Source organism: Schistocerca cancellata, chromosome 8 (genome assembly GCF_023864275.1).
Source record: "Schistocerca cancellata isolate TAMUIC-IGC-003103 chromosome 8, iqSchCanc2.1, whole genome shotgun sequence".
NCBI classification, from domain to species: domain Eukaryota; kingdom Metazoa; phylum Arthropoda; class Insecta; order Orthoptera; family Acrididae; genus Schistocerca; species Schistocerca cancellata.
In genome coordinates this window covers 63,804,972-63,877,060 of record NC_064633.1, presented here as the reverse complement: position 1 = coordinate 63,877,060, position 72,089 = coordinate 63,804,972, and the positions used below count along the sequence as shown (strand labels likewise).

General features: G+C 45.7%; 1 pseudogene; it reads left to right on the top strand.

The window, feature by feature from the left end:
* Positions 1-62,174: 62,174 nt before the first annotated feature.
* Positions 62,175-62,292, top strand: LOC126096096 (5S ribosomal RNA; annotated as a pseudogene).
* The last annotated feature ends 9,797 nt before the right edge of the window (positions 62,293-72,089 follow it).

Genomic DNA, 72,089 nt, shown 5'->3' with positions numbered 1-72,089 from the left:
CTTACCGCCATTTTTCCTTCTGGAGGCTTAGGTTAGTGGATGTAGCACAATTGGACTATTTTCAAACAAAAATTCAAACTTCCCACCATTTTTTCTTGAGGTTAGGTTAGTTGATGTAGCACAATTGGACTATTCTCCCACCAAAATCCGCCATCTTGGATGACGTCGTGCGATGTTGCCAAGTCTACATGCCGCCATCTTGGATGACGTCATCGCCGCCATCTTGAATAAATTTGGCAACAATGCAGCGTGACCCGGCACATAGGTTGTCCCCCTAGTTTCGTCAAACACACAAAATTGTCGTACATCAAAATCATTAGCCGCTTCGGTGTCATGAAACACATAAAACTGTAGTATGTAAAGAGCACCGTTGAAGCGTACGTAACGCATACGAAGTGACAGTTACGCTGCCGTGCAGCGACAAGAAGCGTGCCCCCATCCAAGCCCGCTAGATACGAGATGCTTTTAATAATTTCCACAACGAAACTCTGTCTCGGAATCTGGCAGAAAACCCAAAGAGATTCTGGTCATACATAAAGCACACCAGTGGCAAGACGCAATCAATACCTTCACTGCGCGATAACAACGGTGAAGCCACTGATGACAGTGCCACTAAAGCAGACTTATTAAAGACGGTTTTCCGAAGCTCCATCACCAAAGAAGATGAAGTAAATATTTCTGAATTCCAATCAAGAACAACTGCAAAGATGAGAAACATAGAAGCAGATATCTTCGGTGTAGCAAAGCAGCTTAAGTCACTTAATAAAGGCAAGGCCTCCGGTCGAGATTGTATACCAGTCAGGTTCCTTTCAGAGTAGGCTGATACAATAGCTCCATATTTAGCTATTATGTACAACCGCTCACTCACAGAAAGATCCGCACCTAAAGAATCGAAAATTGCTCAACTCACACCAATACCCAAAAAGGGAAATGGGAGTAATCCGCTGAATTACGGGCCTATATAACTAACGTCGATTTGCGGTAGGATTTTGGAACATATGCTGTGTTCGAACATTATGAATTACTCCGAGAAAACGATTTATTCACACATCGTCAGCACGGATTCAGAAATATCGTTCCTGTGAAACACTCTAGCTCTTTATACTTAAGTAATGAGTGCTATCGACGGGGGATGTCAAGTTCATTCCATATTTTTAGATTTCCTGAAGACTTTCGACACCGTTCCTCACAAGCCTCTTCTAACCAAACTGCGTGCGTACGGAGTATCGCCTCAGTTGTGTGACTGGATTCGTGATTTTCTGTCAGAAAGATCACAGTTCGTAGTAATAGACGGATAGACATCGAGTAAAACAGAAGTAATATTCGGCGTTCCCCAAGGAAGTTTTACAGGCCCTCCATTGTTCCTGATCTACATTAACGACATAGGTGACAATCTGAGTAGCCCTCTTAGATTGTTTGGAGATGATTCTGTCATTTAGCGTCTTGTAAAGTCATCAGATGGCCAAAACGGATGGTGCGAAAAGTGGCAGTTGACCCTGAATAAAGAAAAATATGTTATTCACATGAGTACTAAAGGAAATCCACTAAATTTCGATTACACGATAAGTCACACAAATCTGAAGGCTGTAGATACAACTTAATACTTAGGGATTACAAATAACTTATATTGGAACGATCACATAGATAATGTTGTCGGTAGAGCAAACCAAAGAGAGCGATTCATTGGCAGAACGCTTAGAAGGTGCAACAGGTCTACCAAAGAGACTGCTGACACTACGCTTGTCCGCCCTATCATGTGCGGCGTGGGGTCCGCGTCAGGTGGGACTGACGGATGACTTCGAAAAAGTTCAAAGAAGGGCTGCTCGTTTTGGATTATTGCGTAATATGGGAGAAAGTACCACAGACATGACACGTGAATTCGAGCAGCAATCATTAAAACAAAGGCGTTTTCTCCTCCGATTGCGAAAACATTCTGTTGGCACCCACCAACATACAGAGAAACGATCATCACGATAAAATAAGAGAAATCAGGTTTTTTTTTCTTTTGTTGAGTTTCGATTCCCCCTAAAGGTGGCGGGCTGGCAGCAGCTTATTACGCCGCTCTTCAGCCTACAGAATTTGTTTGAAAAAGATGAAGGTAATAAAAAAGTAATAACAGTTGGCGATAAAATCGGTGACTTAAAGGTAAAATGGCAGAAAATTCTGGAGCTTAAAACATAAAACACAGGGTCGATGATGCTAATAAAATACACAGGAAGCAGAAAAATAATAGACAGACAATTAAAAAACACGGCGACGGTCTGGGTTCTGTTCGCAAGAGATATAAAAAGCACAACCAGCGACAGCATGATTTCTGTTCGCAATACTGTGGAAGTACGCACAACACTGAACACTCACTTAAACACTGCACTAAAAGTTGGCACAAATATGACATACCACATCCGAGAGCAGGTGGGGGGAAACTGGTCAGATGATGGGAAAAAGGGGGGGGGAAAGGAGAGGAAAAGTGAAGGGGGAGGGGGGAAAGGAGCCAATGGAAGAGGAGGATCCATAAGAGGGGTGGGGGGTGCTGAGCAGACGTGCCAGGCAGTGGGGAAGGCAGAGGAGAGGAGTAGAAAAGGACTCGAGGGGGGGGGAGAAAGGAGATAGGGAGAGGATAGGTGGGAAGAAAACACAGGATGGAAGGGGGGAGGAAGAGGGAGCCCAGGGAAAGGACAGAGGAAAGGAGGGGGGGTGAGGATCAGAGTTGATAGGAAGGATAAATGGAGGGAGAGAGGGCATCATCCGGGAGGGGGAGTTGATGGAAGGCACCTTGGGAAAGGAAATGTAGGGTGTAGAGATGGAGGGTAGGGGGGACACAATGGTGAAGACGTGGCAGGGGGCGGGGATGGGAGGGGAGAGGAGCAACAAGGGGGTGAGGGGGTTCAAGATGGCGGGAGGTGTAGAGGATGCGGATATGTTCGAGGAATAGGAGCAGATGGAGGAAAGGAATGAGATCATAGAGGACCTGCATGGGGGACGAGAGGCGTAAATGGAAGGCGAGGCGGAGTGCATGACGCTCAAGGATCTGGAGGGACTTATAGAATTTGGGGGGGGGGGGGCAGATATCCAGGCAGGACTGACATAACAGAGGATGTGACGGATTAAGGATGTGTAGGTGTGGAGGATGGTAGAGGGGTGCAACCCCCATGTCCGGCCAGCGAGGAGTTTGAGGAGTCGGAGGTGGTTGTGGGCTTTGGATTGGATGGAGTGGAGATGAGGGTTCCAGGTGAGGTGACGGTCAATGGTGAGGCCAAGGTAGGTGAGGGTGGGGGTGAGGCGGACAGGAGGGGCGCAGACAGTAAGAGAGAAATCCAGGAGCCGGAAGGAGCGAGTGGTCCGAACTACGATGATGGCCTGCGTCTTGGAAGGGTTGAGTTTCAGAAGCCACTGGTTACACCATGCAGCAAAAAGGTCAAGGTGAGTCTGGAGAAAGCGTTGGGACCGGTGGAGGGTAGGAGCGAGGGCGAGGAATGCGGTCTCATCAGCATATTGCTAGAGGTGTACTGGAGGGGGGGGGGGGGTTGGGGCATAGCTGCCATGTACAGGAGATAGAGGAGAGGGGAGAGGACAGAGCCCTGCGGCACACCTGCAGAGGGGTAGAAGGTGTGGGTTCAAAATGGTTCAACTGGCTCTGAGCACTATGGGACTCAACATCTTAGGTCATCAGTCCCCTAGAACTTAGAACTAATTAAACCTAACTAACCGAAGGACATCACACACATCCATGCCCGAGGCAGGATTCGAACCTGCGACCATAGCAGTCCCGCGGTTCCGGACTGCAGCGCCCAGAACCGCACGACCAAAGGTGTGGGAATTGGCATTATGGATGGTAACATAGGAGGGGCGGTGGGAGAGGAAGGAGGCCACCAGATGGATGTAGTTGACAGGAAGGGCATAGGTTTGGAGTTTAAACAGGAGACCGGGATGCCAGACATGGTCATAGGCCTTTTCGAGGTCAAGGGAGACAAAAATGGCGGAGCGACGGGAGTTAAGCTGGAGGGACAGGAGATGAGCGAGGCAGAGGAGTTGGTCATCACCAGAGAAGGAAGGTCGAAAGCCACATTGGGTGTTTGGGAGGAGGTGGTTTTGGTGGAGGTGTTGGGTGGTGATGGATGCGCCGGGAAAGGATGGATTCCAAGAGCTTGCTGAACACCGATGTGAGACAGATAGGATGATAGGAAGAGGCATCAGATGGAGGCTTGTTGGGTTTGGAGAACATCAGGATACGGGAGGTTTTCCACAGGTCGGGATAGAAGCCAGTGGCAAGGATGACATTATAGAGGGTGGCAAGGCTTGAAAGGAAGGAGGGAGGGCAGTGTTTGAGGTGGTGGTAGGTAACGCAGTTGTGGCCGGGAGCAGTGTTGCATTTAGTGCAGAGTGTGAGGCTGATGTCCTGTGTAGTGATGGGATTGTTAAGTGCAGATGGTGGGGTGTGGCCCAAGTACTGGAAGCTAGGAGCAAGGGGAGGAACAGAGGTATTCGTATGGTCCATGACATCAAGGAAGAGGGAATAATCAAAGTGGGGATCATCTGGGATGGAAAAAACATCAGAGAGGTGGGAGGCAAAGTGGTTGGCCTTACTGAGGTTGTCGGACGGTCATTAAGGAGGAGAGGTACTGGGGGGTGGGGCGGTTCCCAGTAAGGCGGTGGAAAGCAGACCAATACTTGGAAGAGTTTATGGGGAGTGTGGTGTTGAGTTGTGTACATGTCTGGCACCAGGCACGGCGTTTCTTCGCTGTAAGCAGGTTGCGGATGTGTCGTTGTAATCGCCGGTGACGGGTAAGTGTATCCTGGTCACGAGTACGGAGAAACGAGCGGTAGAGGCGGCGGGACTCTCGAAGGAGAAGGACGGCCTGTGGAGGCAGGGCGGGGCGGTGAGGGTGGATGGCTTTGGTGGGGATATGGGTGGCGACGGCGTCAGACAGGGTCTGGTGCAGGAAGGCAGCTGTGTGAGAGATGTCATCAGGAGATTGGAGGGTAAGGTCGTGGCCGTCAACCTGGGTGTGAATGGAGTCCCGGTAGGCATCCCAGTTGGCACGGGAGTAATCATGGACAAGTTTAGGAGGGACGTCAGGGCGAGGAGCGTTGCGGGGATGGCGACCATTAGAGATAGTGAGAACAGGAGCATGGTCACTGCCAATGAGGTCAAGGACATCTGCGGTGATGCGCCCAAGGAGGTTGGGAGAGGCAAGGACCACATCAGGAGTGCTGTTGGATTCGGGTCGGGTGTGCTGAGGAAGGGAACCAGGTCTCCCTGGAGAGTGGTGAGAAACTGATGCCACCGCTGGAGGTCGCCAAGATCACGGCTGTGGATACTGAGGTCGGCGGCAATCATGTAGGTGCAGAAGGTGCGGTCAATGTGGGCCAGGAAATCGTACGGGATGGGGGTGCGAGGGCGGACATAAATGGTGGCACAGGTGATGGTAAGGGTGGGGAAGAAGAGGCTGAGGGTGAGATGCTCGGCAGGATTGTTAAGGAGAGGTTGGGGCCGGACAGGGAGGTGCTTGAGGTGGCCTATAGCAACTCCGCCACGCGCCAGAGGGTACAGGTTATTGGTGCGGTGGAGGGTGTAAGGAGCCGTGGAGACGGAGATACGGGGTTTAAGGAAGGTTTCATTTAGGACGAAGGCATCCACGTGGTGCTGACGGAGGGTGTGGAGGAAGAGGAGTTTGTGGGTGGGCAGGGAGCGAATGTTGTGGTACAGGATATGGTAGGGTTGTTGTACCATGGGAGGGGAGAGTTAGACGAGGGTGGTGAGGGGGGTGAAGGTGAAGTGGGCCTGGTTGTGGGAGTATGTGGCATAGGTGGTAAGATGGAAGATGGAACGGGCAGCGAGGGTGATTTGGGAAAGAGTGTGTGAGTGCTGGAAGGGGTGGATGTTTTGGAGCACAATGGTGGTGAAACAGATGATGTCCTTGGAAGTAGGGGGAGGGCGGAGCGAGTTGTTGGGGTGGATGGGGTCATCAACAGGACAGACAGGGACGGTGAGCTCAAGGGTGACTGGTGGAGGTTTCGCTTTACACTTCGAGGCGTAGGTAGGATGTGGTTCGTTGCAAGTGTTGCAGGAGGGGGGAGAGGTGAGGTTGGGGCAATTCTTGAGGAAGTGTGAAGCTTTACAGTGGGGACAAGCAGGGGGGTTCTTGCAGGCAGAGGTAACGTGGTCGTTGTAGGTGAGACAGCCTTGGCAGCGGTAGGATTGGACTGGGGAATGGGAGGGGTCCACCTTATGGCGCCGATTGTAGATGAGGGCTCCCTCGGTGAGGAGGCGGTCAATGGAGGAGGAGGATTCGGTGAATATCCGTATGAGAAAAGTCGGCCCGGCATCATTGAAGATGCGACGGGCCGAGCGGATTTCAATGTCGGGCCGGGAGTTGAGTTCCACCAACACCTCAGCCTCCGTGATCACGGGGCTAAGCTTCGTGATCACAGCGGTGAAGGTTGGCGGACGTCAGGAAGGTTGAGGCTGACGGGGAGAGGACGAGGTGTGGTAGGGGGTGAGGGTTGCACATTGGCCAAATTGGATACGGGGGATGCGGGAGAGGAGATTGATGTGGAAGGAAGCATTGGGGGATTTAATGAGGACCGAGTCCTTGCGAGGAATCAGAAGGGAGATGGGGGCATTGGGGTAGTATTTCCGGATGGCGAGGGTGAGGGAGTGGGCATCAAGGAATTGAGGGTCAGGATTGGAGCGGACAAAGGTGTGGGTGGCAGGCGTGGCGGGGGCGGGGGTCGGGGCCGCGTCCATGGGGGTGGGTGGGTCACGGGGATTGGGGGTTTTTTTGAAGGAGACTTCGGGGGAAGGGTGAACATTCGGGCGCTTTGAAGGTTTCGTGGTCACGACCGGGTGGAGAGGGGGCAGGGGAACGGGTTGCAGGGGGGGATGGCGGGGGGCAGGACCACCCTGAGCAGCGGAAGACGCAGACGGAGGGGGTGTGGGTGTCACAGAGACTGTGGAACGTCGAGCCGAGATCCGCGCTGGCCTCGAGCCCGTCGGAGGCGGTGCAGGGAGCGGCGGAATGTCAGTAGCTGTCGATGGGGCAACAGTGATAGGGGAGGAGGAGTTGGGGATGGTTACAGCCGAAAGTGGCGCAGGGGTGGGGTGGACAGGGAGAGAATTAAGGACGGGAAATGGGGTGGAGGATGAGCTCCATGTGATGGTGGTTGGAGCAGCGGAGGGAGAGGTGAAAATGATAGTGGTGGTGGGTTGGGACATGGTGGCGGCGCGCGAGAAGGGCGGCGGCGGAGACCAGATGGCGGTGGAGGCGGGCACCGGCAGGCGGCGGCGGCGGCGGCGGCGGCGGCGGCGGCGAGGAGGACCGGACGGCGAGCAGTAGTGACGGCGAGCAGACGACAGCCTGAGAGTAGCGCAGGCAGTGAAAGTCTTCGATGAAGAAGTGAGGGAATCCAACCCTCGAATGGAGAAATGAGAGCTCGCAAGGAACATTTAATTGCACGATCTTCCCACGCGCAGTTCGAGAGTGGAACAGAACAGAGTTTGAAGGTGGTTCATTGAACCCTCTGCCAGGCACTTTATTGTGTAGCCGCCTCTACATGTCAGTTTACATGATTTGAAAGAAGTGCATTCCTAATATATATAAAAATTAGTTGACACTTTCCAGAATGAGACACTTTATTAAAGGAAGTGTAGAAGACAAAAGCAGTGCTGTCGATGGCGGATGCTGCAGGTACCGGTGTGTGAGCAGTTTCAGAAGCGGCCGCAGCCAGTGAACGGTGGCACTGCTGGCCGTCTCGGTGTACAGAGCGTGTATAGGGACTCTGCATCTCGGTGGTCCGCTACGCCGCGAGTGGCGACCACAGGAAGCGGCGCCGCTCGTCGCTGTGACAGTGCGAGCAACACACAGACTGCGCCACGTTTGAGACGTGGCGTGCGCTGCGCCGCTAACGCGCGGCTCCTGTCCCTGGGGCATCGGCCGCTGCAGTGGGGAGGCGGGCACTTCTGCACTGCCGTAGACAACGGCGTCGGATACGGGAGTACACGCGCCAAACATCACTACGGAAGATTTCATCACTATAGCCTGTCTGTAGGGAATCGGAAACGCGATGATTACAGCAACAAAATCACGAAGAAAAATGCGTGGAAAATTCGAAACGAATTTCACTGATATGTCCACAGCAGAGAAAAACTCAACCGGTAAGAAAAGTAATGTTTGCTTACACCAAATATCAGTAATATAAAAATATATTGTAATAGCTGCAATACTTAAGAAATTCAGTACGCACGAAGTTGTATTCGAGCAAACATCTCGGCTGCGTGTTAATTCTGATTTCAAATTTCATGACAATTTAAGTCATTCCCGTGCCCCTCCGTTATCGTAGTAATCGGCAAATGCTGCTCAGATGCAGTTAATAGCGTTTGCACGTAATGAGTTGTCTACTGGTATCTCATTCTCTAGTCTAGCAACACAAAGTGTGACATCAAACTTGTACACATCTCTTTCCCTGACGGGTCATGCACAAGGCAGCACGTTTCTGTCGTAATTTCTGCCAGATCTTGTTGAACATTTAATAAAGTGCCCTGCAGTTACTGGCCAGTATCTTACACAAAGTGACCGGAGCTCGCACCCCACTAACGCGCCGCTCACGCTCCGCTCTGTACCAGCGCCACTGACATTGGACCAGCCGCTGCCTGCGAGCCACTGCACTGGCCAGCCGCCGCGACGAGGCCCCGTCTGAAGCCGTACAGGGACGGCTGCGTATCTCTGACTGTGAAGTGGCGCAACCAGGTGATTTCTGCAACACAAACTTCTTCTGCCTCGTATTTTGAGCCTCAACCAATACATTATACTGCAGAAAAGCATCACGACACTAACAGAGCTGTGCACTGAGTACTGATCAACTTGCTGTAGAATTTTCTGAATTGCACTTTTTGTGTTTGCAACTACACATAAACATTCACAATGTTACTACAATATGGCGTATCAATGTGAAGTGTAATTTCGCTTATAGTGTAATCAGTGGCGGCTCGTGAGTATACACTACCACAAATTTATAGATTCATATGAATATGACAATGTGAAATTAATAGCATTTGCTGTATAACAGTTACGCTTGTCGACATAATTATATAACTACAGCCACCGCCAATAATAATAATAATAATAACACCAGATATTACAGCAAGCATATTATTAAAGATTCCAATACCACAATAGATAAATGCAAACTTTGCAAACAACAAATAGAAACAGTAGATCACATCACAAGCGGATGTACAACACTAGCAAATACAGAATACCCCAGAAGACATGACAATGTAGCAAAAATAATACATCAACAACTTGCCATACAACATAAACTAATAAAACAACACGTTCCCACATACAAGTATGCACCACAGAATGTACTGGAAAATGATCAATAGAAATTATACTGGAACAGAACCATTATAACAGATAAAACAACACCACATAACAAACCTGACATCATACTCACCAATAAAAAGAATAAGTTAACACAACTAATCGAAATATCCATACCCAACACAACAAATATACAGAAGAAAACAAGAGAAAAAATTGAAAAATACATCCAACTGGATGAGGAAGTCAAGGACATGTGGCGTCAGGATAAAGTTGACATTATACCAACTATACTATCAACTACAGGGGTCATACCACACAATATCAACCAGTACATCAACGCAATACAGCTACATCCAAATATATATATATATATATATATATATATATATATATATATATATATATATATAACTACAGAAATCTGTAATTATTGATACATGTTCAATTAGCCGAAAGTTCCTAAATGCAATGTAAGATATACCGTACAGTTAAAAGGAAGTCACACTTGATCAAGGTCCGCGTCACTTTCCATTTTTAACCCGACATAACGTCTGAGAAAGGAAAGAAATAATAATAATAATAACAGTAATAAGAATAATCATAATAATTATAATAACATGCGCAACTTATTTGAAAAAAGGAAGTATTGTTTTCGTGGATTTTGTTCTTTTGTACATAATTAAGCACAGTTGAGGGTAAGAACAAAATAATGTTGAAGCTTTTGCTACCGTCCGTTTCGCATTTTTGTGTAAGTGGGAGTTTTCGTGCTTTCTTTTATTTTTTTGTACAAATGTACAAGATCCCTGATATATGTATTAGTTAACGAATTAACTTGCGGGCTGACTCTCAGGCATTCTCACGTTGCACCCACTCAAAAACTTATGTTTATTATAAACTTTTTTGTTAAATGTTCGCTGGTACTCACACTTATTCGATTTAGTCATTTTCTCAGTGAATGGATGTGGTCTGGGAGGCACTACTTCCTTTGCAACTAACTGTTCCTGGTAATTTTCTTTTCTGTTAGCACTTGAAACAGATGCCTCGTGATGACTGGGTGTTGTGTGATGCCCTTAGGTTAGTTAGGTTTAAGTAGTTCTAAGTTCTAGGGGACTGATGACCATAGATGTTAAGTCCCATAGTGCTCAGAGCCATTTGAACCATTTGAACTTGAAACAGATTCAACACAGTTCATGTTGACACTGCACACACATGTCGATTCTTGCACAGTAAACAACTAACTCTGACACAAACTGTCACTTGTGGAAACGATTACATTCAAGTAGTGACAACATGATGAAAATGATGGACTGCTACTCATCATGTAGCGGAGATGTTGAGTCGCAGATAGGCACAACAAAAGAACTACTAAACGCGTCAGCTTTGATTCAAAAGGCCTTCTTCTGAGCCGGCCGGAGTGGCCGTGCAGTTCTAGGCGCTACAGTCTGGAGCCGGGCGACCGCTACGGTCGCAGGTTCGACTCCTGCCTCGGGCATGGATGTGTGTGATGTCCTTAGGTTAGTTAGGTTTAAGTAGTTCTAAGTTCTAGGCGACTGATGACCTCAGACGTTAAGTCGCGTTGTGCTCAGAACCATTTGAACCATTTTGAACCTTCTTCTCAAATAGAAAACATACACACACACAGCCGGCCGCGGTGGCCGAGCGGTTCTAGGCGCTTCAGTCGGGAACCGTGCGACTGCTACGGTCGCAGGTTAGAATCCTGCCTCGGGCATGGATGAGTGTTAGGTTAATTAGGTTTAAGTAGTTCTAAGTTCTACGGGACTGATGACCTCCGATGTTAAGTCCCATAGTGCTCAGAGCGATTTGAACCATTTGACCCCCCTCCCCCACATACACACCCACTCACACACACATTCACGTAAACGCAACGGCCACTGTCTCTGGCTGATGGGGCCACACTCACTGTGTGTGATGCGTAAATGTGTGTGTGTGTTGTCTATTTCACAGGAACGATTTTTGAACGAAAACCTACATGTTTAGTAGTCCTTCTGTTGTGCCTGTCTGCTACTCAACATCTCCGCTGTATAGTGAGTAGCAACCCATCCTTTTCACAATACTGTCATTACTGTATTCTCGATTCTCCATTGCTTAAATCCAAGTTGCACTGTCTACCAACATGGTCACATGACTAGAATACGAATGAGGAGCTGAGAACCATGACGGCCAAAATTACACTGCCTTTGGTCCCACATTTAAGTGAACATCAGAGAAACCAGTGCTACATCTTTACGTGAATGTTCATATGTACAGTGTTGGCCTACAGCACAGATAAACCCTACCCGCCATATGATCACCAGATGCCAGAAGCATAAATAAATTCTACTGTCCCACAACTTTTTTTTTCTTTATTGTGATTTTGTACCTCATACAAGGTGGGCTGGCAGCGGAAAATTTTACTCCGCTCTTCAGCCATAAGCAGTACAATAAAAGAGAAAAGGGAGACAGAAAAGTAACAGACTGGTGGTTAAAAAACAGTAGATACAATAATAATTAAAAAACATGAAGCCGTTCACACTCGACGAACAAACAAGAAAACTGTCGGCACTGTGCACAAACACTGACGAGTTAGACGACACATGCGAACGAAGGAGCGTGGGCGGCGAAAAACACTGATTCACAACACGACGGCTAAGACACTAAACCGAGGGCGATGATCTCCAGCGCGCGAATGTTCACTATGCGTGTGCGGGTCCGGGGACCTGCCAAGAGAGGGGGAGGATGAAGGGGAGAGGGAGAGCGAGAGGGGAGAGCAGAGAAGCCACGAGCAGGGGAGATAGGGGGGAGGGAGGAAGGGGGAGAGGAAGCCCGGGGGAAGAGGGGTGTAGGGAGGGGACGGGGGAAAAGGAAAGAGAAGGGAAGAGAAGAGAAGGGAGGGAGGGTGCCGAAAGGAAAGGACACCGGAAGTGGGGGGTGGGGCAGGGTCAAAGTTGATAGGAGGGGTAGATGGAGGGGAGGAGGACATCATCAGGGAGGGGGAGCTGGCGGAAGCCACCTTGGGTGAGGGTAAGGAGGGTGGAGAGATGGAGACCAGGTGGGAGGTGGGAATACAGGCGCGGCAGCGGGCGGGGGTGGGAGAGGATCGGGGATACGAGCGGGTGAGGAGGATCAAGTTTGCGGGAGGTGTAAAGCATCCGTATCCTTTCAAGGGAAAGGAGGAGGTGGGGGAAGGGGATGAGATCATACAGGATCCGCATGGGGAAGGGGAGACGGATGCGATGGGCAAGGCGGAGAGCATGGCGTTCAAGGATTTGGAGGGATTTATAAAAGGTAAGGGGGGAGGGCGGAGATCCAGGCTGGATGGGCGTAACAAAGGATAGGGCGGATGAGGGATTTATAGGTGTGGAGGATTGTGGAGGGGTCCAGACCCCACGTACGGCCGGAAAGGAGCTTGAGGAGACGGAGTCGGGAACGTGCCTCGGCTTGGATTGTCCGGAGATGGGAGTCCAGGAGAGGCGACGGTCGAGGATGACGCCAAGGTACTTAAGGGTGGGAGTGAGGGCGATAGGACGGCCATAGACGGTGAGATAGAAATCAAGGAGGCGGAAGGAGGGGGTGGTTTTGCCTACAATGATCACCTGGGTTTTGGAGGGATTGACCTTAAGCAACCACTGGTTGCACCAAGCAGTGAACCGGTCAAGATGGGATTGGAGAACGTGTTGGGAGCGTTGCAGGGTGGGGGCAAGGGCAAGGAAGGCGGTGTCATCGGCAAACTGGAGAAGGTGGACGGGGGGCGACGGAGGCGGCATGTCCGCCGCGTACAAAAGGTACAGAAGAGGGGAGAGGACGGAGCCTTGGGGCACACTGGCGGAGGGGAAAAAGGTGTAGGAATCTGTGTTATGGATGGTGACATAGGAAGGACGGCTGGAGAGATAGGAACCGATCAGACGGACGTAGTTAATGGGAAGGGCGAAGGTTTGGAGCTTGAAGAGGAGACCGGAATGCCAGACGCGGTCATAAGCGCGTTCGAGGTCAAGGGAGAGGAAGATTGTGGAGCGACGGGAATTTAGCTGGTCGGAAAGGAGATGAGTGAGGTGAAGGTGAAGAGAAGGACGGCCGAAAGCCACACTGGGTAACGGGAAGGAGGCGGTGCTGGCGGAGATGCTGGTGGATGCGTCGGGTGAGTGTCCCACAACCGATAATGATGAGCTTAATAGTTTTCAGCGCCTCAAATGGATTACTGTATGATAAAATCCAAAACTTAATAGACTATATCCCTTTAAAAATCCCACAAAATAGGTTTCTCTATGAGTATAACTATAACATATACTGATGTCCGATGTAATTTCTGAATATAATGAGAGAATTGACGTATCTGAGGAGTGTGCTAATGTCTAGCGGGATTAATGCCACGTGAACAGGGGAAAAAAGTCTACTGCAGTGTGCTGCCACCTGGTGACTCTGGCGTAAACTTGTAGTTGAGTGCTAAGGGCTCGCTCAGCACGCCGTGAACCGTGCACGTTGTTTATCAAATCCGTATGTATTTGGCCCATAAGGCAATTACGTCGCGCCCGTTGCACATGCACAGAAAAGCCTTAAAACATGCACAACTGAATGTATGCTCGCGACCCTAATGTCAAGTTTCACAGAGTTTAGAGGAGTAGCAATGTAGCATAGCGCGGTAGATTAAGTGCCGCGTATTTCATATTATCGCATCTACATTTCGTTTAACAGCGTTCAAAGAAAAATAACCAATAAATCCTCAAGGTGTCAAAAGGTATCGTGTTCACCTGACCTTGTGCTCTAACACAGTAGCCGCCTCTGCGTTTAATGGTGCAATCCTGCATTCCACCTCACTTTCGCTGTCACCAAAACATTTCCTCCCATGAAGTAACTGCGTGAAGTTTGCATTTCAAATGGTTCAAATGGCTCTGAGCACTATGGGACTCAACTGCTGTGGTCATAAGTCCCCTAGAACTTAGAACTACTTAAACCTAACTAACCTAAGGACAGCACACAACACCCAGCCATCACGAGGCAGAGAAAATCCCTGACCCCGCCGGGAATCGAACCCGGGAACCCGGGCGTGGGAAGCGAGAACGCTACCGCACGACCACGAGATGCGGGCGTTTGCATTTCGGGGAAGTATGTAATTTTAAATTATGGTATTAACTTTTGTTCGTGTAAAGCTGCACTAAAACGTGTGATTATGCGCTAAACAAGGCCGAAAAGCGACGTAAAATTAAAACAAAATACAGGGCTATTACAAATGATTGAAGCTATTTCATAAATTCACTGTAGCTCCATTCATTGATATATGGTCACGACAAACTACAGATACGTAGAAAAATTCATAAAGTTTTGTTCGGCTGAAGCCGCACTTCAAGTTTCTGCCGCCAGAGCGCTCGAGAGCGCAGTGAGACATAATGGCGACAGGAGCCGAGAAAGCGTGTTTCGTGCTTGAAATGCACTCACATCAGTCAGTCATAACAGTGCAACGACACTTCAGGACGAAGTTCAACAAAGATCCACCAACTGCTAACTCCATTTTGTGCAATCTCACGGTTTAAAGTTTACAGCCCCTTTTTCTTCTGCGAAAAAAACGTTACAGGACACGTGTATCTGGACATGCTGGAAAATTGGCTCATGCCACAACTGGAGACCGACAGCGCCGACTTCATCTTTCAACCGGATGGTGCCTCACCGCACTTCCATCATGATGTTCGGCATTTCTTAAACAGAAGATTGAAAAACCGATGGATCGGTCGTGGTGGAAATCATGATCAGCAATTCATGTCATGGCCTCCACGCTCTCCCGACTTAACCCCATGCGATTTCTTTCTGTGGGGTTATGTGAAAGATTCAGTGTTTAAACCTCCTCTACCAAGAAACGTGCCAGAACTGCGAGCTCGCATCAACGATGCTTTCGAACGCATTGATGGGGACATGCTGCGCCGAGTGTGGGAGGAACTTGATTATCGGCTTGATGTCTGCCGAATCACTAAAGGGGCACATATCAAACATTTGTGAATGCCTAAAAATTTGAGTTTTTGTATGTGTGTGCAAAGCATTGTGAAAATATCTCAAATAATAAAGTTATTGTAGAGCTGTGAAATCGCTTCAATCATTTGTAATAACCCTGTAAGCAATGGTGCTTGGTAATAGTATAAAACAAATAATTCAGTGTCTTATTTTAAATATCAACATGAAAATTGTATCAGTAGCTTTTCTACTGCGTGCGCTGTCTTCATACAGCTGGTGATCGTACGCAACTGAATATCTTGAACTGTCATCAAAACCGCGTTACAGTTTCGTGCCTTAAAATAGCTGTCTCTGCATGTTTTTGGAAGACTATAACAGTATCGTGTTATTAAGTCTTTTTCCTCTCGCACTGCCCAGTTACGCACTCACGTCCGACGCTCAGGTGGGGGGTGGCCCCTGACGGCTGCCTACAGCTCCGCCGCTCGGTATTTGGAACGCAGTTTGAACGGCTGTCGGCGCCGCTTAGCGGCGCCACACCGACTGTCCCGGTTTGCATTAGCAGCTGGCGCCAACATAAGTGCGCCGTCTGCGAAAGCCCGCGCGCGTGGCGTCTGGCGTGGCGCCAGTGTTTACACGGGGCCGGGCCGGCTAATTCTGGAGGCAGCGTGGTGGCGCGCCAGTGGACGCTGCACCAGCCGCGCTATGCGTCGCAATAACATCCCACACCTCGCGCCGCCAGCAAACAGCCACTCGGATTGCACAGGAAACGAAGTATTCTGTGACTCATCGCAAGCATTTGACTGTGTCTGTTGTAACAGAATAATGGTCTTATAATTTGTTTAGCATATCCCTCATTCAAGGAACAGATGCAGAAAGTAACCCTATAGTGTTCAAGTAGTACAAACAGGGTGGTCACATCATCTACAGGGGAAAAAAAATTACAACTGGTGTTTCACGAGGTTCGATCTTAGGCCCACTACCGCTCTTGCTTTGCATTAACGGTCCACTTGAATCAGGGGGCAGAATTAGACCCACACACACACGACACGAGCGTCGTTGTAAAATTGAGCAAAGAAGTAACAAGGGAGAAAATAGTAGACGATTCCTTTGTCAAGTTTATGGATGGGTATTGCAGTAATGGACTATCCTTAAACTTTGAGCAAATTACACCTCATCTATTTTTGTATTGTGAAAAATATCTTACCTGCTGTTAACCTAGTATACCAACAAGAAGTAATAGAGTAGGAAGTTCTAACATCTTAGGTGTGGCTACTGTAATTGAAGTGGAAAAAATCATATAGCAGAACTGAGAAAACGTTTATATTCAGTTACTTTTACCGTAAGAGTCATTGCTAGATTGCGCGTCAGATGGAGACTACTAGGCATAACGAGTCGTAAAATATCGAACTGTTCACCAGTATCAGTATACAAGGTTGAGCCGGCCGCTGTGGCCGAGCGGTTCTAGGAGCTTCAGTCCGGAACCGTGCTGCTGCTACGGTCGCAGGTTCGAATCCTGCCTCGGGCATGGATGTGTGTGATGTCCTTAGGTTAGTTAGGTTTAAGTAATTATAAGTTTAGAGGACTGATGGCCTCATATGTTACGTCCCATAGTGCTCAGAGCCATACAAGGTCGAATGTACGAACCTGGAAATAAATGACGATACGTTTAGCCCCTGAAAAGTAACCACGAAAGGGATGTAACGGAGTGCAACATTAAGTGTGAAACGCCATGAAGTTGTAGTGATGGAAGGGGAGTAGAACTCAGTACCTATATCAATTGTTAACTAAGCACAACTAGTCGTACGATGTTAAATACTTTCACCAACACCGTAATATTGTAACCTGAAACGACGATACAAATGGTTTTTGCCTGGTAGGACTCGAATCTAACACCTCCCGCTATTGTCTTATACCTACGAATGGAAATGAAATATTTATTTTTTCTTCACTAGTAGCGAGATATGCTCATGTTCGGACAGACGTAACGAAACGAAAAGTTCTATGCCGTCACGGACTCCAACCCCGCCGGTATCGCCGTTGTTGACCCTTCACGAAGAGGTGTCAGTTATCAAATTCCCTTTCACTAGTACTTAGGATCACGCCTTTCGTAAAGACCTGGAAGAGTTTGGCATCGTGAGGAAACAACAAAGTGGTCGGACAGTATCATTTGTAAGGATTCAAATCCAGAGGAAAATAGAAATCGGAGCTGGAGTCCCAATCCAGTGCCACTATTTTCAAAATCTCAAGCTCGCTTAAAATAAGAAATGAAGGTTCTATGACTTTACATTACAAATGGTTCGTGAAGTAAAATCACATTACTAGTGTAAGGAAGCTTACTAGAGACAGAGTTTCTGCAAGCAGCGATTCCCGCCTCTGACAGCCAAAACTAGTCAAACTCTGTTCCAGTCAGTAGCCAATCGACATGTTTAATGCTGCGGGAATCGAACTCACACCTTAGCTATTACAAGTTAGCCTCAGTTCAACCAACGAAGTTAGCATCATGCTTTTGTCATCATGGGGAACGTAGCATCCGGAACGAGAAGTATTGACTTCCTCTTGAGCTGTTGTTGTCAATAACCTATTCGTCGTCCAGTAGTCAACGTTATGAAATGCGAACGCAAATCTGTGACAACAAACCCATTCTTTTCCTCCCTTTTTTAAGCCGTATTCTGTCTGTCTGCAAAGAGCATCAGTCTGACATAGGGCCAGGGACAGTTTTGTTCTTTTTTAACCACCAAATAATAGAAAAATCTTGCAGAAACATATGTGTGAAAGGGCACGAGGTTGTCTGTCATGGTAAGACCAATTTCAGCACCATCAGCCAGCAGCCGCTTCCGACAGACCGGCGTCCGCTTAAGTAATCGCGACGCATTGGACGTAGAGATCATATCTCCAGCGTACTTTTCTGTGCTCGAATTAGCAAGTATAATATTACGTAACGTGGTGTATCATATAACGCCATGTTTCAGAAGGCTCTCTGGCGATTTCGTTTGTCATGTTGCTAGATGCGTAAATATTGCAGTTGACAACAATACAATACACAAAACAGATTCCTTTAAATACCTAGGAGAGTGGAGTACATACAATGGAAAAGAAAAGACAGCTATAGAAACTAGAGTGCACAAAATGGAAAGAGTGTTTCATAACTTTATAACAAAAAATCCTTGTCCTGGAACAAGAAGTTTAAACATTACCAAACAGTGGCCAGACCTGAAGCTCTGTACGCGGCAGAAACACTTAATCTAACAAGAAATGGAGATCTTGAGAAACTAGAGAAGGTCGAAAGAAGAATTTTAAGGAAATTATTGGGAGCTAAAAGAAACGATAATGCTGAATACAGGTTAATACCAAACAGAGAGCTATACTTGAAAACTGAAAAACTAACTGATGTAATGAGGAAGAGAAGACTATAGTTTTTTGGACATATATTCAGAAGGGATAGCAACAGACTAACCAAGCAGATATTCACATTACTCAATAGCTACAAATCCAAGCCCGCATGGTTCATAGAGACTGAAAAGGACATGGAAAACGCTGGAACTACAATAGACACAATAGAAAACAGAACACATTTCAGAAAGTCAGTTGAAAAGGCAGATTTTCAGGAGAGAAAGAAAACAACTAGACGAAAGTGGACTCAAGAAGAACGGGAACAACACCCTAAAAGGACGAAGGATATTTGAAACTAAGGAAGTCTAATACAATGAAGAGTAGCCAAAGTTGATTCATCGTAGCCTCCAAATAGGTTATTCGAAAGAAGAAGAAGAAGCGTATTTAAGTTTGGAGTATAGCTCGTACCGTGACAGCTAGAATATTTCTCATTTTTCACGTTATGAGGAGCGCCGTTCATGCATTAGAGAACGGAGTCGAAAACGAAGAAAAGTTCTGTTTATGTGCCCTATATCGAGTGAGTGCTATCGAAAAAGTCAAGTTATATCGTTTCAAGTACGATCGTTTTGAGAAAAATTTATCAGCATACTCAGGAAGGCAAATAGGAGTTGATGAAGAACGTTTCTGCTATTCACTATTATGGTCAAAGATAGTTTATCCAATAATTGGCAAATGTGAAGACCCATTAGCGTTAGTGTAACACTTTCCTACAGTAGTTATATTGAAGTTAAAAGAAAGGAAGGAAGATTACGGTACAAAGTCTCATCGATAACGAGATTATACACGAAGCAGGATCTCGAACTGGGAAGGATGGGAAAGGAAGTCGTCTGCACCTTTTCAAAGTGATGATCTAGGCATTTGCCGTAATAGATTTAAGAAGATCACTCGAAACCTAAATCAGTGCACACTGATGGCGATTTCACGTACCGTATGGTAACTTCACGAGGAGAAAATAGTGGGTAAGCTATAACAAACATTATCTCAAATTATGGCCTGCGTATATCCACAAAATGTATAGTTATTGATATACATCTGGTGACGCAAAGAATGTGTTTTATGTTCCGACCTGCTTCACGGGTACGTGTCCTTCGCAGTTGACATTTTTTGCCAGCAAATGAGATGCATTGCAGTCGCAGAATAACAAATGTGACCTGGAAGACAGCACCGAGGAGCTTGGTTGGCAAACACGCCTGTCGCATGTCTCCTAATGTGACACTCGCATGTGTTTATCTTTCTCGCCCCTTATTGATCAATCACCAAGAAAATTATTTTTTCTTTTCTTTTGTTTCTTTTGTTTTGACGATTGCGCTTTAAACGTGACTTAACTGAGAATCAACAAGTTGCTGCATGTGTGGGATCGCAAAACTACCCGCACATCATCAGACGATTTTTGATAACGAGGTGGAACATATTGTTGATAGTTTCTCTGGTATTTTTGTCTGTTTTGATCAATAACCTAGCGGGAAACGCTATTAATATGCACTGGTCATCATCATCATCTTGGACAGTTCCCAGCCTCTGGCCGGGTCTGTTGGGAACATAGGCCTCTCCTTCGTCTCCTGTCTTGCCACCATCTCTCCGTCTTCACCTTGGTCCAGTCTTCTCCTTTCTTCTGGACGCATTCCTGTACTCCTTCCAGCCATCTGTCTCTCGGTCTTCCTCTTGGTCTCTTTCCTTCCAGTTTCAGCTCGTGTATCCTCCAAGGTATCCTCTTTTCTTAACGTGTCCATACCATCTCAGCCTTGATTTCTCTCTCTCCTCCTGTAATGGTTCCACCTTCATTAACTCTTGATCCTCTCATTTCTTAACCTGTCTATCTTTCTAACTCCAATACTGTTCCTCAAGAATTTCATCTCACTAGCTTGTACTTTTTCTTTTCTCTCTTCCTGTCGTAACCCAGGTTTCGGATGCATATGTTAGGATCGGGACATAGTATGACCGGTATATAACCTTTTTACTGATCTGTGGTACATCCTTGCTCCATATCAGGTTCCTGAGACTCTTCCGTAATGCTTCTGCTTTTCTACCCCGCTCGTTTATTTCTCTATCGTTTTTTCCGTCTTCCTGTATCAGGCTTCCTAGGTAGTTTAAACTCTAGACTCTCCTCAATCGTTCCCCACCAATTGTTATTCCAACTGTTCCTCTCTCTTTCTTTCTTGTGATAATCATCTCACTCTTAGTTATACTAAATTTCATCCCATATTCTTGTACTGTTCGTTCCCATACATCCAACTGCTCTTGTACTTCCTCCTCCTTATTCCCCCAAATCAGATTCAAATGGTTCAAAGCACTATGGGACTTAACATCTGAGGTAATCAGTCCCCTAGATTAAGAACTACTTAAACCTAACTAACATAAGGACATCACACACATCCATGCCGAGGCAGGATTCGAACCTGCGACCGTAGCAGCAGCACGGTTCTAACAAGAAATGGAGATCTTGAGAAACTAGAGAAGGTCGAAAGAAGAATTTTAAGGCCTGCACCAAAGCATCAGATCATCTGCAAACACCATAGCTTTCATCTTTCCTTCACCGATTACTTGTACTAATGTACTCATTATGTTATCCATCATTGCATTGAAAGGTAATGGTGAAAGTGCACTTCCCTGTCTCAAGCCATTCTTCTGTTCAATTCAAGCTATCTATCTCCTTCCACTTTCACATCGCTCACACTTCCATGGTACATTTCCCTTCTCCTCCAAATAATCTGTTTTGCTACTTTTCTGTACTCCAGGGCTTTTCACACTTTGCTTCTACGTACACTATCATACGCTTTTTCAATGTCCGTACTCCAGGGCTTTTCACACTTTGCTTCTACGTACACTATCATACGCTTTTTCAATGTCCAGCAAGGTCATTAGTAGATCTATTCGCTATTCATAGTTCAGTTGTCTTACAGCAAAAATTAGATCCACCGAGGACCTCCTTGTTCTAAAACCATGTTGCTCTTCTCTCATCCCTCCTTCTAATCTTGCCCGAATTCGTGCTTCCAAAATTTTCTCAAAAATCTTTGCACAACTGGTGTCTTGTCATGATCTACCTTCATTAAACGTGAAGTCTTTTGCCATACCCAAGTAGCTTTACCAGACTACAACGCTGGTTTGATTTTGTTTTGCATTAGGACGCAAAAAACAACTGAGGTCATAAGCGCCCATGTCAAAACTATAGAATACGAAGACAGAGAGGAGTTAGAAAACGACTATTCTTCAGTCCAAATTGATATAATAGAAGACAGCTAAAACGTGGAAAAAGGGCTAAAAAAGACACCATACACAAACGGAGGTTCAAAACTAAAAATTAAATGGCCTTCGCCATATTTCTTTGGCGGATAAAAAGTAAAAAGGCGATCGACGCCCGCACGTCATTTACTAAAACGGGACGGCAAACCCAAGCGGGAACGTAAACGGTTAAAAAGTGGCCATTCCATCAGGAAGTGTCGGACGGTTAAAACTTGGGCGCAATGTGTACAAAGTGGTGGGGTAGCGCCACTTAACAAATGACGATGGCTAAAAAGGCAGTGTCCAATACGCAGCCTAGTTAAAATGACCTCCTCCCGGCGGGAGGGCTGAGAGGAGGTCGTCCAAGACGCTGGGGGAGGCTTCATAAGCCAGAGCTTGTTCCCGTGAGGGGAGGACCATTGGCGATGCCTAAGGGACACCACCTCCTGACAGACGGCAACGCAGAGATCACTGGAGGGAATGTAGGTCCTGGCAGACCTACATGACCAGGAACCCACATAAACATCACCCTGGCTCCATGAAGAGTGAGCAAGTGACAGTTTTCCTCGACCCGCTGCACTAAAGGATGAGCGGTGTACAGCGCACATATACTTTGAAGGGCGCTGAGTGAGTCTGAGCAGAGGACAAAACTGAAAAGGCTGTGTAGCCAGATGTACTGCGTGGCCCAATACGGGAGAAAGAGCTCAGCTGTAAATACTGAGCAGTGTGCCGGAAAGACACATGTGCCAATGACGAAGGCACACCCGACCCACGGTCTGTCCGAGAGCCACCAGTGTATGCAAAGGTATTATCGCGAAGTTCCACGCGAAGGTCATATAACTGAAGGCGATAGATCGAGGCTGGAGAGATGTCCTCAGAAAGCTAGTGAAGGCCAAGGTTAACATAGGCCGCTTCAGGAAGCCAAGGTGGTGAAGGGTTCACACCCTCCAGGAAAGTTGCAGATAGTGTGAAGTTAAGCCGCCATAGCAAGCGCCAGCAGGTAACAGAGAAGAGAGACGCACCCCATACTGGCGATCAAAGAAATCATCGAAGAAGGAGGCATGGGATGGGTGGCCACGCATGGCAGACAAACGGCATGCATACTTGCTCAACAGGAAGTCACGGTGGTAGGACAGTTGCAGTTCAGCAGCTTCAGTATACAGACTCTCAACCAGGCTAGTGTAAAAGGGCCTGTGGCCAAACGGATGCCATGATGATGGATAGTGTTGAGACAGCATAAGAGGGATGGACATGCAGACTCATAAACAAAGCATTCATAGTCGAGTTACGAACGGACATGGAACCAGTGCAAACGGAGGAGGGTGGTTCGATCCGCACCCCAGGAAGTACCACTGAGGACTTGAGGAACCGCGTGCAGCGGGCTGCCAGGTAAGACACCTGAGAGGAATAAGAGTTTCCTGTCCAGCATGAGCCCAAGGAATTTAGTAGTTTCAACGAACGGAAGGGCAACAGGCCCAAGATGTAAAGATGGTGGGAGAAACTAATTGCGTCGCAAGCAATTCATGCAGACGCTTTTTTCAGTGGAAAAGCGAAAGCCATTGTCGATCCTCCATGAGTAAAGACGATCAAGACATCCCTGTAGATGTCGCTCATTGAGACAGGTCCGTGAAGAACTGCAATAGATGGCAAAATCGTCAACAAAAAGGGAGCCGGAGATGCCTAGCGAGAGACAGGCCATTATAGGGTTAATGGCGATAACAAGGAGGACGACACTCAGGATGGAACCCTGAGGCACACGGTTTTCCTGGATAAAGGTATCCGACAAGGCAGAACCAACACGCACCTAGAAAACTCCGTCATTTAAAAATTCCTGAAGTAAACAGGGCAGGTGGCCACGGAAGTCCCACGTGTAAAGAGTATGGGGGGTACCTGTTCCCCAGCAGGTGTCGTCGGCCTTTTCCAAATTGAAAAACACGGACACAGTCTGGGATTTCCACGGAAAACCTTTCATAACACGGTTGGACTAAGTAACGAGATGGCCAACTGCAGAATGTCGCACTCGATATCCAAACCGTACACTCGTCAGTAAACTGCGAGACTCGAGCCACCATACCAGCCGGGCATGAATCATACATACCATCAACTTTAAAACGCAGCTGGTAAGAGAGATGCGGCGGTAGCTAGAAGGAAGGTTTTTGTCCTTACCGGGCTTAGGTATGGGTATGACAGTAGCTTCACGCCAGTGTCAGGGAAATGTGCCCTCTGCCAAATGCGGTTGTATGTGTTAAGCAGAAAGTGCTTGCCCACCAGGGAAAGGTGCTGCAACATCTGAATGTGGATGGCGTCTGGCCCTGGGGTGCAGGATCGAGATGAACTGAGAGCATGACGGAGAAGGGCACCACCCGAGCCTCCTCGTCTCGTTTCCGATGAAGGAAGGCAGGATGATAGTGGGAAGGGCTCTAAATTTCCTAAAAATGGCGGCCCAAGGTGTTGGAGATACCAATAGGCTCCACGATGATATCGTTTGCAACTTTCAGGCCGGAAATTGGGGAATGGGTCTAGGTCCCAGAGAGCCGTCGGAGGTTGGCCCACACAACAGAGGAAGGGGTGGGACTGTTAAAAGAACTAGTGAATGAAATCCAGCTAGCTATTTTGCTATCCCGAAGAACGCGACAACACTTTGCACGCATCTGCTCATAATGAATGCAGTTTGTCATCGTAGGATGACGGTTAAAAACGCGGAGAGCACGTCTCTGTGCGCGAATTGCGTCGCAGCATGCCTCAGTCCACCAAGAGACTGGGACACGACGTGTTAAAGAGAAAGTGCGAGGAATACAGCAGTAAGGATAACATTTGTGAGATATTCCACCTGGTCATCACAACTGGTGAAATCTTGTTCTTCGAAGGTCCCCAGGAAGGAGTACAACGGCCAGTCAGCCTTAGTAAGCAGCCATTTGGGGGTGCATACAGATGGGGTAGGAGTCAGGAAACTGATAGCATACGGGAAATGGTCGTCCGATTAGGTGTCAGAAAGAATGGACCACTCAAGACGATGGGCAAGGGCAGAGCAGAAGGATAGGTCCATATGGGAATAGGTGTGCGAGAAGTCAGAAAAGAAAGTGGGTGCTCCAGTGTTAGGGCAGAAGAGGTTGTTGGTTAAGAAGGTCAGTCAAGAGGGTACCACTCTGACAGGTCCTGGGAGAACCCGAAAGGGGATGATGTGCATTAAAGTCACTGAGTAGCAAAAATGGGGGAGATAGCTGCCCAATACGCTGAAGGCAGTCTGCCCTGGTGAAATCGAATGAGCAGGCCGGTGTGGCCGAGCGGTTCTAGGCGCTACAGTCTGGAACCGTGCGACCGCTACGGTCGCAGGTTCGAATCCTGTCACGGGCATGGATGTGTGTGACGTCCTTAGGTTAGTTAGGTTTAAGTAGTTCTAAGTTCTAGGGGACTGATGACCTCAGATTTTAAGTCCCATAGTGCTCAGAGCCATTTAACATCGAATGATGGAGGGACATAAATGGTACAGAGGGGAAAAGTCAGGTGGGGAAGGAAAAGGCGAACTGTAACAGCTTGAAGATGAGTAGTCAGGGAGATGGGTTGACTATGAATATCATCCCATATGAGCAGCATGACGTCCCCATGAGATGAAATGACGACCTCAGGGGGAAGGTCCAATTGAATCGGGAAGAAATGTGAAAGCTCAAAGTGGTCGTGAGGGCGCAATTTCATTTCGTGAAGGCAGAGAACAAGAGACCGCTGTGATGCTAAAAACAGCTGTAAATCCTCTTTGTGGGACCGAAGGCCGTGAACGTTCCATTGGAGGAGAGTTATGATGAGGAAGAGATGTAGGGGTGTGACCTCGGCAGCTGCCGAGTGGCAGCCTGTGAAGAGTCGCTACTACATGGCACAGAAGCAGGGTCCAGAGAAGCATTGACTTGCTTGTGCCATCAGTCTGTGGAGTCCATCTGTGGATTCCATCGCTGAAAAACGGTTGGTGGTGTGCACCCGCATCATGGAGGCCAGGCAGCCTAAGGTATCACGTGGCGATACCGTCGAAGTGGATATTCGAGTTGGTGAAGGAGAAGACCGTTTGCCTATGGTGGACTTCTTCAAGCCTTTCCAGTTGGAGGAATGCTCGGGTGTTGTTTGGACAGAGGAAGTTGGAGGGACAGAGGAAGTTTTTATGGGAGTACTCCTTCTGTCCTGTCCAGCCTACCGGTTGTGTAGCTGAAGGCTTCGCGAATTTGACAGCTTCTTGCACAGCTGGGCGGGGGATTGACGACACTATCTTGACACTGGGCAATATCACAATTTCAGAGCTGAACTGGAGGTCGCCTGTCTGTGTGTGGCCATGTCCTTCATGGAGTGAGGGGTAACAAGAACAGAACTGTAAGTGCCACTTGGGAGAACGCAGGGTTCGCAACTGGCCAGTAACTTACAAGCGACTGGGTAAGGCACTCTTTCCTTTACAACCCGCTCATCAAGATACATGGGACAATCCCGAGAGGAGGTGGTACGGGCGCCATTGCAGTTGATACTGCAGGGAGAAGGAGGTGGGTAATCACTCTTGTGCACATCCCTACCACAGGTTACACATTTGGCTGGGTGTCGACAAGATGTTCTAGTGTGGTTGAAATGATGAGAGTGGTAGCAGCGCATTGGGTTCAGAATGTATGGCCAGACTGTGGTAATTTCATAGCCTGCTTTGATCTTGGACAGATGCACCACTCTATCAAAGGTGAGGAAAAGAGTGCAGGTGGGCACTAAGGAGGAATCTAATTTTTTCATTACACAATGGACAGCAGTGACACTCTGATCAGAGAGGTAAGATTCGATTTCGGCCTCAGTTAAGCTGTCGAGCAGCCTGGTGTAAAAGACACCACGGGCAGAATAAGATGTTCTATGGGCCTCGACATGAACAGGGTAGCTGTGGAGAAGCAAGGCAGCAAGCAGTAGTTGTGCTTGAGAACCAGAACTGGTCTCCAAGAACAAAGTGTCATTCCATAATCGAGAACAGGATTTCACAGGGACAGTAATTGCATTAACACCTTTCTGAACAATAAACGGATTTACCATGGCAAAGGATTGACTGTCTTCAGACATGAGACCACGAGGAACCGTGGTGCAGTGGGAAGGGTCTTTCAATCAATAGCCTCATTACATTTACTTTTCGTAGACATTGATTGTGAAGATGATTGACTCATTGCGAGAAAATTCCCCATGATTGTCAGTGTCTTCGATTGCGCGCTCCTTCCAACTGGGGGGCCCCCTTATCAAGGGGTGCACCCACCTTAGGTGATTGTTCACACTTCATGTCACACCTCCCGAACACCTGACAGAGTGACCAATCGGCAATTTGGGAAGGCTGGAGATGCAATCACCCCTCCCTGGGCCTGGCCTTACTGGAGGTACGTCTACCCTGTCTACCCTGGGCTGGGAATTACGCGATACCCAGTCACCTCTTATGCGTCAGACGCGTGGGCTGGTCTTCAGGAGTGCACAGGGAGGTAGAAGAAAAAGAGAAACCTCAAACGCCGAAGCAGAGGAACCAGAGGAGAAGGGAAACAAAGAAAGGACAAAGGAGCGAAAAACAAAGGTGAGACTATTCTTACGTCAGCGACAGACAGTACAAAACATTCCCAATAACAACCCAGACATGTTCCCCAAGGGAGGGGAAAAAGAATAGCAAGAGGAGAGACATGCAGCACGGAAGGGAAAAAATGCTGCAAAGGCTGGGGCCCCGTGGTAGCCAAGCACGAATCTGTCAAAGAGTGGCAAGCCCCCAGGGGGGGGGGGGGGGGGACACTAAATGTGAATACGACAATGTGGCTGTGAGAATAGTTGCTAAATGAAACACGGTTGGAGTATTTAGTGATACGATTTCATTAACAGATGAGTCCTAAGGAGTATTCTAGCGTTTATGATAAGAGAGAAAAATGAAAAGTTGCACAATCATTGCACGAAAGAAAATAAACGTAATCCACTGAGTTACAGATCCATTACATTGACATCGACATGTAGCAGGATCTGTGAACAAATACTTTGTTCCAACGTCATGAAATACTCCGAAATGTATTACCTATTGACATCAAACTGACATGGGTTTGGAAAGCATCACTCTTGTGAGACACAGCTGGAATTTTATTCACATGACGTACTGTGTACAGGGTCTCTCAAATTGATTCCGTATTCATAGAGTTCGAAAAAGGCTTTTGATATCATTGCTCATAAGCGGCTTCCAACCACACTGCTTTCCTATGGACTATCATCTTACTTATGCGACTGGATTCGTGTTTTTTCTTCTGAAACGTTACAGTTCGCAGTAACTGATGGGACGTCACCCAGTAAAACGGAAATGTTGAGTGTGGTTCTAAAAGTAAAGTTACTTATCCATTCTGCTGTTTGTAATAAATAGAAACTTTTTAGCAGACAATGAGAACATTTCTGTTAGATTTGTTGCAGGTAATGCTGCCGTCTAGTGAACTGCTGAGATGAGCAAAGCGAACTCCAAAATGATGTTGAAAGTATGTCTTCACGGTGCAAAACGTGACACTTGACTCTACGCAATAAAATGTTTGAAGTTCTCCACATGAATGCCAAAACAATTCCATTAAAGTTCGCTTACATGATAAATCAGTAGCATTTAAAGGTTGTCGATTCAACTAAATATTTAAGAGCTACGAGCTAAACTGAACCGCCATATGGAAAATATTGTGCGGAAGGAAATCCAAAGACTACGCTTTATTCGTAGAATATGTAGAAGATGCAACAAATCAATTAACGCTACCTTCTTCTTCGTGAGTATTTCTGAGTGGTATGGGATCCCTATCAGGTAGGACTGACGAAAGACATAGAAAAAGTTCAATGTAGGGTAGCTCGTTTTGTATTTTCACGAAATAGGGGAGATTGTGTCACGGGTATGGTAAACGACTTAAAATGGAAATCATTGAAACGTCGGCGTTTCACATTGTGGCGAGGTGTTTTCACAAGTTCCAGTCGCCGATCTGCCCCGCTGAATGCCACGGTATTTTGTTTACCTCGACATACATAGAAGACGTGACATTGTGATAAGAGACATCAATGCTTGCACGGTAAGGTTTACTTATTAATTATTTCCACTATCTTTTTGAAAGTGGAACGCTGAGTGTAAAGTTTGCAATGTATTCCGTACTTAGACGATGCCACAGATCGTTGTATCTTGGATTGAGGGGAAAGGAAGGTATGTTTTCAGAAGGAAGAATGGGTTATAGGTAAGTGTATATAAAATAATATGGTTTCATTGGCTTTGAGGGGAACGATAGAGGACAATAAAGAAAACAGAAACCAAACGACAACTTACACTTTCAATGGAAACCGCTAGATTTGTTTATAACATTTTGGCACAGTGGAGTACAGGGGCAACGGAGGTGATGATGTGAGAGAGAGAATTGAGAAGAAATTAACAATGGATTAACATGAGACGAAATAGTTTACGTAATTTTTGGAGGAGGGAGAGAGTATGAAAGGATGAAGGAGAAGAGAGAGATGTATTTGAACTAACACTAAATATTTTTAAAGCGTCCATTTAAACTAATTACTTTGTAAATATCTAGACAGGATATAAATGAAATAAAAACAGAATATTTAACAACTGCGTATTCAAAAGATACTCATTTCAATTTAAAAGGAAGCTTAAAGGAAAACTAAATCTAATTTTATTTTATCTATCGTCAAATGATGTTCTACAGACTCTTAGTGAGGAAAAATGAATAAAAATACGAAATAATAACGCGTTTTAAGGACTCTAACACTCTATCCAGACTCCTACATTATTTTGCACTTCTATCATGCGTCTTGGCATAGAATCTATAAGCCGTCGGACGTAACAGCCTGAAGCAGCATCTTCACCCGAGGCTTCATGAACGCAGTCCCAAAGAGCGTCAGCTGTAGTTAGTCCGCTCCGTGGCCAGTTCTCTGTTAACGTTCTGTTTTTCCATAACGTTCATATCAGCAGCCCTTGGCGGTCAGACCATGACGTTGACCCCAGTCATGGAGAGCTGGTGCTGAACAAATGCAGACTTGTAAATGGGGCACTGGTCCTTTTGAAATGTGAAATTCCCTTCTCCGTGCGGCATTCGCACTGACGGGAGCATCACATTTTCCAATATGTGGGCGTAATGCTCGCCGTCGAAAGTTCCTTCTATCCTGTGAAGAACTGCTGCTCCTCTCGCAGAAATCCACTCCAGAAGGAAACATATAGCCGCCCTCTTCTTCTCGTCGTGGTTACATATTCTTGTAGGTGGCGAGACCCTTGCGGCCTGTAAACACACTCAGATGGAGCTCTGCAAATGCCAGCCGGTATAAATCGTTGTACTCGTTGAGCTCTTGTTACAGGGCAGATCATCGTGCATGCAGTTCAGCGTCCCTCAGCCTTTGGCGAATCGTATCACGGGAGCTGGGGAAGTTAGTCTCCCCCTGCAACTGCTTCACGTTCAGAAAGGGATTTTCTCCAGTCTTAGACACGAGCTCCCTTTCCTTCTGCTGTGAGCTCACTCTCTTAGTGCCTAGGCCTGGAGCTCAGTTGTTGGTGCCTCTTTCGAGGTAGTTCCTCCACCATTCGTTGCAGTGGTATGTGGCAAGCGAGTTTCAGTGATGGAACATCCACCTTCTTCAGTAAGAGCGACGACTCTGATTTGCTCGCTCCCGGTGAACCACTGCAGCAGACGGCCTGGTGTGTATTTCTCGTTTCGCTCCTTTACTGATGCCAGGAGAGGAAGTAAACACATTTACGTCAAAAGGAGCGGTAGAGGCAGAGGCACGCGCTGCAGCCGTCCGTGCCGCCCGCCACCGCCGGCTCTTTCGCTTCTGCCGCGCCTCTCCTCGGCGCCAGCCCTTCAGCCGTCCAGCCAGGCTGGCCCGCAGCTCGCGAGCCGCGTCCAGTGCAGGCCCAGACCGCAGAGCCACGCTCAAACGTTTCATCTAACTGCCCAAGTCCGTAGTATAACCTAACGCAGCTACAGCTATTTTGCACATCTACTTTTGACGTTTCATTCAAATACACTCCTGGAAATGGAAAAAAGAACACATTGACACCGGTGTGTCAGACCCACCATACTTGCTCCGGACACTGCGAGAGGGCTGTACAAGCAATGATCACACGCACGGCACAGCGGACACACCAGGAACCGCGGTGTTGGCCGTCGAATGGCGCTAGCTGCGCAGCATTTGTGCACCGCCGCCGTCAGTGTCAGCCAGTTTGCCGTGGCATACGGAGCTCCATCGCAGTCTTTAACACTGGTAGCATGCCGCGACAGCGTGGACGTGAATCGTATGTGCAGTTGACGGACTTTGAGCGAGGGCGTATAGTGGGCATGCGGGAGGCCGGGTGGACGTACCGCCGAATTGCTCAACACGTGGGGCGTGAGGTCTCCACAGTACATCGATGTTGTCGCCAGTGGTCGGCGGAAGGTGCACGTGCCCGTCGACCTGGGACCGGACCGCAGCGACGCACGGATGCACGCCAAGACCGTAGGATCCTACGCAGTGCCGTAGGGGACCGCACCGCCACTTCCCAGCAAATTAGGGACACTGTTGCTCCTGGGGTATCGGCGAGGACCATTCGCAACCGTCTCCATGAAGCTGGGCTACGGTCCCGCACACCGTTAGGCCGTCTTCCGCTCACGCCCCAACATCGTGCAGCCCGCCTCCAGTGGTGTCGCGACAGGCGTGAATGGAGGGACGAATGGAGACGTGTCGTCTTCAGCGATGAGAGTCGCTTCTGCCTTGGTGCCAATGATGGTCGTATGCGTGTTTGACGCCGTGCAGGTGAGCGCCACAATCAGGACTGCATACGACCGAGGCACAAAGGGCCAACACCCGGCATCATGGTGTGGGGAGCGATCTCCTACACTGGCCGTACACCACTGGTGATCGTCGAGGGGACACTGAATAGTGCACGGTACATCCAAACCGTCATCGAACCCATCGTTCTACCATTCCTAGACCGGCAAGGGAACTTGCTGTTCCAACAGGACAATGCACGTCCGCATGTATCCCGTGCCACCCAACGTGCTCTAGAAGGTGTAAGTCAACTACCCTGGCCAGCAAGATCTCCGGATCTGTCCCCCATTGAGCATGTTTGGGACTGGATGAAGCGTCGTCTCACGCGGTCTGCACGTCCAGCACGAACGCTGGTCCAACTGAGGCGCCAGGTGGAAATGGCATGGCAAGCCGTTCCACAGGACTACATCCAGCATCTCTACGATCGTGTCCATGGGAGAATAGCAGCCTGCATTGCTGCGAAAGGTGGATATACACTGTACTAGTGCCGACATTGTGCATGCTCTGTTGCCTGTGTCTATGTGCCTGTGGTTCTGTCAGTGTGATCATGTGATGTATCTGACCCCAGGAATGTGTCAATAAAGTTTCCCCTTCCTGGGACAATGAATTCACGGTGTTCTTATTTCAATTTCCAGGAGTGTATTTAACGAAAACTAAGGTAAAGAACAGACTCATGATTAACGTAGTTACAAAGTATTTCGAATAGCTAGCAGTCGCACGATGCAGGAAACTATTCTTTCTTCTGAGCTCTCTGCGTTAGTTCTCGTCTTAGATAAATATGTATTCTACCAAGATAACTAAGCATATTTTAAAAGTACACCGTTTTTGTGCCAACCTTGCCAAATGATTGTGTAAATGAAGTCTATTTTCGAAATTTGTGTTAAGGTCTTATGGGACCAAACTGCAGAGGTCATCGGTCCCTCACCTTACGCACTACCTTAACCTAACTTAAAGTAACTTACGCTAAGGACGACACACCGACACACACACACACACCCATGCGCGGGGGAAGACCCGAACCTCCGACGGTGACAAGGCGCCTCAGACCGAGAGGCTACCCCGCGCGACCTATACCTAGTCTATCATTCACATTTTGAGCACTTATAAAGTGTACTCAATGTCTCTGAAACAATAAGCGAAGCATGACGGAAATTACGTTCTGCAGAACATCGCAATGATACACAATTACTCCGTAATTCACAATAAAGTGTTTCGCTAAGAGTTCACAGAATCGCTTCAATTTCTCGACCATTAGACTAACACCAAAATCTTTATGTGTGAGTTCTAATTTGTCTTCTGTTGTTGTTATTGTAATATCATCCTTTGTACGACGGTGACAAAAAAAAACCGCTTGCGTTTGGAGGAAAAAGATGGTGGCCGAAATGTGGAAATAACGTGTCGCAGTGAAAAAGCGTTTGTTTTAATACTGCGTCCCCATCTCGTCCCTCTGCCCCCACCCCTCTTCAACCCAAGGAAAAGAAAGAAAAACTGCGACACTCGCTCCCCTGATTCGCTATAATACAAAATCAGATGCCTTCTCTCAATGTTTTCAATGTCCTCCATCAGTTCCGTCAGGGAATGTTCGCACAGTACTCGGCAGTATTCCAGACGAGGCTTCTTCGGTCTTCTAACTCAACATTTGCCGGCCTGGGTAGCCGAGCGGTTCTAGGCGCTACAGTCTGGAACCACGCGACCGCTACGGTCGCAGGTTCGAATCCTGCCTCGGGCATGGATGTGTGTGATGTCCTTAGGTTAGTTAGGTTTAAGTAGCTCTGAGTTCTAGGGGACTGATGACCTAAGAAGTTAAGTCCCATAGTGCTCAGAGCCATTTGAACCATTTTTTGAACTCAACATTTGTTTCACCTTCGCCACAACATGTGATGTTTCCGTGATAATCTGTTTATATTTGTAATCCCTAGGGCTTTCGTTAGCTCTATAACTCTCAATTTTTTTTTCTCTTATCGATTTCTCGAAGCTTGACAAACCTTCTTAGTCATCATGTGGAGAACCTCAAACTTTCTATTGTTTACGGTCAATTGTCACGTTTTGCACTGTGAACATATATTTTTAACATCATTTTGCAATTAGCTTTGCTGTCACTCGGAAAGCGGTTGTACTCAGCGACTGTTATATTGACTTGTAAATTATAGATGGCAGCAATCAGTAGTCCTTTTTAAATTTTATTATGCAGATCTAGATTTAGGCTTCACCCACAGTTCATTCAATGAAGCCCGATCAACAGGGACTTACATGCTTTGAGTGAAAATATTAGTGCATTGAGAATAGCTAGCTTCTAGCCCAAATCTAGATCTGCATAATAAAATTTAAAAATAACGACTAATTCCTGCGATCTATAGCTTTGCTGTTCTGAGGAGTTTACTAGACGGCAGGCAGCATTAGCCCACAAATCTAAGAGAAATGTGCTGATTGCTAAAAAGTTTATAAATACATCTAATTCCGCCAAAGCCGGTCCCAAACCCGATTGAGAAAGGAGGAGGGGGAGGAGTAACGCCTTGTAAAAAAAAAAAACCTTTGTCCAGCTGGCCCGGTTGGTAGTACCTTGTAGGGGCCCCTTACGACGGTACAGGTGAAGAGGATCAACGTCTTTGATGGCGAATGAAGATGAAGATCTCACCGGCAGAGAAGGCGGAAGAATCTTCTTCGTAAAGCCCAAGCGGCGTCTGTTATGGAAACCACCGACAACTTGATCAGCGACTGTTCAGCCAGTGGGTGCGGCTGCAGCAACTGCTCCAGGAACCAACAACCCCTGGGTCTACACAACCAGTCTAGCTAGACAAAATTTAATAGCAAGCACTATGGTTTGTGAGAGCAACAACAACATTACCCCATGTGGTGACCAATCCACCCGTCGGTAGGCGGCAACCGGGCATTCGGATTCTGGGGGACCCTGGGAACCAAGAACTCAGAGGAAATCGGAGTTCTCTGCCAAATTACCCACTAAAACACCAACATTCATTGACACATTAAATATCAATACACTAATACCACCTGGAAAGCTACTCAGTCTTACTACAGAACTCGACAGACAAAAAATGCTATTACTAGCACTTCAGGAAACACGATATACTGACGATGATACCGCAGATTATGGTAACTACCGCATATTCAAGAGCAACACTGATAGACAAAATGGCAAAGGTGTCCCCTTGCTGGGAATGGCGATACTTGTACACAAGAAGATCATAAACTCCGTCAAGGAAGTCACTGCCGTCAACAACAGACTCATGACGTCACGCATACAGTGCACCAACAGAAATTATACACTTGAGAACACTCACGCCCCAAACAACATATAATGTTACTTAAAAATCCGTCTTGATTGCAAATTTGCCATCAAGACGGATTTTAAGTAACATTATAAAATCACTGATTGCTGTTATCCCATAAGACATTATGTCTGTTTTTCCAACCAACATAGACAACAAGAAAAACTCTACCGAAGTGGAGAATTTCTGGAGCCAACTGGAGGAGACAACGGCGAAGATCCCCAAGAACGACACCATCTAACTCCTTGGTGACTTTAATGCACAACTGGGCAGAGAAGAAGAACACAGGAAGACTATAGGCAGATATCCTGCGCACAAATTTACCAACAGAAATGGGAGGCGACTAGTTGATCTCTGCCTACAATTCAACCTGAAGATAATGACGACATCTTTACGAAAGCACCCCAGAAAGCAAAAAAGTTGGCGCTCTCTTATTCAAGAACTTGGAGGATTCTAGATTGACCATATAGCAATCACCCAGACACAGCAAACTGCACCTGTAGAGATTCGACGTAAACAGTCTCCACAAAACAAACATAAAGGACGAATGAGAGAAACAAGAAGCAAACACACGGGAAGAGTTCAAAAACAAGATTATACGTAAAACACAGAACCACTACGGCTGAGAAAAAACATGCATGGTGGAAAGAAAACTGTGAAAACGCCCTTAAAGCACGCAAACTGGCCTTTAGAAATACAGCAGCAAGAAAACGCCAGAAACACAACAAAATGTCTTCAAAGTACTGAAAGAAACAGCCAGAACCATCAGATAAACCAAGAGAAGATACCTAAACGAACAACTGGAACAATCGGAGAGTGACTTCCGGAATTACAAGATAAGAGATTTATACACGACATTTACAAATAGGATACGAGGATACACACCACAACATGTCTGCTTTAAAAAACAAACTGGAAAATTAGCACTTACTAATGAAGAAGACTGCAAAGAACCCGCAGTTTACTTCACCAATTTACTAATTTGTCCATAACCCACAGAAAGAATCCCACTTACTGAACCCGCACACACCAACCAAGAGTCAGTACGATTCTCAAGAGAAGAAATCCTCAAGCACATCCACCATCTCAAAAACAACAAAGCGGCTGGTGATGACCACATAGTAGCAGAACTACTGAAAGATTCAGGCCTTAAATCACTTGAGGAGCTCACGAAAATTATCAAAGAAATTTGGACAACAGAAGAATTACCTGACGATTTGAAGCGTGCACTTATCCAACCCCTGCACAAAAAAGGAGACAAAACGGATGTCAACAATTACCGAGGCATTTCACTACTGACACCTACAAGATCTTCTCTTCATGCCTATTTCAGAGAACACAGGAACAAATTGAACACAAGATTGAGGGGGGTTGGGGGGGGGGGGGTATCAAGCGAGTTTCCGACCCGGACTTCCCTGTCTTGAACAAATTTTTAATCTGAAAACAACGTTTAAATACAGAGATATTAGACATAAGCCCACCATATGTACATTCATCGACTTCAAGAAGGCGTATGACTCAGTCGACCGTAAATCCCATGTCAACACTCTAATAGAACTCGGACTTGGCCAGAAAACACGTAAGCTCACTGAACAGACGCTCTCCAACACAACCTCTAAAATAAAATTCATGGAAGAAATCTGGGAAGGTTTTGAGATCAGAACTAGAGTAAGACAAGTAGACGGACTGTCTTCAATTCTGTTCAATATCATTTTGGACAAGGTCATAAGGGAATGGGAGAGTGAGCTTAGAAAACGTGGCCTATGGAAACCAGTGAAAATGGAAGGAAAACTGAAGTCATCTGTCTAGCCTTTGCCGATGACCTTGCAATTTTGACAGCCAATGAACAAAATACAACATATCATATAGAGATACTCAAGGAATGCGTCGAGAAGTTTGGCTTGCAAATTTCTTTTGAGAAAAAGGAATTTATGTGTACAATCTTAAACATACAGAATCTCACCACGAAATATGGACGTATAAAAAGAGTTCCACATTTAAATACCTGGAGGGAAATTTTGGAACCCACTGGACTAGAAAAAAAATCTCAAGAAACTCGAGCACAGAAACTAAAGAGAGCCTACTGTCGAACACACCAACCTTACAACAAAAAGTGCCTGTCCATGCGTGCAAAAATCAGACACTACAGGACCGTCATTAAACCCGAGGTGCTATATGCAGCAGATACTTTGTCACTCCATAACAAGATGCTACTCCAAAATCTACAAAAAGAAGAACGAAAAATCCTTCGACCACGAAAAACTGAAACTGGATATAGACTGTGAACCAACAACTCTACAGAGAAGATTTCGAATATTGCTGTTGGCATTAGAAAAAGACGCCTTAAATTCTCTGGACACCTACACAGACTCACTGAGTATAGACTCACACGCCAGATACTCACAACCACTGAAAACCTAAAAGGTACGACATGGGCCAAACAAGTACGAAGAGACCTTACTACTGCTCAACTCACCATTCAACACACTGCAGACCGTAACATCAACAGAAGCAAAATAGACTAGTGGGAAGTCCAGCCAGAGACAAGAACCAAAAAGACCGGTACATAGTGGACGGATGAAAGAAAGAAAACCATGAACCAGGAAATGAAGGTCTCATGGAAAAACCGCAGGAAGAACTGTAGAAGCTTCACGTGATTCACAAAGAGTCTACTGCGTGTGTAATAATAACAACAAATATATCTACATCACTTTACTTGCAGACTCACGCTCATCACCTCTATTTCACTAGGTGACATCCCGTCAGTTACTATGAGCTGTGACCTTTATGATAGGAAATCACGAATCCATTCGCACAACTGAGACGCTAGTCCATAGGAAATCAATGTGGTTGGAAGCCGTTTATGAGGAATGATACTTAAAGGAACTCTAAAAATACGGAATTAGTTTGGGAGGCTCTGTACACAGCACTCCTTGTGAATAAAGTGCCAGCTGTGTCTCACAGGAGTGATTATTTGCAAATCCATGCTTGTTTGGAGTAAATAGGTAATACATTTAGGGGCGTTACATAATGTTGGTAGAAAGTACTTGTTCACATGTCCTGCAACATGTCGATATCAATGAAATGGATCTGTAACTCAGTGGATTACGTTTATTTTCTTTCGTGTGTATTGCGGTCGTCTGTGCAACTTTTCATTCTTCTCCTTCAGCACAAACCCGAGAATACTCCTCATGACGTCATAGGAAAACTAATTAAGTCGTTACATCATTGATGCAGAAGATGCACTCCTAAATTGTTAGCCCACTACAGAAAGACATCGCCTGTAGAAACATAATCATCCTGCTACGACTGTGATGGAGTCATGACAACATAGTGGAACATGTCTCTTGACGCTGTGATAGTTTTGTTACTTCCTCGAATGACAGAGATTTCTTGCATAATTCACTTGATGTATTCGTGGTATACCAATTAAAGATTCTGAATCGATTTATTAAATATGTGTTTACAGACAGGGGAGATTACTTTCACGTAGTAACTACAATTAATCTCGTTGTCTACATTGCGAATTATCTGTATTAGCCATCACAAGGGCAATGAGAAGGCGATATACGCTGCCGTTGGGCGCTTGCTCCATGAAAATGTCGACGCACTGTGAACACTAAAAGGCAGTAGCTCTCAGCTGAAAACTGGCGAGAGACTAACATTTTAGCTTTTCTGTGACACAGCTGCAAACAGCTATATCGAACTCAGAACGACGTCTTTATAAATTATATCATCATAAGATGTATCGCTACGTTCAGTAACCGGCATATCTAGAGGCAACAAATATAAAATACTGTGGAACTGGTGTCTCGTCAATAGCTATTGAAAATACCCAAATCTGTTAATGAAATTGTATCGGTGAATACGCTGTTAACTGTGTTTCATTCAGCAACTACTCTCACAGCCACATTGTCGTATTTATGTTTAGTCTGGTAAAGCTATCTGAGTATGACAAAAGAGGCCACGTTAAATGAAGACAGCTATTCGTTGTATGGTATTATGACGAGATACCAGTTGTATTAGTATAGTGCATTTTAACAGCGTTTCGCACTGGGTTATTGAACAACGTATACAAAACCAGAGAAACTGACAACAATATATTCCACCTCGTTATCGAAAACCGTCTGATGATGTGCGGAGTAGTTTTTCCATCCGACACATGTAGCAACTTGCAGGTTCTCAGGTAAGTCACTTTTAAAGCGCAATCGCCAAAACAAATCAAACAAAAACAAAAGAAAAAGGAAACAAAAAGTAACTTTCTTGGTGACTGATCGATAAGGGGCGAGAATGGAAAACATATGCGGGTGTCAGATTACAAAACGTGTTAGGCGTGTTTGCCAACCAAGCTCCTTGGTGCTGTCTTCCAGGTCACATTTGTTACTCTGCGACTGCAATGCATCTCATTTGTTAGCAACAAATGTTAACTGTCAAAGGTACATCCCTGTGAAGCAGTTCGTAACACAATACATATTCTGTGCGCCACCAAATGTATATCAATAGCAATACATTTTGTGGACATATACAGGCAATCAATTGGGATAATGTTTGTTACAGCTTAACCACTATTTTCCCCTCACGAAGTTACCATATGGACTTGAAATCGCCATCAGGCTGCACTGATTTAGGTTGACAGTTATCTCCTTAAAACCGGCCGGAGTGGCCGAGCGGTTCTAGGCGCTTCAGTCTGGAACTGCGCGACCGCTACGGTCGCAGGTTAGAATCCTGCCTCGGGCATGGATGTGTGTGATGTCCTTAGGTTAGTTAGGTTTAAGTAGTTCTAAGTTCTAGGGGACTAATGACCTCAGATGTTAAGTCCTATAGTGCTCAGAGCCATTTGAACCATTTGATCTCCTTAAATCTATTACGACAAATGTCAGGATCGGTACTTTGAAAGGGTGCAGACGAATTCCTTCCCTATCCTTCCCAGAGATTCTGCTCCGGTTTTCGATGAGACATTGTACCACAATTCTGTGTCCTTTCTTTTAACCTCAATATGAGTAGTGAAGGCAAGTGTTGCACTAAGGTTAATCGGTCGTCACAAGTGCCACAGTTTATTGGATAAACTGTTTTTGACCATAGTAGTGAGTCGTAGAAACGTCCTTCATCAACTACCTGATTAATTTATCTCTAAACGATCGTACTTGAAACGATACAACTTGACTTTCTCGATAGCACTCACTCCATACAGGGCACAGCTGTTCCGAAACGGCTCCATTGCTTTCACCCTTTTATTAACACTAACACAACTGTACTCCGTTTTAGACACCGTTCCCTAATGCATGATCGACACTCCTCATAACATCAAAAATGAGAAATATTCAAGTTGTCATTACACGTGCTATACTGCAAACTTGAACAAAATAAGACCTTAGCTAAATAAGTTGAAACGTCCCCTTAGAAAAATTATACAAGACTATGCTTAAACTGACACACAATATATTTAGCGCAACGCAATCTGACTTTCAAAAATCCCTACAAAAGAATGGCCCTGACTAACATTAACCTATACCTTTCACAAATCACTTACCTCACAAAAATCTTCGTTACTCAAGCTACAGCAATACAGCGAGCGCCACTACTGCCAGCTAAATAACAGATCCAAACTACGGAAGGCACTAACTACTGATAGGCATAGTTAGCAAATGAAAGATTTTAATAGAGAACAAACAATGTATTTACCTCAATAGTGTTCAAAAGTCATAATGTATATAGCAGTTCATGACATCCAGTCTTACAAATTTCAAAACTCCTCCATCTCTCTCCCCACATCCACCACTGCTGGCGGCTCACCTCCAACTGCGCAACGCTACGCGCTGTTCACATCCAGCTGCCCAACGCTACAATGGCAGACAAGAATGCAAACTAGCCACAGACTGCACACAGCACAGCCAGTGATTTTCATACAGAGCGCTACGTGGCGTTACCAATAAGAAAACCTTAACAGCCTACTTACAACGTTTATAGCAACATTCCATACAACTGTGTAGATAAGCTAGATAGCGTTACATAAAGAGTCAGAACGACAATAGGGACACGTATCTTCAGTATATCATCACAGCATTTAATTTTGAAGTACACACTAGTGCAGACCTTTCGTCAAAGTAGATGGTATGCGATAGAGAGATGCCATCTCCTCTTGAGGTTCGGAAACCTACATTAGATGCTAATGAGGTGACAGTGAATAAGTTCACGAAACAGTTAAGAGAAGTTTGTCACAAGGTCAAGCGAGCAAGCACAAGGGGGCTCAGACGTCGGGGACAGATGGGGGAGCTGCCGCAATATCGGGTGGGTCCGTGGGCTTTTGGTAACAAACTCTTGTAGACCAAAAGGAAGAGCAAACATGTTTCTAAGCACCAGGGTCCATATCTAGTGATGAAGATGACATCGCAGGTAAATGTGAAGGTGCAGCTTCCAACGCAGACAGCTATTACTCATAAAGCCATGTCAAAGTCTTCAGTGGAGGAGCAGATGCTTTGTCACCGATTTCAATACCACGGATGACACAGAATGAAGCATCTGAGAAGGCAAAGGAGCATACCGTGTGCACTTAGACCACATGTTCAGTTTCCTTTTGTTCATCATGTGCATTTTCACTTGTTACTTCCGAAACACTAGGGTTCGTGTTATTGCACAACGCACGTTAAGGGGTTCATATTATTGCACTGTTCACTAGTATTTTATTATGCACCACCGCTTCCGGAAGGAGGAAGGGGAAGTGACGAGAAATTCCTTTCTCTCAAGCGGTGTGCCAGTACGCGCAACTAGGAAGAATGTGGAAGATCGAAATAAATTCGGTGAATGTGAGTAACTTGTTGTCAGCGGTACTCGGTATAGATGTTCCTTCTGTTGATGACATGAAAATTTGTGCCGGAACGGAACTGAAACCCGAATTTCCCGCTTATCACAAGTGGTTGCCTCATCGTTAGGCTATTCGTGCGCGCCTCCTGGATCGAGCCAAGCTTCCATATGTCACACAATCTGCACCATATCTTACTTTTATTTACATTGATGACTGACAGCCGTTCGAAATTAGATCGAAATAAATTCGCTCAATACAAGTAACTTGGGGCCAGCTGTATTAGGCACAGATGTTCTACCTGTTGTTGACAAATGAAAATTTGTGCCAGACCGGGAACTCGAACCAGGATTATCGCAAGCAGTCGCCTTACCGTTAGGCTACCCACGCGTGCCTCCCGGACCGACCGGAACTTCCATCTGTCACACTAATGCGAGAATAAAGAATTAAGCTGCGAGCATTCAGTGATGAAAGTAAGAGACTATGGTTTAGGGATGCAGACTGTGTGACACACGGAAGTCTGGATCGTCTGTGTTCGAGTCCTGGTCGGACATAAGTTTTCCATAATTTCCCCAACGATACTGTAATCGTCGGGAGAGACTTTAATGATCCAACAATGAAATGGGAAAATTATAGTTTTGTTAGTGGTGGTCGTGATAAGATATCTTGCGAAACATTACTAAATGCGTTCTCTGAAAACTATCTAGAAGAGATAATTTGCAACTTCGCTCATGATGGAAATATATTCGATCTAATGGCAACAAATAGACATGATTTCTTTGAGGATGGCCACATCGAAACTGGTATCAGTGACCACGACGCGGTTATGGCAACAACGATTACCAAATCACAGAGGACAATTAAACCAAGCAGAAAGACAGATATGTCCAGTAAACTAGATAAAAAGTCAGTAGTGTCACATCTCAATCAGGAACTTGAAACTTTCAGCACAGGACAGAAGCATGCAGAGGAACTATGACCTAAGTTTAAAAGGATAGTTGACCACGAACTATATAGATGTGTACCCAGTAGAATATTTCATAATGGGAGGGAGCCTCCATGGTACACAGTCACCTAAAAGAAACTTCTAAAGAAACACAGATTGCTACATAATAGGTGTAAAACAAAGAGTAGGGTTGTAGATAGGGAGATGCTGAATAAAATGCCTTTGGCTGTCAAGAGAGCGATGTGTGATGCCTTCCGTGACTACCGAAGCAGAGTATTGTCAAAATCCAAACAAATTCTGATCGTGTGTAAAGGCTGTTAGTGGCACCAATGTTAGTGTCCAGTCCCTAGCGAATGAGACAGGAACTGCAATTGACGCTAGCAAAGCAAAAGCTGAAATGCTTAACTCTGTTTTCAAATGTTCCTCCACAAAGGAAAACTAAGCAGAAGTGACCCAATTTAATCCTCATACCACTGGAAAGATGAATGAAAGAAGTGTTACTGTCAGTGGTGTAGAGAAACAGCTGAAATCGTTGAAACTGAACAAAGCTGCAGGGCCCGATGGAATCCCTGTCAGATTCTACACTGAATTTGCGGCTGATTTAACCCGTCTTCTGACTGTAATGTATAGTAGATCCCTCGAACAAAAAACCGTCCACAGTTCTTGAAAAAAGAAGAGGCCACACCCGTCTACAACAATGGTAGTAGAAGTGATGCACAAAGCTACCGTGCAATATCCTTGACATCGATTTGTTACAGACTCAGAACACATTCTGAGCACAAAAATAATGAGGTACCTTCTACAACAACATTTACATACATACTGCTCAAGCCACCGTACGGTGCGTGGAGGAGGCTACCCTGCACCACTACTTGTCATTTCCTTTGCTGTTTCCCTCTCAAATAGAGCGAGGGAAAAATGATCGTCTATATGCCTCCCTATGAGCCTTTAAAAAGGGAAATGGATAGATTAAAGTTAGATATAGTGGGAATTAGTGAAGTTCGGTGGCAGGAGGAACAAGACTTCTGGTCAGGTGACTACAGGGTTATAAACACAAAGTCAAATTGGAGTAACGCAGGAGTAGGTTTAATAATGAATACGAAAATAGGAATGCGGGTAAGCTACTACAAACAGCATAGTGAACGCATTATTGTGGCCAAGATAGATACGAAGCCCACACCTACTACAGTAGTACAAGTTTATATGCCAACTAGCTCCGCAGATGATGAAGAAATTGAAGAAATGTATGATGAAATAAAAGAAATTATTCAGATAGTGAAGGGAGACGAAAATTTAATAGTCATTGGTGACTGGAATTCGAGTGTAGGAAAAGGGAGAGAAGGAAACGTAGTAGGTGAATATGGATTGGGGCTAAGAAATGAAAGAGGAAGCCGCCTGGTAGAATTTTGCACAGAGCACAACTTAATGATAGCTAACTCTTGGTTTAAGAATCATGATAGAAGGTTGTATACATGGAAGAACCCTGGAGACACTAAAAGGTATCAGATACATTAAATAATGGTAAGACAGAGATTTAGGAACCAGGTTTTAAATTGTAAGACATTTCCAGGGGCAGATGTGGACTCTGACCACAATCTATTGGTTATGACCTGTAGATTAAAACTGAAGAAACTGCAAAAAGGTGGGAACTTAAGGATATGGGACCCGGATAAACTGAAAGAACCAGAGGTTCTACAGAGTTTCAGGGAGAGCATAAGGGAACAATTGACAGGAATGGAGGAAAGAAATACAGTAGAAGAAGAATGGGTAGCTTTGAGGGATGAAGTAGTGAAGGCAGCAGAGGATCAAGTAGGTAAAAAGACGAGGGCTAGTAGAAATCCTTGGGTAACAGAAGAAATATTGAATTTAATTGATGAAAGGAGAAAATATAAAAATGCAGTAAATGAAGCAGGCAAAAAGGAATACAAACGTCTCAAAAATGAGATTGACAGGAAGTGCAAAATGGCTAAGCAGGGATGGCTAGAGGACAAATGTAAGGATGTAGAGGCGTATCTCACTAGGGTTAACATAGATACTGCCTACAGGAAAATTAAAGAGACTTTTGGAGATAAGAGAACCACTTGTATGAACATCAAGAGCTCAGATGGAAACCCAGTTCTAAGCAAAGAAGGGAAAGCTGAAAGGTGGAAGGAGTATATAGAGGGTCTATACAAGGGCGATGCACTTGAGGACAATATTATGGAAATGGAGGAGGATGTAGATGAAGATGATATGGGAGATACGATACTGCGTGAAGAGTTTGACAGAGCACTGAAAGGCCTGAGTCGAAACAAGGCCCCCGGAGTAGACAACATTCCATTGGAACTACTGACGGCCTTGGGAGAGCCAGTCATGACAAAACTCTACCATCTGGTGAGCAAGATGTATGAAACAGGCGAAATACCCTAAGACTTCAAGAAGAATATAATAATTCCAATCCCAAAGAAAGCAGGTGTTGACAGATGTGAAAATTACCGAACAATCAATTTAATAAGCCACAGCTGCAAAATACTAACACGAATTCTTTACAGAGGAATGGAAAAACCAGTAGAAGCCGATATCGGGGAAGATCAGTTTGGATTCCATAGAAATACTGGAACACGTGAGGCAATACTGACCTTACGACTTATCTTAGAAGAAAGATTAAGGAAAGGCAAACCTACGTTTCTAGCATTTGTAGACTTAGAGAAAGCTTTTGACAATGTTGACTGGAATACTCTCTTTCAAATTCTGAATGTGGCAGGGGTAAAATACAGGGAGCGAAAGGCTATTTACAATTTGTACAGAAACCAGATGGCAGTTATAAGAGTCGAGGGACATGAAAGGGAAGCAGCGGTTGGGAAGGGAGTAAGACAGGGTTGTAGCCTCTCCCCGATGTTATTCAATCTGTATATTGAGCAAGCAGTAAAGGAAACAAAAGAAAAATTCGGGGTAGGTATTAAAATCCATGGAGAAGAAATAAAAACTTTGAGGTTCGCCGATGACATTGTAATTCTGTCAGAGACAGCAAAGGACTTGGAAGAGCAGTCGAACGGAATGGATGGTGTCTTGAAGGGAGGATATAAGATGAACATCAACAAAAACAAAATGAGAATAATGGAATGTAGTCGAATTAAGTCGGGTGATGTTGAGGGTATTAGATTAGGAAATGAGACACTTAAAGTAGTAAAGGAGTTTTGCTATTTGGGGAGCAAAATAACTGATGATGGTCGAAGTAGAGAGGATATAAAATGTAGACTGGCAATGGCAAGGAAAGCGTTTCTGAAGAAGAGAAATTTGTTAACATCGAGTATAGATTTAAGTGTCAGGAAGTCATTTCTGGAAGTATTTGTATGGAGTGTAGCCATGTATGGAAGTGAAACATGGACGGTAAATAGTTTGGACAAGAAGAGAATAGAAGCTTTCGAAATGCGGTGCTACAGAAGAATGCTGAAGATTAGATGGGTAGATCACATAACTAATGAGGAAGTATTGAATAGGATTGGGGAGAAGAAAAGTTTGTGGCACAACTTGACCAGAAGAAGGGATCGGTTGGTAGGACATGTTCTGAGGCATCATGGGATCACCAATTTAGTACTGGAGGGCAGCGCGGAGGGTAAAAATCGTAGGGGGAGACCAAGAGATGAATACACTAAGCAGATTCAGAAGGATGTAGGTTGCAGTAGGTACTGGGAGATGAAGAAGCTTGCACAGGATAGAGTAGCATGGAGAGCTGCATCAAACCAGTCTCAGAACTGAAGACCACAACAACAACAATGAGCCCTAATTTCTCGTATCTTCGTGATCCTTACGCGCAATGTATGTTGGTGTCAGTAGAATCGTTCGGCAGTCAGCTTCAAATTCCGGCTCTCTAAATTTTCTCAATAGCGTTTCTTGAAAAGAACGTTGCATTCCCTTCAGAGATTTCCATTTGAGGTCGCGAAGCATCTCCGTAACACTTACGTGTAGTTCGAAACTACCGGTAACAAACCTAGCAGTCCTCCTCTGAATTGCTTCCATGTCTCCGTTCAATTAGACCTGGCAAGGATCCAAAACACTCGAGCAGTGCTTAAGAATAGGTCGCACCAGCGTACTATATGCGGCCTCGTTTACAGGTGGACCACTCTTTCCTAAAATTCTCCCAATTAACCAAGGTCGACCATTCGCCTTCCCTACCACAGTTCTCACATAATCGTTCTACCTCATATCGCTTTGCAACGTTAAGCTCAGATATTTAAACGACTTGACTGTGTCAAGCTGGACAGTAGTAATACTGTATCTGAACATTACAGGTTTGATCTTCCTATTCCTCCACATTAACTTGCATTTCTTCCACATTTAGAGCTAAATGTCATTCATCACATCAACTGGAAATTTTTTCTAAGTCGTATCTTCCTACAGTCACTCAACTTCGACGCCTTACCGTACTCCACGGCATCATCAGAAAACAACCGCAGACTGCTGCCCACACTGTCAGCCAAATCTTTTACGTATATAGAGAACCTATCACACTTCCATCGGGCACTCCTGACGATACCCATGTCTCTGATGAACACTCGCCGTAGAGGACAACAAACTGGGTTCTACTACTTAAGAAGTCTTCGAGCCACTCTCGTATCTGTGAACTTATTCCATATGCTCGCACCTTCGTTAACAGTCTACAATGGGACACTGTCTCAAACGCTTTCCGTAAATCTTGAAATATGGAATTTTTTTGTTGCCCTCCATCCATAGCTCTCAGTACATCATGTGAGAAACGGGAAATCTGAGTTTTCCACGATCGATGCTCTCGAAAACAATGCTGATTCGTGCACATAAGCTTCTCAGTCTCAGGTTTGTTATACACGATCTGAATATATATTAAAGGATTTTGTAGCAAACAGGAGTTAGGGTTAATGGTCAGTAATTTTGCGTGTCCGTTCTTCTAACTTTCTTATATACTAGAGTCGCTTGCTCTTTTTTCCAGTGGCTTGGAGCTTTGCGCTGGGCTAGAGATTCACGATAAATGCAAGCTAGGTGACTGAACAGAATCACCTCATCAATCTCACCCAGCATGGATCCCAAAAACAACGATCATGTGAAACCCAGCTCCCACTTTCTTCACATAACATACTGAAAGCTTTGGATCAAGGCAGTTACGTAGATGCAGTATTGCTTGATTTCTGAAAATAATTTGACTCAGTACCGCAGCTGCGGATATTGTCAAAAGTACAATCATATCGGTATCAAGTGAAAATTATGACGGAATTGAAAATTTTTTGGCAGGGAGTACGCAGCATGTTATCTTGGATGGAGAATCATCGTTAGACGCAGAAGTAACTTCAGGTGCGCCCCAAGGAAGTGTGTTAGGACCCTTGCTGTTCATGTTGTACATTAATGATCTTACAGACAGTGTTAATAGTAACCTCAGACTTTTTGCACGAGATGCACTTATCTATAATGAAGTATTGCCTGAAAGAAACCACATAAATATTCAGTCAGATCTTGATGAGATTTCAATGACGTGCAAAGTTTGGCAACTTGCATTTAATGTTCAGAAACCAGGCTGAATGGCATGCGACTCAGCTGGTAAACATGGGGAAGGCTGTACTGAATAACACGAGGCTGGTTCGATAATCGGCAACGGAATTCATGCAATATACACAAAACACCGAGTGAAGTACAAACAGCGATCTTGAAATCAGAACCAACTCAGGGTAATTTGGCGTTGTTTTACCATATGTCAGTAGTCGGAGTGAAGACAAATGGAGCGAGATTGTGTATGTTGCTATGTGTGGTATCGATTTCTACGATGGCACAACGTAGGTGCGGTCTCGTAGGTTGGCACTACGAGAGCGGACGAACCACACCGACCACAGCGCCCTCTAGCCGACGCTGCGGAGCTCGACGAGCGCCGCCCCACATTCAGCCCATTTGATCAGGAGCAGACCACCAAGCAACACTGTTTCTATTTCATAGTGGCGAGCCGCTACAGATTTTGCCTTTGTAGCTTCCAGTAGCTGTTAGCTTTGATACCTGTAGGGTTTCGCACCTACGTGCTCATCTCAGGCAAAGTTAAGTAACCATTTATGCACTCATATTTCTTTAGTAAACTTGTAAAACCTACAGGCAGTACCGAAGTACTTCACCTTTTCCTGCTCCTACTCTCGTCCTTCACTCGACCTATTTTGCAGAAGCAGTTCACAGGAGCAGATCCACACGCCGCCTATGCAGGCGGGATACAAAAATATGTTTTCTGGTACTAGGTCTGATTGCCCAGTGTTTCATTTTACACCCTTAACCGATGAACTGGGGCGCAATAGCAGAAATGGGTACGAGTACGCACTGGCCAAGTACTGATAATTTCAGAAAACGGAGAAACATGCTGTCGTACCCTTGGAAGAGTGAAGGGATTGTCCACAGGTCTCCCGATCCAGGGTGGTCCAGAGTGACACACGGGATTATGAGGTACAACTGTTTCTGGGAAATCTGAAGTAACAGTGTGTGGGAGCGTAGTATTAACCCCCTATCCGCATTTTCGAAGACTGGGTTTATTAGGTGACCGCTCCAGTGGTTATAATCCTGGACTATTACAAAGAGGAAAGCCACATGGTATGTTCACAACGGAGCTAAGAGCCAATGGAATTGTAGTAAATGGCCCCGGTACCTTCTGCTTTGTTCCATGGAACTCCCTGTTGTGTGCTGGTCGGGTAGAGCGGAAGTTATCATGTCGCTTCGTCTGTTGACTGTCTGTCGGTTGGGTTGCTGTCGGATTGGGAACTTGTTGGGCTGACTGCCTGTCTCACCTAAGGGAGCGTTAGTGTTTGAATTCCACGCCGACCCTTGGAAACTTCTGACCGCCGTTGGATGTGCTGCCTTTTCTTATTTGTCCTTGTTGTTTGTTTATGTATGGCTTCTAGCCGATTTTAAATTAAAGTTGTTTTGCCCATACGGTGTGAGATTGTTTGGGCCTTCGGCTTAATTTAGAGAAATGTTTGAAGATAAGGCCTTCTGCCTTTTAAATTCAAATTCCTGTTTCTGAGTCTTAAGTGACTGGCCTTCAGCCGGTTGTTTTGCCCTTGAGGGGTGAGACTGAATGGCGCACATAGCCGGGAATTAAGTTCTAAAACTAATGTATGGCTTGCTCTGTTTTTAATATTTTCTTTACTCTTGTAATGTTATGTTATGTTGACCGGGGACCTAGAAACCAGACGAGTGTAACCCCTATGTTTGCGTGGTAGAGTAATGGTGGTGTACGCGTACGCGGAGAACTTGCTTGCGCAGCAATCGCCGACATAGTGTAGCTGAGGCGGAATAAGGGGAAGCAGCCCGCATTTGCCGAGGCAGATGGAAAACCGCCTAAAAACCATCCACAGGCTGGCCGGCTCACCGGACCTCAACACAAATCCGCCGGGCGGATTCGTGCCGGGGACCAGGCGCTCCTTCCCAACCGGAAAGCCGTGCGTTAGATCGAACGGCCAACGTGGCGGGCCCTTGTAATGTTTGTCGCATGAATAAAGCAGTATGTTCGAGTGCAACTGGCAGCCGCTCATTTGTCCACTTTCCACAAATTAAACTATCTGTCCTGTCCTGTGGGTATAGCAGGGGATCTCAATTAGGGCTAGATATTTAATCGATGTGATTGTGTCAAGCACACACTTCCCCGGGGCACTCCTGTCGATACCCTTCTTTCTGATGAGCAGTCGCCGTGGAGGACAACGGACTGGGTTCCGTTACTTAATCGCCATTCTCCTGGGTCACTGCGTCACTGTAACCTCAGAAGGATGCTACTGAGTCTCAGAGCTGTCAGCGATGCAGCGGTCTCGGCGCTGACTATCCTAAGGCTTATGAACCCCGTGACCGTCTCCCACAGAAGCAAAAGTTAAAAACGTCCAGCGGCGATGTTGCAGGAAACAAGACCGTTCACACAGACGTAACAGTGAAATCGTAGATTAAGTAATTATTTAGTTAGAAAGATTATTCTTGTTTTTTGCCTTATCGCTGCTGGAACCTAAACCATTGTCATCAAGTTTATTTACCGTACTCGTTAAAAAGGCAGTGAGTGATAGATAACGTGATGGTAAACAGTATCAATGTCGGCAAAACACTCCAGTTTGAAAAGCGTTTATATAACTACATTGTCTTACTCCCAAGACACACACCTTCCTCTACACTCGCGACTGGCTCAGATCGTATGGACAGCGCTACTGTTACTTATCTCCGTATTTATACTTGTATTGGGAATTACCGGGGCATTTCAATGAAGTAAGGTGACAAATTTTCTAGTCCCTAAATAGCAACATTTGCTCACTTCTTGAAACAATGTACACTGGGATGCACGCATTTCACCTGGTGTCTGCCGATCTCGGAACTGGTGTCGGGATCGATATTTTAATGTTGCTGGCCAGATATTGAACACAATAGCACACACAATTTTTTCTCCTTGTTGGGTCCGCCACTATCTCTCTCCTACGCTAACGTTGTCACCGCAGAGCGGCATTTTCACCAAAGGCCCTCAATTATTTGTTACATACATTCCATTCTCTGCTCTTCCCAGCAGTTTTTTCCCTCTACGGCTTTGTCTAGAGCGATGGAAGTTATTCCCAGATGACGTTAATACATGTCTTATCATCCTGCTACTTTTTCTCGTCGGTATTGCCACATATGCCTTTCCTCGCCTGTTGTACGGAGAATATCCTCATTTCAAATTCAAATTTTCACTCTGTAGCGGTTCGTGCGCTGATATGAAGCACCTTTTCAGATCAAAACCAGGACTCGAACCCGCGATCTGTGCCTTTTGCAGCCAAGTGCCCCACCAACTGAGCCACCGAGCACGACCAGCGAGCCGCCTCCCTCAGCTGTCCTCCTGCCCGTACCTCAGGTACTACCTTCAAACTTCACAGGAATGCTCCTTTCCATTCTATAAACAGTGACCTCAGGCTGCGGCCAAGCCATGTCTCCGCAATATACACTCCTGGAAATTGAAATAAGAACACCGTGAATTCATTGTCCCAGGAAGGGGAAACTTTATTGACACATTCCTGGGGTCAGATACATCACATGATCACACTGACAGAACCACAGGCACATAGACACAGGCAACAGAGCATGCACAATGTCGGCACTAGTACAGTGTATATCCACCTTTCGCAGCAATGCAGGCTGCTATTCTCCCATGGACACGATCGTAGAGATGCTGGATGTAGTCCTGTGGAACGGCTTGCCATGCCATTTCCACCTGGCGCCTCAGTTGGACCAGCGTTCGTGCTGGACGTGCAGACCGCGTGAGACGACGCTTCATCCAGTCCCAAACATGCTCAATGGGGGACAGATCCGGAGATCTTGCTGGCCAGGGTAGTTGACTTACACCTTCTAGAGCACGTTGGGTGGCACGGGATACATGCGGACGTACATTGTCCTGTTGCAACAGCAAGTTCCCTTGCCGGTCTAGGAATGGTAGAACGATGGGTTCGATGACGGTTTGGATGTACCGTGCACTATTCAGTGTCCCCTCGACGATCACCAGTGGTGTACGGCCAGTGTAGGAGATCGCTCCCCACACCATGATGCCGTGTGTTGGCCCTGTGTGCCTCGGTCGTATGCAGTCCTGATTGTGGCGCTCACCTGCACGGCGCCAAACACGCATACGACCATCATTGGCACCAAGGCAGAAGCGACTCTCATCGCTGAAGACGACACGTCTCCATTCGTCCCTCCATTCACGCCTGTCGCGACACCACTGGAGGCGAGCTGCACGATGTTGGGGCGTGAGCGGAAGATGGCCTAACGGTGTGCGGGACCGTAGCCCAGCTTCATGGAGACGGTTGCGAATGGTCCTCGCCGATACCCCAGGAGCAACAGTGTCCTTAATTTGCTGGGAAGTGGCGGTGCGGTCCCCTACGGCACTGCGTAGGATCCTACGGTCTTGGCGTGCATCCGTGCGTCGCTGCGGTCCGGTCCCAGGTCGATGGGCACGTGCACCTTCCGCCGACCACTGGCGACAACATCGATGTACTGTGGAGACCTCACGCCCCACGTGTTGAGCAATTCGGCGGTACGTCCACCCGGCCTCCCGCATGCCCACTATACGCCCTCGCTCAAAGTCCGTCAACTGCACATACGGTTCACGTCCACGCTGTCGCGGCATGCTACCAGTGTTAAAGACTGCGATGGAGCTCCGATATTTCCCCCATGAATTTTACTTTAGAGGTTGTGTTGGAGAGTGTCTGGTCAATGAGCTTACGTGTTTTCTGGTGAAGTTCGAGTTCTGTTAGAGTGTTGACAAGGGATGTCACGGCAAACTGGCTGACACTGACGGCGGCGGTGCACAAATGCTGCGCAGCTAGCGCCATTCGACGGCCAACACCGCGGTTCCTGGTGTGTCCGCTGTGCCGTGCGTGTGATCATTGCTTGTACAGCCCTCTCGCAGTGTCCGGAGCAAGTATGGTGGGTCTGACACACCGGTGTCAATGTGTTCTTTTTTCCATTTCTCTAGAAGTACTAGTCATGCAGGTTTCGCAGAAGAACTTGAAACGTATAAAAGCTTTTGTTTGCTAATTGGAAGCTCTCTGAGCCGAAACATCTCGCTAGCAATGTGAAATCAAGTACTTATAAATTCGGACTGCAGTACTGCCCTTGTATCCTGATCGATAATAGCCTTAGTTATCCAACTTTCGAACACGAACATAACTGTGACAATTACTGTCGACATGTGTGATATCAACTAATCGAAAATGCGTCTGCCTATCTGTAAATGGGTTTGAATACAAAGAATAGTTGTCAGAAATGATCAGAATGGCTTTATCATGAAATAATCACACACAATGGCTAACTGTTGCCTATCGAACACCGCGCCCTGTTAGAAAGCGCATGTACTGAATGTGTAAGAAAATTCATAAATGAAAACAGTCCCCAGTTTCATCTCAGAAAGGTCATTTAGGCCGTACAATAGATTTTTAGCTTTGCAACAGATAACTCGGCTCTACTTTGTCTGTGTACTGAGAAAATACGAATCTCTGTATTGCTTGTTATCTTTTTTTAAAAGTGCATTTCACTGTCCGGCCACAGTACAAGGCATAACAGTGCAAATTTAACTAGATTTACTTTTAATTTAATGTGGAGGATTAGCTTCAGCGAAATGTTTGTAAAGGAATAAAAGGGGTGTTTTGAAATTAGATTTAAGTCCTCCTAATGACGTAGGAATGACTTTTATTAATATGAACTATAACGTCTCCTCAGCATTGTGCTACACCACAAAAATTACTTTTTTTCACAAGATTTTAATTACGTAAAATTTTGTGTGTGCTCTCCTTAATTAAATACTTTTGACTAACAGAGAATAAAGAAACATAATCAGAATACTGAACACGTGACTGAATTCACCCTGAATATCAACACGTAGACATTGTACAACATAATGAAATCTTTACAGTACAATAATTACCACTCAATCGCTTGCAGCAAATAAAACACAAGAGAAAATGCTTCTTTCAACCAGGCTGATGAAGGCCTAAAGATTGTGAAGTGCACATTACCGTTAAAGACAGTGTGAACCTCGATCTTTGCGAGAAAGGCCCATGCCCCGTGCAATACACGAGCAGATCGCTCAGGAAACGCGAGGATGGGAAGACAACGTGGTGATACATCCCTTTTTTACAAGTCAGTGGCCAACACCCTCGGTTATATTAAAAAAGTTCACAGGAGGTTTATGCCTGTTTGCTGATTTCACAGTAACAGTAAACTCACAAAATCGTGGATTCATTTCCTCTCCTACGATCACAGGAATTAATGAACAGATTGGTACACGGCGGATTCTTTTCTAAGATTGATTTCCGTGAGGCATACCTACAGCTACTACTGGGGGAGCAGTGCAGCAATATTTTGTGCTCAACACACACCTGTGGTTGTTCCAGTTTCAACGACTACCGTTTGCAAGTGCTTCAGCTTCAGCTACTTTTAAAAGGTTCCTGGAATAATCAACAGCCGAAGTCCCTTCACGTACAAGCTACCCTGACGATATTATTGTAACAGGTTGTACGTCTGCTAGACATCTGGCAAATTCAGAAAGATGGCTTCAAATTCTTTCTATAGCTGGCTTAAGTGTAAAAAGGACGTGTGCTCCTTCTTCTACGAAGAACGTGAATATTTAGCACACGTTATAAAAGCACAGGGTATTCATCCTGCTAATTCACACTTGCCTGCTATTAAAGATCTCCCAGCATCCTGTATAATTAAGGAGCTCCAAGTTGTCATGGGAAAGTTTGAGTGTTACATTGAGTTTATTGCAAACAGAGCACAAAACTCTGCTCCTCTGAGCCATCTCTGCTTTAAATGTGTTGTCCTCGCGTGGTTCCGAGAACACCGGAATGCATTTCGGCAGTTGTTAAATCGTCGTCGTCTGATACTTTTTGATCCAGCTGTGCTTGTTGCGTTGGCTGTCGATGCGTCTTCTTACGGAATTAGATCTGTGTTGTCCCATAGAAATGGTTCATGTGATACGCCCTTGATTTCCTCTGAAACTCTCAACAAGCACAGTGCAATTACAGTCAACTTGAAAAAGAGGCTCTCTAAATTATCTATGGAGTTATCAAGTTCTAGCAATATTTTTGCGGGCGGAAGTTGTTTTGATTACAGGTCATTGGCCTTTAACTGCTTTCAAAAATAGTTCAAATGGCTCCGAGCACTATGGGACTTAACATCTATGGTCATCAGTCCCCTAGAACTTAGAACTACTTGAACCTAACTAACCTAAGGACATCACACAACACCCAGTCATCACGAGGCAGAGAAAAACCCTGACCCCGCCGGGAATCGAACCCGGGAACCCGGGCGTGGGAAGCGAGAACGCTACCGCACGACCACGAGCTGCGGACTTAACTGCTTTGTTAAACCCTTCCAAGCCTGTCGCACTGTGGACAGCCCAACAGTTGCAACGTTGGGCTCTGTTAGTGTCTAATTATTAATACAAGTTGTCGCGCAGGCCCACTGCACAACATTCGAACAGTGACTTGTTGTCTCAGTTAATGGTCGGTACAGTTGTATGGTTCGATTGGTCTGAGGTATCACGCCATCAGAATGACTCTCATGATATCGATCTTCTTCAGACTCTCCGTCTTCACTTTCGATGTATTGCTGGAACAATTACATCTGACGCAGCTCTTGAGGTAGTTCTGAAATATATGTATCATGAGTGGCCATGTAGTTTAAAAGAAATTTCCCACACATTGGCGCATCGCTACTTTTTGCGTCATCACGAACTATTCCCACGATATTCTGCAGTGGCAAAGGGAGGATGATGATGCACCGGTTGTGGCTCCTCATTCGCTCGAGTGGGAAATTCTGTCATTAGTGTACCAAGGGCATTGGGTTCATGGTTTACACAAACGACTTTGCCCAACGATGATGATGATGTTTGGTTTGTGGGGGCGCTCAACTGCGTGGTTATCAGCGCCCGTACAATTACCCAATCCTTGCTCAGTCCAATTTCGCCACTTTCCTGGATGATGATGAAATGATGAGGACAACACAAACACCCAGTCATCTCGAGGCAGGTGAAAATCCCTGACCCCGCCGGGAATCGAACCCGGGACCCCGTGCTCGGGAAGCGAGAACGCTTCCGCGAGACCACGAGCGGCGGACATACTTTGCCCAACGTCATTGTACTTGGTAGGGCATGGACTCCAGGTGACCTCTTATTGCATAGTGTGTGTGTGTGTGTGTGTGTGTGTAGAGCATTCATCCGCGAAAGTCGGTACTTCGAGACAGCATCAAAGGTAAATACAGTCTCTGCAAGACGCAGCAACGAAACGGAGACGCCGGTGTAGACATGCGCCCAAGTGTTTCATTAAGTCGCGGCAGCCGTAAGGTTATTTATATCAGAGTGCAGAGCCGATCACCCCTCTATCTACGTAATCACTAACCGGTTGTAATCATCGCTTATGACGACAGTATCGTCGCGTACAAACACGCTTGCGTGCAAATGGAACAGTTATTCCGATCTCATTATGCTAGAGACTACAGTATTCTGCTGTGAAACGGTCATTACCAGAAGTGCTAATGTTATAAGTGTTAGCGACAGTATCAGTCCATGCCATCTGTGTGATTTTTGCTTGTTTCCAAAGTTGTAATAAAGAGCCAATAATTTGTGTGCTTTTTTGCAGTATCTGTCGACATCCCCCGAATTGCTTGCTACAACACGCCACAATAACATTGCGAAAGTATGTTTGCAATCTCTTTTTCAAAAGAGCGATCCTGGAATTCGCCCCAAGAGATCCAGGATAACTTTATAACAACAAAATGTGAAGAGCACGGCGTTAGCTAGAATACACACTGCAAGACAAAAAACGACGCACCACGCAGCAATCATCCGAATGCGACAGAAATCGGTAAATGTGATGTAAATGTACAGACCAATAAATGATTACAATTTCAGAAAAACTGGATAATTTATTCTAGAGAAAGAGCTTCATAAATTGATCAAGTCAGTAATGCGTTGGTCCATCTCTGGTCCTTATCCAAGAAGTTATTTGCCTTGGCATTGTTTAGTACAGTTGTTGGATGTCCTCTCCATTTGAAGCGGTAGAGCGTCAAAAACCTGAGCTGGTTGGAGGGCTCTGCCCATAATGCACCAAATGTTCTCAGTTGAGGAGAGATCGAGCGACCTTTCTGGCCAAGGCAGCGTTTGGCAGACACGAAGACGAGCAGTAAAAACGCTTGCAGTGAGCAGGCGGACATTAGCTTGCTGAAATGTAAGCCAAGGACGGTTTGCCATGAAGGGAAACAAAACGAGGCGTAGAATATCTTCGGCGTACTGCTATGTTGTAAGAACGCAATGAGATTCCAGGCCGAAAACGTGTCTGGAGACGCCCCGGACAACGGTGGGGTACCGACCTGACTGCAGCCCGCCGTACGGCCCGAACATCGGAACTGCTAGTCTGGCCTGCCAGTTCACTTCGCAGCTGGACGCCTTCGCTTGCCATCCACGGCACCCTTACAGTACAGCGGCACATCGTCAGTATTATACGTTTCTTTTTTTTTGCCCGCACACGACGAGAGTTTCTTCTGCTTGTCTTCGTGCTTGTCAAACCCACTTTGGGCAGCAAGATCGCCAGTTACCTACCCAACTCAGAACGTTTGGAGCTTTAAGGGTAGAGCCCTCCGACCCATCTCGGGATTTTGACGATCTAACGCGCCGATTGGACAGAATCTGGCCCGATATCCTTCAGGAGGACATCCAACAACTCTGTCAGTCAATGCCAAACCGAATAACTGCTTGCATAAGGGCCAGAGGTGGACCAAAGCGTAATTGACTTCCTCAATTTCTGAAGTTCTTTCTTTTGAATAAATCATCCACTTGTTATGAAATTGTAGCCATTTGTTTGCACATGTACTTCATATCTACTGTCCTCCGTCCCATTCGGTAATTCCTTCGAGGTGAGTCGCTTGTTTGTTTTAGAGGTCTTATCTTCTGTAGAGGATGCTGTGTGGCACGAATAGAAAGATCTCTCGTACGGAAACTACACTACTGGCTATTAAAATCGCTACGCCACGAAGATGACGTGCTACAGACGCGAAATTTAACCGACAGGAAGAAGATGCTGTGATATGCAAATGATTAGCTTTTCAGAGCATTCACACAAGGTTGGCGCCGGTGGTGACACCTACAACGAGCTGACATGAGGAAAGTTTCCAACCGATTTCTCATACACAAACAGCGGTTGAAACGTTGTTGTGATGCCTCGTGTAAGAAATGCGTACCATCACGTTTCCGACATTGGTAAAGGTCGGATTGTAGCCTATCGCGATTGCGGTTTATCGTGTCGCGACACTGCTGCTCGCGTTGGTCGATGTCCAATGACTGTTAGCACAATATGGAATCGGTGGGTTCAGGAGGGTAACACGGAACGCCGTGCTGGATCCCAATGGCCTCGTATCACTAACAGTCGAGATGACAGGCATTTTATCCGCATAGCTGTAACGGATCGTGCAGCCACGTCTCGATCCCTGAGTCAACAGATGGGGACGTTTGCAAGACAACAACCATCTGCACGAACAGTTCGACGACGTTTGCAGCAGCATGGACTATCAGCTCGGATATCATGGCTGCGGTTACCCCTGACGCTGCATCACAGATAGGAACGCCTGCGATGGTGTACTCAACGACGAACCTGGGTGCACGAATGGCAAAACGTCATTTCTTCGGTTGAATCCAGGTTCTGTTTACAGCATCATGATGGTCGCATCCGTGTTGGAGACATCGAGGTGAACGCACATTGGAATCGTGTATTCGTCATCGCCATACTGGCATATCACCCGGCGTGATGGGATAGGGTGCCATTGGTTACACGTCTCGGTCACCTCTTGTTCGCATCGACGGCACTTTGAACAGTGGACGTTGCATTTCAGATATGTTACGACCCGTGGCTCTACCCTTCATTCGATCCCTTCGAAACCCTACATTTCAGCAGGATAATGCACGACCGCATGTTGCAGGTCCTGTACGTGCCTTTCTGGATACAGGAAATGTTCGACTGCTGCCCTGGCCAGCGCATTCTCCAGATCTCTGACCAACTGAAAACGTCTGGTCAATGGTGGCCGAGCAACTGGCTCGTCACAATACGCCAGTCACTACTCTTGATGAACTGTGGTATCGTGTTGAAGCTGCATGGGCAGCTGTACCTGTACACGCCATCCAAGCTCTGTTTGACACAATGCCCAGGCGTATCAAGGCCGTTATTACGGCCAGAGGTGGTTTTTCTGGGTACTGATTTCTCAGGATCTATGCACCCAAATTGCCTGAAAATGTAATCACATGTCAGTTTTAGTATATATATTTCTAGTGTATATATATGTCCAATGAATACCCGTTTATCATCTGCATTTCTTCTTGGCGTAGTAATTTTAATGGCCAGTAGTGTATAAATTGTCGGACATACATTCAATGGGTCTTATTCGTTGCTTATCAGCTAAGACCGTCTTCTAAAGTTGATGCCAATTGTCCACGTGACCCTTATAGACTTATGGAACTGATTGAACGTTTAAAAAACTTACTGGAACGCAGCCGAGAGGCTTCTTCGATAATCTCCGATATTTCAACAGATACAACAAAAGGGCGCTGTGCACGGAAATTTTAATTATCTATATGCAGAACATCTGCCGAAAGATAACACACATAGAGCGTAATTAATAAGGCCAGCACAAAACCAAAGACGACCAACCTCAGAAGTTATCGATACTGAATTAGTAATTACCAACAGGTGATGCACACCGACTACATCTCTCTGCTATTTGACGAAAAATGGAGCTGGAGTCCAAGCAGAATTTAAGGTAAAACTTCTATCCTCTTTATACTGGCTAAATTGATCTCAATTTTTTCTCAACAGCTTAAAGTGCATGTTGTTGTTCTGATGTCGGTCACAATGAAACCTGCCTATTTTTCAGACATATAGACGATACTTTGGTTGTCCTAGTTGAAGGAAGACTATGAATAGGTTTTCATAACATCCGATAATTCCATCCGAATATTCATTTCACGATAGGGGTGAAAAAGATGGCTGCTTTCCCTCCACGATGTGTTGGTCATTCATGACCTTCGGAAATTATGACATTATGAAACAACTCCTACTGATCCGTTTCAATGGTACGTCACCTGATACCATCCGTTGTTTGTATAATCTATATGCCGTGAGAAAGTCAAGTTCCACCAAGCGAACTTTAGTAGACAAGGTTAGAAAACGTTACGACGTGGCTCGTCAGAATGCCGGGGGAATTCTTTCTGAATCAAGCACTAGTAACAGGCTGCTACTTAGTTTATCAGCAATTAAGTGTGACTAGGGCGTTTGGGATATTACCACTGTATCTGACATCTCCATCTGAAAATTATCTTCCACAAGCGGTCATAGAACCTGATATGCTTCCCGCGACGGCACAAAAAATACTCAGGTACCGATAACTGAACAAGTTTATTTATCCAAGATTAATAGCACATCTACTCCGTCCGACATGGATTGGAACAAAACACAAAATAAATCTCTTCTTCAAATAGATCAGTAATATTTCTGGTGTCTGAAGGCCGGTTATATTGTCACTGAGTCTTTGTAAATGTCAAAGTCCCATACGACACTAACTGTTATAGTACAAACAGAACGAAGTTGAAGTCCCATAGAGAGCTAGATAGTTTAAGACCAGCATGCAGCCATTTGAAAGTTAAACTGGACTAAATTCACAAGTCCACAAGACTGCCACGACGACATAGTCCCCGTCTCCTTCGGCGAAGAAGTCGCGAACGCTCTAAGTCAACGGTTGACAGCTGCCGAGGTCGCGAAGTTCGAGGTGAACGGCAGCGACGCCTTGGATGCGCTTCTCAAGTCAGAATCGTGTTAGAGGAATCATTGCAGGACCGGCGCCTGGGCTAGGAGAAGTTACTCACAGTGATCTGGTCTGGGCTGACCACTGCCCTAAATACCCCTCAGCACTAGGATACAGCCGGCCTACTTTTGGCACGTGTCTTGCCGAAGTGAACACGTCCGCGCAGACCGACGCTAGGGTCACCCCTTGGAGGGCGGTCGGAGCATGGCCCTGTGTCGTTCAGAAGTCCCTGTGTGTTAGGCGTCTACGAAGCACTTCTGTGATGTTGGTTGCAGACATCACAGGCGTTGAGCCACAATACAGCAGGTTAATCCTCAGTACAGCAGAACCAATGCCAGACACAGATATGCTAGAAGTCTTTTTGCATGGAATAAATCTTCAAAAAAGCTGTCAGTGCGCCAAAAACGCACCCAGACACAAATATCAATTTTGGGGGAAAATCACGCTTATTATTCAGTATAAGTATCCAGGGGTAACAGCAATTTTTATCGCTGATAAAAAACGCTAGGAAGCTCAACGAATGTTGTGCGGAATACAGAGTCAAAATATATTATTAAAGATATTAGGAAAGATACAGTGAAGTCTTGAAGCAAATGCGAAGATTTCTAGAACTATTGATTGCAGAAGCACGTGACGTTGTGTATAGGAATTCTGGAATGGTACCGTGGCTCAGGGTAATAGCCCGGATGAAGGGAGTGCATGTTTTCATATTACAGGTAATATACAATGGTGTGCAAAACTTAAGAACGTAAGTAACTTTCGCATGATTTGTCACTGACAAATAATACAGCTCGATAAAACATGAACCACATAGCTGCTACAATATAGCACAGAAAGTAACTAAAAGAAATACGCAATGAGACAAACAGAAATGACTTATTCAAAAACAATAATTACATTGAAATCTCCATGAATACAAACGGCGGGAAATGATTCTTAATAGGGTGTGTCATCATCCTGTATGGCATTTTACGCTCTGCAACGTGATCCCACGCTGGGCACGATGTTGGTAAGGAGTTTTTGTGGCAGGCCGTTCCATTCCTATACTAGTGCGGTTGACAACTGTCGGATGGTCATTGGTGTATGTGGACGTCTATCAATTGAAGACATAATGTCTGATAACGAGTCCATGATCAAATTTTGGCACTTTATTTTACAGAGCAGTCAACGGCCTTGCCGCAGTGGTAACACCGGTTCCCGTCAGATCACCGAAGTTAAGCGCTGTTGGGCTGGGCTAGCACTTGGATGGGTGACCATCCGGTCTGACGAGCGCTGTTGGCAAGCGGGGTGCACCCAGCCCTTGTGAGGCAAAACTAAGGAGCTACTTGATTGAGAAGTACCGACTCCGGCCACGAAAACTGACACACGGCCGGAAGAACGGCTGCTGACCACATGCCCCTCCATGTCCGCATCCAGTGACGCCTGTGGGCTGAGGACGACACGGCGGCCGGTTGGTACAGTTGGGCCTTCGTGGCCTGTTCGTACGGGGTTTAGTTTTTTTTCATTTTACAGGTCTGTCTTTATCATACTGATTTTTACACTAATTCTACACTCCTGGAAATGGAAAAAAGAACACATTGACACCTGTGTGTCAGACCCACCATACTTGCTCCGGACACTGCGAGAGGGCTGTACAAGCAATGATCACACGCACGGCACAGCGGACACACCAGGAACCGCGGAATTGGCCGTCGAATGGCGCTAGCTGCGCAGCATTTGTGCACCGCCGCCGTCAGTGTCAGCCAGTTTGCCGTGGCATACGGAGCTCCATCGCAGTCTTTAACACTGGTAGCATGCCGCGACAGCGTGGACGTGAACCGTATGTGCAGTTGACGGACTTTGAGCGAGGGCGTATAGTGGGCATGCGGGAGGCCGGGTGGACGTACCGCCGAATTTCTCAACACGTGGGGCGTGTGGTCTCCACAGTACATCGATGTTGTCGCCAGTGGTCGGCGGAAGGTGTACGTGCCCGTCGACCTGGGACCGGACCGCAGCGACGCACGGATGCACGCCAAGACCGTAGGATCCTACGCAGTGCCGTAGGGGACCGCACCGCCACTTCCCAGCAAATTAGGGACACTGTTGCTCCTGGGGTATCGGCGAGGACCATTCGCAACCGTCTCCATGAAGCTGGGCTACGGTCTCGCTCACCGTTAGGCCGTCTTCTGCTCACGCCCCAACATCGTGCAGCCCGCCTCCAGTGGTGTCGCGACAGGCGTGAATGGAGGGACGAATGGAGACGTGTCGTCTTCAGCGATGAGAGTCGCTTCTGCCTTGGTGACAATGATGGTCGTATGCGTGTTTGGCGCCGTGCAGGTGAGCGCCACAATCAGGACTGCATACGACCGAGGCACACAGGGCCAACACCCGGCATCATGGTGTGGGGAGCGATCTACACTGGCCGTACACCACTGGTGGTCGTCGAGGGGACACTGAATAGTGCACGGTACATCCAAACCGTCATCGAACCCATCGTTCTACCATTCCTAGACCGGCAAGGGAACTTGCTGTTCCAACAGGACAATGCACGTCCGCATGTATCCCGTGCCACCCAACGTGCTCTAGAAGGTGTAAGTCAACTACCCTGGCCAGCAAGATCTCCGGATCTGTCCCCCATTGAGCATGTTTGGGACTGGATGAAGCGTCGTCTCACGCAGTCTGCACGTCCAGCACGTACGCCGGTCCAACTGAGGCGCCAGGTGGAAATGGCATGGCAAGCCGTTCCACAGGACTACATCCAGCATCTCTACGATCGTCTCCATGGGAGAATAGCAGCCTGCATTGCTGCGAAAGGTGGATATACACTGTACTAGTGCCGACATTGTGCATGCTCTGTTGCCTGTGTCTATGTGCCTGTGGTTCTGTCAGTGTGATCATGTGATGTATCTGACCCCAGGAATGTGTCAATAAAGTTTCCCCTTCCTGGGACAATGAATTCACGGTGTTCTTATTTCAATTTCCAGGAGTGTAAAAAAGTAGGGATATAGTAGTGCTCATTATGCAATAAGCACTAAGCACCTACATGCTTAGTTTGACGTTGATACTAAATTAGAATATGTTATGATCTGAAGATGGCAGTAGCCGAAACCGATAATAGTAAAGTGTAAAAGTTTGTGTGATCAAGACGGACCTGTAAAATGAAGTATGTGGACATTCTGCAATACGTGTTTTCAATGCATCCCACATGTGCTGTATAGTCTTCAAGTTAGCGAACGGGCAGACCGGTCAATTCCCTGAATATACGACATGCAAAGAGGTCGTCCATCAGCTCAGTTCGTTGGGGTCGTGTATGGTCTTCCATAAAAATTAAGTCAGGTCCGAATTCACTCCTGAAAAGAGTACGGTGTCACAACAACACTGACCTGTAACTGTACCTTGTACAATGATTTGGAGGTCGATATACCAATAAAACATTATGTCTCTCCACGCCATAATATCTGAACCACGAAAACGATCTTTTTCGACAATATTGCATGTACCCCCGCATGCCCAGACGTGGGACCCCGTAATGCATCAAATAATACTGTCGAATATCACCGTTTTGATGGTCCAGGTGCTATAATGGTATATGGGCGCAATCACTTCCAGAAATTGGAAATTGGAAATTTGCGGTAAATTCCTATGGGATGAAACTGCTGAAGTCATCGGTCCCTAGACTTACACGCTACTTAATCTAACTTACGCTAAGGACAACACACATGCACACCGGAGGGAGGACTCGAACCTCCGACGGTGGGAGCCGCGCGAACCGTGCAAGGCGCCTAAGACCGCCCGCCTGCCCCGCGCGGCCCACTTCCAGAGCTTGGAAAACAGAACACTCACCGGTTAACGTTACTGACACTGTCCCGCTTCTCCATGTGCCTCTTTTCAGGAGTGCATCCGGCGATGACTTTTTATGGGAGGCACTGTTCTACTGCATCGAAACTGTGCAGGTATAAGAGCTCTTGGAATAACACGATATTCGAAGAATGGACTGGCCAGACCTTTCCCCTCTTTTTAGTCCCTTCGAGCACACATGAGGTGCGTTGGGGATGCGAGCTGCAGCACGTCCACATGTTCCAACGGCTGTCCAGCCATTGTCAACCGTGCTGGAGGATGAATGGAACGCCCCACCATAATAAATCCTTAACAACTTTGTGGCCATCACGGAGGCACGTTTCAGAGAATGTACTGTCCTCGGTGGCCATCACATGCCCTATCAACAACCATGTGCCGCTTTTTGTAGTGTGCAGGGGAGCATCACGAATTGTGATGACTTCAGTCTAATTATTTTCTCTGAAGAAAAGTGTCGTTTCTGTTCGTCTCATTGGACATTTCTTTAAGTTACCTTCTGTACTGTACTGCAGTAGTTCATCCTATGTATGGCCCGGGTTTCATCGAGCTGTATAACTTGGCAGTTACGCATCTTGCGGAGGTTGCTTTCGTTCGGCAGATAGGCACACCAGTGTAGCAGTAGCAGGAAGTAGAATTTCACTCCCATCGAATCTCAAAGGTTGTCATTGGTGTGTTAACTTTTACGTACCACAGCGAGAAGCAAGAGGTGGTGCCGATGTCTCTGTGCACTCAAGAGCTACAAGTAACATGGCGCAATCGCATCTAGGGTCATCTGGAACTGAGAGGGAGTTGTAGAGATAAATTGAGGCTTTTCTTATGTTGTCAGAGAAGGATGGTCTCCTTACTGTAGTGAATAGCGGGATTGTAGAGAGTGCACTAGGGGAAGGCTTACGAGGATTGAGAGGAGTTATGCAGAGTATAAATTCCACAGCACGAAGTTCAGTTGAAGAGGAATGGACGTCATTAAGAAGGGCAGTTACAGGTGTTTGCCAGACAAACGTAAGTACAACGAAGGCAATGAAGAAGAAACCTTCAGCAACAAAGGAAATGCTTCAAAAGATTGACGAAAGAAGGAAGTATAAACATGTTTCGGAATGACAGGAATACCTCAATATAAGCTACTCGAGAATGAAATAAATTAGAAATGCGGGGAAGATAAGGCGAAATGGCTCGTAAAAACATATGAAGAAGTCAAAAAAGAAATGGTCGTCGGAAAAACTGATTCAGATATAGAAGAGTTAAAACAACTTTCGGTTAAATTAAAATCAAGAGCGGAATCATTAAGAGTGCACTGGCAAATCAACTGTTAAACGTAGAGGAGACAGCTGGTATGTGGGAGGTGTACGCTGAAGGCCTCTATCAGAGGGGAGGACTTGCCTGGCGGTGTGATCAAGTAAGGGGCAACACGTAGAAAACTTTCCTTTAGAATTTCTGAAATCATTGGGAAAAGTGTAACTATGTGATTTAAGTTGGTGGTGAGACTGGAGACATACTTTGTGGAAAATATTATCCATACAATCCTGAAAATAACAAGAGCTATCGTTATGTAATCGCTTTGTCAAAATTGCAACGTATTATAATCAAACTCAAATAAATTAATAAATCCAGCCAGTCTAAATTAAGCCCAAGCTAGAAGTGAGAGTGAAAGTATGATTAGAGATACTCTCAGCGTTTGCCATAGCTAATTACATAGATTTTCACATTAAATTCTTCTCCTGGAGGTCTGTTTAAATGTAGCTGGGAATCGTACTGAGTGCAAGTTGAGCATAGGCCAGCCAAGCAGGGTACAGAGTCATTCCCTGCCGCTACGTCGGGAAGTGAGAAGCTAGGTGGAAACTTTGCGCCAGTGTATTGCATGTTAAGGCAAGAAAAAAAAGGGATAAAAGTGAGACATTGTTAATACTTTCATCCTTCTTTACCTCCTGTGCATTACTGCAGATGACGTGTCATTTCCACTGCCCTGTGTGGAATACAGAAGTTCTTGTACACTTCACTAACTCGCTGTGGTCATGATGATGATGTCCCCAGCGCAGAAAACAGCACGCAGGTCGTCGATTCTTTTTCTTGAGGCTGAAATTAACTTAGCAAGGAACTGCTGCTACGAATAAACTATAACACATTTGGGATGCCACTCGCGTTTTTATTGGTATAGACACGAGAAACTATTCTTGATCACAACGTATTGAACATATCTTTCCACAGTCATTATATCTGGCTAAAATAACATGAAATACATCCTGCCACAAGCAACATGTCTGTCTAAAGGAACCGTCAGAACTGGAGAATAAAATTACATGAATCAAATACTACTATTACAGACAACACGTCTGTGCCTAGCGACGGTCGGAACTGTAGTAAATAAAACTGCATGAAACAAATACTGCTATAAGAGACAACATGTCTGTCTACTGGAACGGTCAGAACTGGAGAACCGGACTGCCCGAGACACTACGCGCGCCAAGCCAAGGCGTGACCCGAACGCCACCGAAGTGCATCGGCAGTAATATCGTCAGTCTTTTGTTTTAGTAATAATTTGATTTTAATAATTTTGAAATGACTGATTGATAGCTGGCTGTTGAGAGATGTTTATTTAAAAAAATGAAGTAATTTGGATGACAGGTTTAATTAATAATAGCAACTAAAGTTTAACGTTTTGGCGCCCTACCGCCGAACACAGCAGCCGATCACAGAGCAGCAGCATCATGCAGGCGGTCTTTCTCACGGGAATGGTACCGAATCTAACATCTGTCACCGGTACCTCATCCCACATTGCGTCATCTCTATGCTTCTTGCATCTCCACTACCCTGGGGATAGCTTCCTGGAGCCTAATATGATGGCTGAATAAGGCAGAAATATTACAATGTGTGCTAAGCTCCGCCAAAGAGGTGCCATCTGTTCTGTGTATTAAATGACAGGAGGCCATTGTACCGTGTTTTTAATGTGGGCAGTCCACCAGCACCAGGGGACATGCCGAGAACATACAATGAGGACGCGGAGTGTCGCAGGGCCCCACTCTCTGCGGTAAGCCCGTATTCCGGGATATGCCAGAGCTGAAGCAGAGGTATGATCTCTGGAGTGGGTGACATTGGGGGCCGTCTGGCCATTTTCTTCTTTAAGGACACAGGACCCGCAGCAGTCAGGGAGGCGCAAAATTATCTGCTTGTTTTCGACTATGCTAAGAAACAGTAAGAGCAGCTACCATTGATAATACAAATAAAATCTAGAGTCGGAGAACTGAAATCACTGTACGTATGTGGTGCAGGCCTGGTAGGCTCAGACACGAAACAGAACAAATGGCGGGAGTGAGAAGCTGCTTCTATCTGAACTCCAGCACCAAAAACCCATATGACTGGTTGATTATGTTAAAACTGAGTATGGAAAAGGGATTGTAGCATATTAAAATGGACTTGGTTGCTTGGCAACCAGAAGAATTACTGACATTGGTGCTCAAATTCATGCACAAAGCACACACGCGAAAGGACAGAGTAAAAATTCTAGTTCTTGCTGGAAACGCTCTTTGGAACTTACGTCCACCATTGACACGTCACAGGATGCTTCATCCGAGAGAGTGACTTCGATTCCGGGCGTTGAGGGACAGCAGCCGTTCGGTGCAAACCAGTTGACTTTGAACTTCTGCCACAAGTAACGGGCACATGCAACGTTAAGTACAGTGAGCAACTGCAGTGTTCACAAACCAAATGATACGTTGTACTCATAGTTTTCAGACAGATGTTGTGGTCTTTGTGTTTTTAATTCGAGAACGTTAATTAAAGGAAACAAAAAAAATGGAGTAGTAATTAAAATCTATGAAGAAGAAAAAAAACTTTAAGGTTTGCCGATGACATTGAAATTCTGTCAGAGACAGTGAAGGACCTGCAAGCGCAGTTGAACGGAATGGACAGTGTCTTGAAAGGAGGATACAAGATTAACATCAACAAAAGCAAAACGAGAATAATGGAATATAGCCGAATTAGATCAGGCGATGCTGAGGGAATTAGATTAGGAAATGAGACACTTAAAGTAGTAGATGAGTTTTGCTATTTGGGAAGCAAAATAACTGATGATAGTCAAAGTAGAAAGGATATAAAATGTAGACTAACAATGGCAAGGAAAGCGTTTCTGAAGAAGAGAAATTTGTTAATATTGAGTATAGATTTAAGTGTCAGGAAGTCTTTTCTGAAAGTATTCGTGTGGAGTGAAGCCATGTATGGAAGTGAAACATGGACGATAAACAGTGAAACATGGACGATAAACAGTTTAGACAAGAAGAGAATAGAAGCTTTCGAAATGTGGTGCTACAGAAGAATGCTGAAGTTTAAATCGGTAGATCATGTAACTAATGAGGAGCTACTGAATAGAATTGGGGAGAAGAGGAATTTGTGGCACAACTTGACTAGAAGAAGGGATCGGTTGGTAGGAGATGTGCTGAGGCATCAAGGGCTCACCAATGTAGTATTGGATGGTGGCGTGGAGGGTAAAAATCGTAGAGGAAGACCTAGAGATGAAGACACTAAGTAGACTCAGAAGGATGTAGTTGCAGTAGTTACTTGGAGATAAAGAAGGTTTCACAGGATAGAGTAACGTGGAGAGCTGCATCAAACCAGTCTTTGGACTGAAGACCACCACCACCACCACAACAACAACAACAATTAGCTATCTCTAACTCAGCATGTGCTCAATCACCATACTGTTTGCGTGCACAGTTCTTTCCGTAGTCTTTTCTTTCCTCTCTCATTAATATCCGACAGTCAATGTACAATGTTTTTGAACTTAATTATTCCTCCTAATGTTATGTTGGCATCAAAATATTTATTTGATCTCTTTACCTGATCTTTACCAAGGTGCTGTTACAATAATTCCGTTGTATTTTAATACTTGAGGCACTTAATGATTTCATGTCTTCGTGTACTTATGTTTAACTAGAAGTTTACAGCCAACTGTTATGAATGGGGGTTTATAGGTTTATAGTGATCATTGTTTCGTTCAGCAGTCTGATGAAACATCTTATTTTCGTCATTTGTGAGTTTGCAAGAACCATGTTTCATGTCGATGGCTCAGCCATAACCTCACACAGAAAACTGGAGAAACATGACCGACATTTCCATTCCCTGCAGACTCCTGATTAAACCTCAGAACTTTTACTTTCAGTTAAAGTTTGTCTTTTCCTCTACAGTAAGTGGAGTGCAGAAACAATCGTTATTGCAACTTAACCAATCACTAAAAGAACAAATTTAAAATATAATTAAATAGCTGGTGCATAACTAACCCATGCATTTTCTTTCAGTAGGAAGAGGAAGTTTGTATCAATCAGTTGTTGTCCAGTTTGAAGAACGTCGTAGAACTTTTGGAGGTTTTTTTTTGTGTATATTTTGTATTTTTTGGAGGGTTTTCTGTGTTATGTATGTATGTCTATCGAATTTCGTCGAGATCCTGTAGGTTGCGCTCAAGTGTTAGGAATACTGAATGTTATTTTCCTTATAGTATGCCAAATGTTACGTGTCTGTGACCGAGAAGTCTAGCAAGGAAGAGAGAAACTGTCTGGTAATTTAGAAACAGTACATAGTGGTTGAACATGAAAATTCAACAGGAAAGTATTCAGCAGTGTTATTTTAACGACCTATGAAGAGAAATCTCACAGTGTGGAATAAATTTAGAAGAGAAACAGATTAATACGCAGAATAGCGGGGATACTTTTTAAACAGGATCCAGAGGCAAGGATAATGTGATTATATCACAGCCAATGGAATCATCCGAAGCTGCCTGTCGTGAAAAAGTGGCAAAGAGTGTCGTCAGTCATGAACAAAATGCTCAGACCCCAGCAGCATTTGGTTTAGAAACATCTTTGATACAACATTTTGCATAGTGACGAACATTTCAAATATTTAAAGAGAAGAACGACTAACAGTTCAAAGAACTATTAAGGAAGGACGACGAAGATGCGGAAAAGGAAGATAAACAATTCAAAAAATAGACAAAAAGATCGAGAACATAGACAAGAAAGTGAGAAATAGCTTAAGGAAAATATCAAGGAATTAAGAAAATTACATAAGAAGATCAAAGCTCAAGCACAGCGGATCCAGAAAGCTGACGAATGTGTGTGTTGTTTTGATAATAAATTAGAGACGATGGCGTAAAACACTAAACAAACTGCCAAAGAATTTAAAAAAATATGTTGATTTAATGCAAAGAGCACTGAAACAATTAGTACATGAAAAGGATAAGTCACAGAGGAGGTAAACATTGTTAAAGAAAGTTTTAATTTTCAGAAGCATGCAATTAAGAAAGAGACGACCGAGTCGAAGTTTTGAACCCAGCCATAGAACAGTTGTCTATGCATAAAGATTCTTTGTCTGATAGGACTATTCTGGCCAATTCGCGCGATCATTATTACAATTTAATGAGACACAAGCTCACATCAATCGATGGAATTGGGAAGCATTGGTTGCATTACAGAAGGAAAAAGATGTTAGCAGCAACTTGGAAACTAATGGAAAAGATAGTTGTACCAGCAGGAGTGAAGCAGAAGAGGCTCGAGGAAGAAGAATTACAAGACCTAACAGACAGACTTTGTCGTGTTAGAGGCGTGCCCACACATCGATCTCAACCCACAAATTCAGCTGCAACGGCAGCCGCAGTATATCTGTCACCGATGAGGACACAATCTGAAAACAGTTCATTTCAGTAGAAAAATCCTCTTTGTTCTCGATACTTCAAATAGTTGGCATCCAAAAATTTGGATAGGACAGTTTCATGGATGCTATGTCCTTCTCACACACACGTCACAGGCTAAATTGGATCAAGTAAAGTTAGCAATTCTCGTGATGGGGACATGCGTACATCCCAGATTGTCAGACCAGATTCAATATTTTAAAGGTTTGGTTAGCCGCGACCAATTCCTAGACACATTATACACTCCTGGAAATTGAAATAAGAACACCGTGAATTCATTGTCCCAGGAAGGGGAAACTTTATTGACACATTCCTGGAGTCAGATACATCACATGATCACACTGACAGAATCACAGGCACATAGACACAGGCAACAGAGCATGCACAATGTCGGCACTAGTACAGTGTATATCCACCTTTCGCAGCAATGCAGGCTGCTATTCTCCCATGGAGACGATCGTAGAGATGCTGGATGTAGTCCTGTGGAACGGCTTGCCATGCCATTTCCACCTGGCGCCTCAGTTGGACCAGCGTTCGTGCTGGACGTGCAGACCGCGTGAGACGACGCTTCATC